At 38.1% G+C, this 60948-nt stretch overlaps 1 protein-coding gene and 1 pseudogene across 1 annotated transcript; one reads left to right on the top strand and one right to left on the bottom strand.

Annotated features, from left to right (window-relative positions):
* Positions 1–747: 747 nt before the first annotated feature.
* LOC139710523 (uncharacterized) lies at positions 748–42455 on the top strand (annotated as a pseudogene).
* Positions 42456–50678: 8223 nt separating this feature from the next.
* On the bottom strand, positions 50679–59522 carry LOC139710531 (15-hydroxyprostaglandin dehydrogenase [NAD(+)]-like). Its single transcript, XM_071622466.1, has 7 exons — positions 59205–59522; positions 58448–58574; positions 56866–56972; positions 55915–56011; positions 54741–54817; positions 52858–53009; positions 50679–51319 (listed from the first exon to the last, which is right to left on the bottom strand). Exons 1-7 carry the CDS (start codon positions 59295–59297, stop codon positions 51193–51195), a joined length of 780 nt encoding a protein of 259 aa, XP_071478567.1. The 5' UTR covers positions 59298–59522; the 3' UTR covers positions 50679–51192.
* Positions 59523–60948: the final 1426 nt, after the last annotated feature.

Here is a 60948-nt window from a genome sequence, read left to right as displayed (position 1 = left end):
TATAACGCGAAACATATAGTTTCGAAGCTGATGTATTTGTTGTCCGTTTGTTTTCTTTTTGTTGGTATTCATGCGTGTGTTTGTTTTGTGGTGAGTTTTGTGTTCTGTGTTTCACTTTTTTTTCCCTTTGGTTGTTTGTGTGTGTGTTGTTGTTTTTCGTTTTGTTTTGTTTTGCTGACCAAAAATAAAACCTTCAATGATTTTTTTTATTGTATAATAGTTGTTCTAAGTCCTCTTAACTCTTCCTGTATTACAGGCAACACAGCCAATGTCGGTAGGATTATCGTGATTATAGGATGATGATCCTGTTAACAGGACGGTTCATAAGCATAGAGTGGAACGCTAATCTTGATAAGTTATGCTGTGCATGGTGTACTGTCCTAGTCCTCAATATGGCGTTGTAATAGAAAGCACAATGATGCTTCAAGTCTCATTATTGTCTATCTCCTTGGATTACTGTCACTGACTGTGTCCCAGCATGGAGCACTGACAGCGGAGCAGACGAGCAGCGCGACGTCTCGCGCGAGAAGAGAGCGGCCGAAGAAATACATTATGATAATGAGTGAGGTTACCAAGACGGTAGCGAGGGAACCGCGTATGACGTTGCTAACGAAATGACCGCATATTTTCATCTCGTTAATTTTACGGCGAGCTATAGCTGTACGCACTGGAGCACGCTCGCAGCAGGACACATTGGATAGTGGATGTTTACAAGAACGATTCCTCCTCCATATTGACGAACAACAGATTTTGTCGCGCAGATGATGAAGTGTCATGGCGACTTAGCTGATCTGCCTGTACAGGCTCCTGCTTGGGCACGTCCTATTTGTCTCTCGACTAGCCACCTCAAGCTGGACTCTTATTTTGGAATCGTGGAACACTTGGATAATGATTGAAGAATCAGATCGTCCAATGCGACGAATGTCTCGCCATATTTTGAACGATGAAAGGAGCGGAATGAAATCAAGGTACGCAGTGCAAGTGCAGTGTGACTTCTTCATCTGCAAAACTCCTCTCCCTACTGTCTGAGTTACTTTTAACGTCTATCATGTTTATCTTTTTTATATGGAGCACAATTGCGATGGTATGAGATGTCCTTTGTATACAATCATGTACTAGTATGTCTTAAATGTTGTACATGTACATCACTCGCATATATTTAGTGTTTGCATGTGATACAATTTTTATCGAAATAGAATATTTTGATCACGTATAAGTGTTTAGAAATTCCCTATGATTTCAAACAGAATCAAGAGTATAGCCTTCCGTTGCCGTGATGGGATATGCAGGAATGAATGTAGGGCTGCTTGAAAAGCGCGTCGGTAGTATGAGATACAATTTGCCCTTGTTATTTCCTGTACGTGTGTGGGTGTACATGGGTCCTGAATTGTTGTCCAAATTCTTTATAACAAAGAGATCGTTTGTAGTTTGCTGTATGCTGTCAAAGTGCAGCAGTTCATTCTGTGTGACTAACAAAACATTCCTGTATGTTTAATATTTTGCAAAAATGGTTTCTATACACCCTCGTTCCCTCTTCTCTTTCTCTCTCTCTCTCCTCTGTAGACGACCTTTCTGTCTATCCATCTATTCATTTATCGATGTTCATCTATATGTATATTTATGTCATTGTGTGTCTCTATATATATCTGCATAACCATCTAACTACAGATTCTATGCCTACTACCGTAGGCCCTACATATTTGTATACCTACCTATTTCTGTTTACATGTATTATATCTATCACTATCTATCCTTTGAAATCAATTTGTCTATCTATCTATATATCCGGATCTGAGTATCTATTTATATGTTCATCTGAAGTAACTTTACTCTATGCATCTTTTAAACATTCAGGTATTTTCCATCTAATGTGCTTGTGATACTTGATAGTACTTGTGAAATAGCATTTTGCCCGTGACTTGCACCATCTTTTTTAAAATCAGAGGTATAGTGCAGTGCCATGCATACACACAATTTGCGTAAGTTTCCCCATTTCTGAATAAATAAAAAGAATTTTACCAAATATATGGAATTTTAGTGAATGCAGAAATATCAATAAAATGTGTATACTGCGAAGTTGGAGGAAATCTGATGATCCGTTCAAAAGTTATGAAATATAGTTTCACTTAGAGCCATATACCATCATTGCTGGATAAGCAATCCACAACAATTTGTGATTGTATATAAAGTGGAGCAGTATAAAGAAAAATATTTAGAAGATTCCACAAAATATCTTCTTTAAAAAAAATACAAGGTACACACTGCCTGGGCTTGTTACCAAAGTAAAGGGAAATTGTGTTCCTCTTGCTTCCTGCAAGGAGGTGAAGCATATTGAGGCAAGTGTTTTATGATAATGATAAAGATATATATATGAAAATGTAAGAATTCTCCCTACATTTTCTTTTATATCGTTCCACTAGTGTTGTAGCCCTCTAATCCAGTGATGCATTGAATTAGATCAAACTTCATACTAAATGAATGGGTTTATCTGATTTTCTTTTAACTTCAGTGAAGTGTTCTTCTAATATTTTTGCATTCAGGGAAGAAGAAAATATTAGTATTATTAATATTAAAGGGTAATTTGTGGATTTTAACATTCTATATAGATACACAGGAAAGTAAAGGCATTTGCTAAGGGTCATTGTGAAGCTAGTGCCATATTTTGTCTCTACTGCATTATTTTATTTTCAGATCAGTTCAGTTCAGTTTTATCATTTCTTTTCACAGCTGAAGATGCATTTCATGCTAATTTATGATAAAGAGCACAGCTTACAATAAGAAAGTACCTGATACATAAAAGGTATCTATAGGGGCAGCACATAGGAAGAGTAATATAAAACGGAGATAACGGTATGTCCACACAACATCAAAGTGAATTGCACAGTTGAGATGTGCAACAGACCATCACTTATTTTTGGATGTATGGTATTTAGATTTGTCATTCAATTTGTTGTTTCATATAACATTTAAAGTACAATTTCTCACCCTGTTTTCATCAACCTATATGAGCAGTGTGAAATCAGATGAGTAGAAATGTAGAAACTTGGGTAAATAGGATTAATGCATTTAAATAGAATTCATAAGAAATTCATGGAATTGTAAAGTTTCATATGTTGTCACCCAGTAATGATATTGGTCACAACCACAAGTATGTGTATTAAATCAGCACCACCCTCCCTCAGGTTTGTACACAAATGTATCTTACCAGTCATGTTTTGTTTGTTTGTTTGTTTGTTTTTTTTATTTTATAGAATTATAGTGATCGCAAACCCTTCATCCCTGCGCGTCAGCATCGTTAGGAATAGATGATCACAAAAGGGGCAAAAATTTGATGAGAAGAATTTTGTGTCCTTTTAAATTTCATTTCTAAAAGGAAATTAAGAGCTGTGTGTTGGTCAGTAGGAGACCTGTGAGGCCAGGATATCATCACCTTGTCTAAGTTGCAAAGGGCCTGCTATGTGTTTGCTACTAGTTAACCCTTTCCATGCCAGGGACTTTGGACAGTGTGTACAATGCTATGTGCCCATCATGCACTTAAGGCACACAGAGGATTAATAGCACTGTTATGTGAAATCATGTAAAACTTGATACTTCCATAATATTCATCTCTATTTTTCTTTTCTAAACTTGATTGTTAACACCTCTATCATTATTCTGTCTGTTTGATTGAATAAGTCCCTCTGAAAATTTATGGGAGCCTGCATGAGCATGGTGTGGAACTGTACTGTAAGTGTAACTCACTTTAATAGGACTAGAAAAGGACATTAATACGACTTGAACTTGAGTAGGGTTGGACTCACTTGAAAATTTGTGTGGATATTGTGAGATGTGATCCTAAATATTTGCAACTACACTGTACTCAACATCAGGCATCACTAAGTAGCTGAAAAAAAGAAGAAGAGCCCAACGCACAGGAAGTAGCCTTACACTACTAAAGTCACTTGAATTCTTTCTTCCTGTTTTTGCATTGCCTTTTTGACAAAATATTGAAAATGATAGTTTATTCCTCAGATTGTATTGTTGGGTTTGAAGGAGTCAGTAAAGGATAAAACCCCACAAGCCTGTAAAAAGGACTTCATAGGTGTTATTGCTGTGAGTCCATGCACAGGTTGCAATGCATGATTTCTTTCTGGCAAACAGATTTTGAATTCATATTCATTCAGCCACTGCATCTGTGTTGTAAGAGAATTTATTGAGTGAATTGCTTGACTAACTCGTATGCAGTGAAGAACACACTTCCAACATGGAGATCACTTCACAATATACACATACTTATGTACATAGTTTTTGCTTTTCTTTCTTTGTTTGGCCCTGCCTAGCAGCAAATCACTTACCTGTGAAATACATTTCCGCTCACCAAAGTGAATGCACATGGATGGTTTGTGTTAATGAGTTATCAGTTGAGAGCATAGTTTTTTATCATTTATTATCCATGTTCACTGTGCATATCAGGACAATCTGAATTTACTCTGTGACCTGTGCATAAAATCTTTAAAAAAGGAGTAATTCTTGAATGCAAACAGTACTAATATATATGTAGTTTCTATACTTATATCGACAGCTTTGATATTTGTCTTTAAGTGTATCATTAACAGAACCAGTCAGACAGCTTGCTCATAGAATTGGGAAGACAAACACGAAACGAATTAACAAAACCACTTTGCACACTTGGCCTCTTGATGCGTTGCTTCTGTTGTTTTTTCCTTCCCCACTCACTTCCATTTCAATGGAAAATTGCCCATTTCTTTGTGTGCTTCTTTTTGCAATCTTTTTTCCTGAGGCTGCCATCACTATCCAGTTAAAACTCCATGGGCAGTATTCAGGAGGACCCCAACAAGTACCAAGTATTATCAAACACCTGCTTAAGATGGCAGACTCTTGCACTTTTCTTTTTTCTTTCAAACTGGAAATAAGTAATTGTATGTCTTCTGCGCCAAATACTACTACTACTACTACTACTACTACTACTACTACTGCTGCTACTATTACTACTACTACTACTACTACTACTACTACTACTACTAGTAGTACTACTACTACTACTACTACTACTACTACTACTACTACTACTACTATGACTACTACTACTACTACTACTACTACTACTACTACTAATAATAATAATAATAATAATAATAATAACAGTGTATCATTGACATCTTTGGTTTCATTGTATTTGTCCAAATGTTTTTAAAGATTATCATGGTTATTACAATGTGAATTTATTTTGTGAATTTTTTCACAAAAAAATGAACTATCAATTCATGTGTGTAATTTTTATGGGAAAATGCAGAAATAAAATCAAAGTGAAACTGAAAAGAGAATAAATTATTTGTCTTGAGATCAATAATGGGGAGTTAAGGTCCTTACTATAGTCATACATATGTCAGTGCTCACAGTCCAACATTATTTGTTTTTCTTTTGTTTGTTCTAACAGTCTTTCAAGTTCTGAGATATACCAAGAATAAGCTACAAGGTGTGTTGCTGAGGGATTATAGACGGCAGGCTCAAACTTTGGTAACAGGTTGAGAGGTGAAACACAGAAAGGATGCCGCGATCAAACAAACCCGATGGCCTGGAGATGAACAATCTCCAGCCGAAGCCGAGGGGCAACATGAGTCCCCGCTCACCCCTCACGCCCACCATCAAGCTCTCGAGGCCCCCCAGTAGCCTGGAGCGACACTCCGCCCTCTCCTTTACCCTCGTCAATGCCACAGAGGAGGTGGACCTGGTCAATGGGGGATTCATCAGTAACGACAAGCACAGCCACCCCCTACATCCCAACGGAAATGGAGGTATGGCTGCATCATTTCATTGTCTTGGGGCTTTTTGCGAGCTTTCGTACTAACCCATCTGTCGTAAACTTTTTATGAATACCTTGGGACGTTACACTAGATGTAGATCTTGAGTTGCATTCAGATGTGATGCAGTGCTAACTATTTGATCGGAAGTATTTCATACAAGGTGTATTCAATTTACTGCTGAAGATCTCACCTCACTCACGAGAGCCGACAGGAACATGGAGGGAAATTTCCCATTAACCCCCTCGAGACCATCAGCCTAAGAATCCAACTGACTTTATTTGTAGAACATACCGATGGAAAGGGAAGTGTTAATGTTGTCCAAATGTCTGGAAATGTGCCAGAGGGGATTGAACTTTATTCACATTGCCAGGTCTATATTCAGAATGTGTTTTGCTGTTTACTTGGGAACAGAGTTAAGGGATGACTGCACAATGAGCACATTTGGCATAGGAAAGACATATTATGGGTAAAACAGTGGTCGGTCTCATGTAAACCTGATGATACTAATGACAACTCTTGTCTCAAGGTTATTTCAAAGTAGTATTTAATATGGGGGAAAAAAAAAACCTGGTGGAGTAAACTCCTACCTACAATCTATGAAATCAAAGGGAATGATCAGCATAAGTAGGGGGCAGAATAGGATGAGTAAAGAGCTCTGACTTGATGTCACAATTAGGCATTATACTGTGGTTACCATAGGAACCAAAAGTCTTCATGCTGTCTGTCTCTACTAGAAGTTCTTGGGTGTGTGTGTGTGTGTGTGTGTGTGTGTGTGTGTGTGTGTGTTTAGGTGGAATTTGAATTGAAAAATGCGTCTTTGTGCATGAGAATAGTGGTTTCTCTTCAACACAAGATTCAGATAGCTATATCTAGGCATGTGACCATATTGGTATGAAAGGCTTTTACCAGTTTATGATGTTTATGCTCTGTTGAAGTTATATAGGACCCTGAGAGTATGATCCCGAGGTTGATAGTCTGATAGAAGTTGAATGGTGGACAAGGCATCTATGTTGTACAATCTATATGTTGTGTATATATACATGAATCAGGAAGTGATTAACAAATAATATTCACAAAAGCATGACAGATGCAATCTTACAATTTACACCATAGACAAGTAGTACAGTTACAGGCCTAAAGATTGTTCCTCTGAAAAACAGAACACAATGCTCCCATCCTCTCCCACCCCACCAGTTTTGTAGCCCCAGTAATCATGAATATTGTTTTCACAATATAAGTCCTACCATAGTTTTCTTGTCTTTCTCCCAGGCAAACAGCATCTTGTCACTTAACACTCTGCATACATTACATTAAATCAAAATAAATGTGGAGACTATAGTGTCATCATTTCTTCCAGTCCACAAACCTTTCATGAAGTTTCTAAACCAACCTCCGTTGACTTGCAGTGGCTAAAACTGACAGTGAGCCAGCAAACAAGAGAAGCAGCAGCAGTATCGCCTCCCCACACTTCCCGTCCCCCGTGGAGTCTTGGACCAGCTCTGGGGGGTCTGTGACGGTGAACCACACCAACGGAGATGTTGCAGGTCACCAGAACAGGTGCATGACCTTTGCTGCTAGCACACCATTGTATGATCTTAAGACAGATAGCGGTGAAAGACAGGCAACATTTTGCAACAGTTTTCTTTATGTTTTCTCAAATTTCTTCTCGGGATTTAGAGCTTTATTTTGTACCTGTAGGCCTACTTTATTTATAGATTGCAAGACAAGTGGACAAATGGTTTACAAATATACAGTAGTCTGCTTTTGTCTCTTATATATCTTCTGATTTTGCGAATTTGAGATCTACCATGGAATAGATGTTCATGAAAACAGAGAGATAGAAAATTAGTTGAATGAACAGACAGACGGACAAACAGGTTGATACATATAGATTCAGTAGATATAGAAATATATTGATAGCAAAATGAGAGAAGACAGGCAGATGTTGACAGATGAAGAGATAGTATTATAGATATAATATGAATAGAGGACTGAAAAGAGGTAGGTCTACATAATTGTATTCACATCCTTGGAATTATCACTGCGAAGTAAATAGACTGTGTGATATTTCCAAAGAAATGCTGTTATGATAATTATTCAGTATAATATTATAGAGCAACAAGCCATCAATGTTATCATATTCCTCATTGTTTTCTTTGAGCACTCACAAGTTTTCCATTCTCTTCAGATAAATATGTTTTTACAGGATGGTTTATATATTTTTATCCTACAGGATGACTAAAACTAACAGATTAGGCATGGCTCGACACTAACTTTTTTGTTTGGTGGCCCGATGGGGCCACCAAAATCTTAAATTTCAAATATTTGGTGGCCCGAGAGAAAAAATTGTTGTCCCGAAAAAAAACCCAATAAAAAAATATTAAAAGTCCTTTTTTTTAATGAGTCAAATATTTAAGTTTTATGATAGTAAGAATTAGAAGTTGGACATATCTACTCATAAATAAACTTCAACAAACTTGCAACACTCACTCTCAGGCACTCATTCAGTCCTTTTCATCCATCCTTTAAACAAATTTAACTGCTAATTTCCGGTGCAAAAAGTTACGAATTTATTGACATACTTTTCAAAAAATGTTGGTGGCCCAAGGCGGGCCACCAAATTTGCCCTTTTTTGAAATTTGGTGGCCTGACTTTCATTTTTGGTGGCCCCGGGCCACCGGGCCACCATTAGTGTCGAGCCCTGGATTAGGATACCACTCGTTTTATCATGAAAAGCTGCATCAAGTGTATTCTTGAACACCACCAACAAGTTTCCCTCGAGTGATGATTGCATACTCTGGTTTCTAAATTCTCATTTCATTTCATTTTATTGTCCCCGCCGAACGAGTTCGAGCAGGGGACTATGAAACGGGCTCCGTACGTGTGTGTGTCCGTGTGTCCGTCCGTCCGTCTGTCCGTCCGTCCGTCCGTGTGTCCGTGTGTCCGTGTGTCCGTGTGTGCGTCCGTGTGTGATCAAAATCTTCAATTTGCTACTTCTCTGTCATTTATGAGCCAATTTTGATTCTGTTTGCTTTATATGATAGCACTACATGGGAGCTTTGAAACTTCTACACAGAATTTCAGTCGTGACCTTTGACCTTGACCTTTGACCTATATTGTACATTTTGCTACAAAATGCTACTCCTTCGCCATTTCTAACCCGATTTCGATTCCGTTTGCTTTATGTGATGGCACTAGGTGAGGGCTTCAAAACTTCTACACAGAATTTTGACCTTTGACTTCTTTGACCTTTGACCTTGATTTTTTGACCTATATTGTACATTTTGCTACAAAATGCTACTCCTTCGCCATTTCTAACCCGATTTCGATTCCGTTTGCTTTATGTGATGGCACTAGGTGAGGGCTTCAAAACTTCTACACAGAAATTTGACCTTTGACTTCTTTGACCTTTGACCTTGATTTTTTACCTATATTGTACATTTTGCTACGAAATGCTACTCCTTCGCCATTTTTAACCCGATTTCGATTCCATTTGCTTTATATGATGGCACTAGTTGAGGGCTTCAAAACTTCTACACAGAATTTTGACCTTTGACTTCTTTGACCTTTGACCTTGATTTTTGACCTATATTGTGCATTTTGCTACAGAATGCTACTCCTGCGCCATTTCTAACCCGATTTCGATTCCGTTTGCTTTATGTGATAGCACTAGGTGAGGGCTTCAAAACTTCTACACAGAATTTTGACCTTTGTCTTCTTTGACCTTTGACCTTGATTTTTGACCTATATTGTACATTGGCTACAAAATGCTACTCCTTCGCCATTTCTAACCCAATTTCGATTCCATTTGCTTTATGTGATGGCACTAGGTGAGGGCTTCAAAACTTCTACACAGAATTTTGACCTTTGACTTCTTTGACCTTTGACCTTGATTTTTTACCTATATTGCACATTTTGTTACAAAATGCTACTTCCGGCGGGGACATATGTTACGCACCGCGTAATTTCTACTTTTCCTTGTTTCATATCATTTCATTTTGTTTCATTAATTTCATTTTATTTTTGTAATTGACACCACTATTTTCACGGATGCCGTAACCTCTCCTGTCCTGAAAGAGAATGAAGATGAGTGAGCAAGACATGATATGGAAATCGCTGTTGGCTCCATTCTCACTTTTCGGTCACAGGAATGGGGCATTTACGGTGTCCCAGAGACTCCAGCCGCCAAACAACACGGGGAAGTCGAAACGCCACAGTCTGCCTCTCCCTGGCTGCGTGGACTCCACCAGTCTGTACAGCAAGTCATCCGGCAGCTCCCTGTCACTCAAGGTGAGGGCATCCCTGATGATGGAGATAGATGATAGTGGTAGTCGGGGGGCCCCGCCCAGCTAGCCTTGCTGTCAGAGTGTGTAGACATATCATCAGACTGGTGTGTTTTCTCCTGTGACATCACATTCTGACACAATAGGCTGTGTAATGATGCAATTGTAAACTGCAGTAACCTGAAATATTGTACTGTATGGTTTGACAGCGTGTGTAATCAAAATAGAATGTGGTTAAGCTTTTGCTAATTGCATGTTGTAACAGAGCGATTTTGGCACAGGTAAAAAAACCTGGAAGTGGCATCAGAAAATCAGGAAGTTGTGATAAAGACCTTGTTTTGTTTTGTTTTGTTTTTTTGGCTTGTTTGCTGATGAAACCTGGAAGGGGCACCAGAAATATAAACTGGGCCCCCCCCCCCTCCCACTTTTAAATCCGTGGCGCTGGCCATGTTATCAGTTGGCAGTATCTAACCACACGCCAACTGTAGGCCTATATGACCACATGATTTTCAGGAGGACATAAAAAACAAGTAATCTTTTTTTTTTTTGGTAATATTGGCTATCAAGCAAAATATTGAGATGCTTTGGTGAGAAGCACAATCATGTAGAAGTACTTTGTGATATTATTGCCATTATCCTAGATTGTGGAGAATATTGTCATCATCAGAATGATTTTCTTAATTCTTTGCGTGGTAGGATGTGGCTGATGTGTCCAATGGTGGCCCCCACACCAATGGTGACAGCTCTCACAGTGTCAACCTGCTCCCACACAGCTACCCATCACCCAGCAAGAGCAGTGTGTCACCATGGAAACGCCTCTTCAAGAGGAAAACCTCCGTTGGTAGTGAGCCGAGCAGTTTCAGCGATGCCAGCTGGATGAGCGGGTGTGAAATTGTTTCTCTCTGCTGACATTTCGTGTGTTATGTTTGCCTGTATGGAAAATGCTGATCCCTTGGCTATCAAACCTCTGTAATTTTGAGTAAGGTCTCATTGATGGATACCATTTTAAGATCAAATTAAGATAATTCATTTTCCAATTTTGTATCAACTTTGGCTCTCTTTTAATAGTAATCTGTTACATCATGAAGCCTTATACTATGTTGATTTTAAGTAAAATCTTGAATTTTTAAATTCATATCAAGAAGGGAAATTCAGTGAGATTTCTGTTTAAACTAAGGGCAGACTATTGAGGTAATGACAAATATTTCATCTCATCTAATTTGCATAATTGTGACTGATATCACTGTCTTTTTAGGTATACCAACTTCAACCATTTCATACATATCAATGTATTCCATTATTTCATTGAAATATCACTGTTTGGGGGATGAGATTTGAATTTGTATCAAGTCAACATGTAAGCACACTGGATTTTGTTCTCAAATTGCTTAAGTTTCAAAATCTTAGCCAATGTTATGATGTTTCATCTTCAAATGCAATGAGGACATCAAAGTTTATGAATTAAAGTTTTCAATTTTTCCAGAGCTGAACTTGATGATGCTAGTGACAAGAAACCCAGGCTTCAGACCCTGGTTCGGTCCATCACGCGACGGGTCGGCAAACTGAGGAACAATGAGGTGGCACCCTTGTCCTCACAAAACTCCAGTCTGGCCCCACCCCAGGCTGCACCTGAGGCAAACAATAGTGAGTTGGGATGTGTGCTGTTACTCCCCTCCCCACCCCCACCCTATTTTTCTCTCTATTTTTTTTCTTATTCTTTCTGTCTATCTTTAGAACTTTTTTTTCTCATTCTTTCCGCCTTTCTTTTTATTTTGTCAGAGTATCTATCATTATTTGTACTTCTACACCCCTTCCTCTTACTTTCGCTTTTTGTTGTATCATTATATCTCTCTATATTTAGATTATATACATATATGTAGGCATTATTTTTTCTTCCTCTATCTATTTCTCTTTTCTGATTTTCTCTTTTACTTGATCTTCTATTGGCTGATGTCATAAAGGAAATGTTATTTCATAGAAGTAACATGTAAGAAAGGTCATATATATAATTGATATCTTTGTTTCATTCAATGTGCTCATGGCCATATAGTTGTCAGATATTTGATTCAAGAGATAGATATCACCCTGTATAAAGCTTTGCTGCTTTTTTTGCTCTAATAAGAAAATAAATTGCCTTCTGATTCCAGTTTAATAAGACGTTTCTTCAGCAGAGCGTGTTATACATTGCACTCTTTCCAGTTGTTATTATAAGTGTATGGTCACAAATAGGCTCCTTCTCTGTGAGATAAAGCATGTTGATGCATTTATGCCATTCATATTCTTGTGTTTGCCCATCTACCTTTATGTAGCTCTCAAACCAACCAGTGTGCGCAAGCGGTTGGACTCCTTCGCTCCGAGCAGCATCGGGGATGTGGCGGACGAGATTCACTTCAAGAACTTGAAGATCGGCCATTTCTCTGGTCTCCTGGATCGCATCAAGTCCATCCGATTTCCAGAGTACTTTGACCCCCTAGGTAAATCACATCTCAAGTCTTTGCTGTTGGGGCGACAAAACCTGGTGTCTCAAAAAATGTCAGATGTTCAGGAGAGAAAAAAAAAACATGGCAACCAAAGTAATGTAACAAATGGTATCACCTTTCCTTGGACATGCTGTGGTGGCTTCATTTTTGGGATAAGACAGCTAGGAATTGTACAGGACATCACAGATTATCTAAAAATTAATCCAGAAAAGTGATTTTCACTACTTTCAAAGTTGTCACCAAAATTTGAGATACAAAGTCATGTCAGCCCAGCGACAAGTCACACAGGCATGTACTTGATGGTCTTTACATTTAGACAGCATTGTTTGTCATAGTGCACAAGTTTGCTCTGTGATTAGATTAAAGTTTTCTTTTCTTTTTTTCTGCAAAGATGTCCTATGCAGTTTTCAGCTGCACCTCTTGGTGGGCCCCTCAGTATGTTTTGTTTTCTCTTACATTTTTTGTATCAGTCTTTTTTCCTCTTACAATGCTGTGTTTGATAGATACCCTTGCAATCCTTTAAAAAAAAACTTTATGTTCTTGTACTAAACAAGTTTACCAGTATTTCTCTACACTCATCATTCAAATGACATTCAACATAGTGTGCTTATTTTCTTTGTGAATAAAAACCCTCAAATATCTAATACAAAATATCACATTATTCTAATACTGTTATCTAAAATGTCAAATCAATCAGCGTTTCCTGCTCAGTTTCCTGCTCGAATTCATTTATTTGTGTACAAAATCACATAATTGATATAGCAATGACCTTATGAAGTTGTACAAAATCACATGATTAATATAGCAATATTCTTATGAAGTTGTTTTCACTATTGGCTTATAATGGAGAAAGAGAGAGAGAGAGAGAGAGTTACAAACTTGTCATTATTCATAAAAGTGTCACGGCTAACAGGAACTATTTATTCAAGGTCAAACAGTTATTGGCAGCAACACAATACACAATGACGACTCTCAGGTTTGATTGACAGCGGCCTTCTGTCATCCTGACAGTGTCATTGCGATGTTATTGGGATGAGTAAGCCCAGAAAATCCTAGTTACCCATCTCAGATGAGTATGGCATTATAATGCATGACTGCAAATGCTCAAGGATTGTCAAGAAGTGTCAATCAACTCTTAACAAGTTACATTCATTCCTCCTTTGGCCAAAATGTACTTTGCTTCGCTAGAGTTATATCATTCTGAAGGGAAAAATAAAATCAAAGTTCAAGAAAATAGATATCAGTTTTTGTGCAGTATTCATGGAATAAAGAATCCTATTTTTTATATTGTGCACCTGCAATGAAAAAGAAAAAAAAATAATGGGTAATGTTGAAACTAAGGTGTAAATATGAATATCACTATGATAGTTTGTGTGATCCAAAAAGGTATAAATTCAGTTGGTCCAACTGCATGTTGTCTGAGTGGAATTATGGGGTCATAGAAACGAAGCGTGTACCGAAGTAATATTGCTCAGTGCAGAGTTAGTATAGTAGGTATCCCCTGTCAAAGCAATTGGTAAAAGGAAGTTACAAACAATGGACATAATTTATGCAGGAATTTGCAGCTGGATTGGGATATGTACCCACCCCACCCCCCCCCCCCCACACACACACACACAAACACACATACATACAACCATGCCAGTATTGTCATCTGTGTAGCAGGATGGGTCAAGGGCAGAGTGTATTGTTTTCTTTGCACTGGTCAAGAATGAAAGCTTTACAAAGCAGAACAAAAATAGTAGGGCCATTGAACCAAACCAATGTTTGTTTACCACTGAATACTGATATGCCTGTTTTTCAATTCTGGATGAGAAAAAAGGAAGATAATGAAAAAGAGCTGGATAGATAGAGTGGGGGAGAAAGGTGAGAGATAAAGAGTGAAAGAGAGAGAGAGAGAGAGAGTGTGTGTGTGTGTGTGTGTGTGTGTGTGTGTGTCCCTGTTTCCTAGAGGTAGTGTACCAGCACTTGTAAGCACGTACACACTGTTTGTCGAGTCGGGCATTAATGAGTGTCATTGATACACAGGTTTACAGGGTAATTGATCATTACCTCCATCACATACCCTTGAAGCAAGTTTAATCTCATGCACGGAGGTGAAGTCTCACTTCCCTTAGGTTATACTGCACCCAATATTTGTACTGCAGTAGTTTGTAACAGATGTGTTTAACGCATCCTTAATAAGGAACTAAGTGCATGTCGATTTGTGTTGATTCATGATACGCTCAATATCACTTATGTGACAAAATGCATGTCTAAATACATTCCATAATTATATTTGACAATTTTTGACCATTTTTCTTCGGATTACTTGGCACCCCCCCCCCCCCCCCCCCAAAAAAAAAAAAAAGAATCCAAAGCAAGATTCTCCTCATCTGGCAATCATTGCTAAAGTACAAACATGTTTAACAAAAGTCATTGCAGAGAACACGCATGCACACACATCCCCTATAAACAAGTTTATATTCATATGTTCATATATTGATGCATCTATATTTATGTATTTATTTTTCATGTATTATATATTCATATGTTCATGTGTATGTTTCTATTTCTATATATTTCTATATCTATATATTTATATTATATTTACATATTTATATGTCTGTATATGAGTGCATGTGTGGGCATGTAATTAAATATTTCAGCATGTATTGTAGGTTTGGCATGCTCCCATGGGATAGAAGTTATTGCTTGGAAAAGCGCCCAAATTTTGTATTGTTGCACCAAAAGCCTACTTTGTGTTCTCATATGGTGGTCATACAGCTGCGTACATGCTGCATTCAATGGGGATGAACTTGAAGAATGTGATATCTTGTGGTTTTCAGCGTGCTGGCTGTTTGCCCTGTCAGCATAAATATTGCTTGCACTGGGAGTGAAGTCCTGCTAAAGAGCTGTAAATAAAGAATGCCTCTACAGCTAGAAAGCAATTATAATTAGTTGTTTAGCATGTGACCTCCAAGGTCAGCCCTGTATGTACTTCCTACGCTTGCTGGGAGGGATCATTACAAATACAAAAGGTTGCGTGTACTTCCCGTGAAAAAAACAACAATAACAAAAACAACAACAACAACAAAAGAACCCAAAAGCTACTAATTGGTATGAAAATCAGAATGCTTGCATTTTGCCGATGCTTGCGATTTGGATATCACTTTCAAAAAGGAAATATAGTTTGGTTCAGAAGGCCAGTTGATGATGAGCTTTGATTTTCATATTCATATATCTATTTATTGTTATTCTTAGTGGATAGCATTGTGATATTGCAGGTGATCAACAAATTTCCCTACATCAACATAAATAAGCACCGACCATGTCAGTGTTTTAGTAGTAGCCATGATGAAAAATCATACGCATACATACTCAGACTGGATTCGAACCAGCAACCTCTTGATGTAACCAGACAGGTGTCAATTATCCACTAAACCATAGAGCTTGTGTCTCACAGCCAGTGCTAGTTCTAATACCTTTAAGAACTTGATGCAAGAATGTCATTTATTTGAATAAATACACAGCATCTGCTACAAGCCTCTCCATGAATTTAAGTGTGGTATATGTCTTCATACTGGTTTCCCAAAATTGTGCAGGAGGCGTTTGGATTGCTTGGCTCTGTGTTGTAACACTGGCATTTCTCTACAACGCCATCGTCATCTTCTTGCGCGGCTCGTTCGTTAACGCGTACCAGCACCCGGATAATCTGGCCTGGTGGCTGGTCTTTGACTACCTGTGTGATTTCATCTACCTGATGGACATGATGCTCTTCAGGGCTCGCCTCATGTTCTTTCAGTCCGGCCAAGGCATTGTGAGTTTCTGAAAAGACAGTAGTGGTCACAATGTGAGGCAAAGGATTTAAAGGGATGGTATTTAGTATTGGTGGGAATGAGGATTTGAGCCTTTTACTTTTTGCAAGATGCTAAGAAACCACTTATAAGATAACAATACAAAGCCTACCATTCTAAGAGCAATTCAAAATTTATAAAATGGAAATCGGTTTTGAAATGGCTTAGACATTCTAAAACAAAGTAAAACAAAGGGATCCTAATAAAAGATGGGTCCCACCTATTATTAGGATCCCTTTGTTTTGGATATCTCAGCCATTTCAAAACCAATTTTCATCAAATAAACGTGGAATTTGTCTGGGAATTAAAAAAATTTATATTTCATATTTCGTAAGAGGTTTCTAACTATCTCACCAAGATACATATATTGTTAGGTTAGGTCTCAACTAGAATTATCAATTGCTCTATGTTGAAGTTGAGATCAACAGAGGTAAATTATCACACATAATGTATAAGCAGAGCAGTGAGAGTTTCATTACAATGGGACTGAAAAAAAGAAACTTCACAAAATGTTCAGTTTTTGCATGTTATGCAATATCATAAAGACAGTAATATCAGAGATTAAACTTTGTTTGAGTCTTCAAAGGCCCTCCTGCTGGGACTTCTCTTGCAATTACTACAGCAAGTGCCCTTGTCAGAGCCGAGGGTGCTTCCCCCCCCCCCCCAGCTTTTTTGCACAATACATAGGAATTTTTTATTTGTTTTGCTTGTTAACTGATGAAACTAGGAAGTGGCAGCAGAAGTTGCACTGAAGGCCTTTTTTTTGGCTTGCTTGTTAGCTGATGAAATCCGGTAGTGGCACCAGATATATAAACTGCCCCCCCCCCCCCACTTTTGATATCGTGGTGCCTGCCGTGTTTGTCAGTAGCCTGGCTCACCCCCAGTCTTCGGCTGCTGTACGCAGTGAAATATTGCCAGTTGGAGACAAATTTGATTGGCTGCTAGTTTCATCAAAATAAGTGACTGTAATACAGGTCTTCAATTTTTGTAATTTGTCATCTCCGGAGGAATACATACTGGCTAACTGAAGCAGCTAGTTTGCAGCTATAGACCTTTGATTTAATAGTCCACTTTGATAGATTTGTTTGTAATTATTAAGAAGACAAATCAGGATCCTGATTTAAGCAGGTATTTTGGCATTGACATTGTTCCTATACCCTGGGCTCAGCACTAGATTTTTTTTTTCTCTGGTGGCTCATTTGGTCCACAAAAATCATTGAATTAATTGAAATGTTGGTGGCCAGAAAAAAAGAAATATAGTGGCATCAAATGAAAGGAAACTTAGCAATCTACTTTGAATCTTAGTTTCCTGATCGAGTCGCAAAAAGATTATACTTTTTGAAAGTTTGGTGACCTGAGGTAAATTCTTGATGGCCCTGTGCAACCAGGACACCACAAATTTTGAGCCCTGCTGTATGCCTCTTTTAAAATTAATGACGGCATGGTTTTACAGTTAGTGTCACCGTTAAGGCATTTGCTTGGTTTGTTAATTGTACTGAGTATTTTTTAAAACTATATTATAAATTATAATCAATTTCTTGTAGCATTGACATTCATACAGACATGTTGTAAATATTATTGTGAGTTTGTAATGACAGCTGACACCTCAGCAACAACTGGAATACTCACAGGAATACTCGCAGCTGATTGATGGTTTTTTGATTGCTGCCATATGGCAACTGAAATATGAGATTTTCAAATCACGATGTTGAAAAGCCTTTTGCAATAGAAGAAGCGGCAATTGGAAAAATTGTGATTTTGTCATCACTTTTGCTCTTCCCACAGACTGACAAAAGATGCATGCTGACCCACTACACTTCATCTCAACTTTTCAAGGTGAGCAGTTATTTGTACAGCACCCCCTCAGTGAATTCATAGGAACTGTGCTTTCCCCTTTTTTTTCTGTTCTCTTACTATTTTTGTTTTGATATACCGTAGTATTTAGGTCCTATGTATGTTTCATGTTGCTATGGTCATTGCCATTGTGATTTGATCTGTCTGGACTGCAACACATGGCAGTGCTGACGAATATGTTTTTTTATAACAAAATCATCATTACCATGGTGATGATGATATCATGATGATGATTATCATTATCATTATCATCATTACAATCATCTTTATCATTACTGAGTATGTTAGTAATACTACTACATCTATAGTGCTATTTCCTTCAATCTTGGCAACATTGATTCCTATCTTAATCATTCAAATTATTAATCAACTAATCAGTCAGTCATAGTTGATCAGTAAATCAATTGATCAATCTATGAGTCATGTAATCAAATCCATCATTAGATAAATCAATCAACAATTAATCAGTTGCTTAAGTGATCAATCAATTAATTCATTAATCAATCAACCAACCCATCAAATCAATGAATCAATCAACTAAGTAATCATGTAGATGATCATTTTGATCAATAAAACAAATCCAATCAATCAGTCAATCATTAAATAAATTTATTGCTTAATCAAATCTATCCAGAGATCAATCACTCAGGCAGTCATTCAGTCCATTATTTCATCAATCAATCAATCAATCAATCAATCAATCAATCAATCAATCAATCAATCTATGAATCAATCAATCAATCAAGCAATCAATCAATCAATCAATCAATCAATCAATCAATCAATCAATCAATCAATCAATCAATCAATCAATCAATCAATCAATCAATCTCCACATTCTTGTCACACCTGCAGCTTGATGTCTTGTCCCTGCTGCCGCTTGATTTCTTCTACCTGCTGATGAGAGACGTCCAGCCCCTCTTACGTCTGCCCCGTCTCCTCAAGTTCAACTCCTACCTGGAGTTCTCCCAGAAGTTTGAGAACAAGTCAAAGTCAGCTCATGGAATCAGGTCAGTTACCGTCACACCTTGATGGACATTAAAGGGATAGTATAGTTTTGGTTGAAATAGGGATTCAGTTTGATAATGAGAAACCACTTATGAAATATGAAAGAGCATATAATTCTAAGAGAAATTCAGAGATTATTTGATGAAAATTGGTTTTGAAATGGCTGAGATATCTCAAACAAAGCGATCCTAATAAAAGGTGGGACCCGCCTTTTGCGAGGATTGCTTTGTTTTACTTTGTTTTTTTATATCTCAGCCATTTCGAAACAGATTTTCATCATGAAAAACCTTGAATTCCTCTTAGAGTTGTGTGCTCTGTAATCACAGAGTGAATTCTAAATATTTCAATAAAAATTTAAAAGCTGAATCCTCACCACAACCAATACTATACCATCCCTTTAACTTATACTCATTCTACCAAAGTTCAAGCTTCATGCTACAGTATCCCACAATCAGATAGTGTCTGTGAACATATAGCTACAGTCTTGATCAAGGCCTATGGTTATACCTCTCTTTTTTGCTATTTCTGTTTGTCAAATTTTGCACTAAATCTCGCAATCATGCAAATAGCTCCCCAGTTGCTTCTTGGCATTGTGATGTGATGCTACACAGCTTGATACAATGCAGAGACTCCAACCCCAAGCACCTTCTGATCTGGAGATTCTCCCGCCCGAAACCCCTAGCAAACGGGAGACTCCAAGTTGATGTGTGCGAAGCGCGAAGTTCCTAGGATTCTAGATGTTCTCTGGTGCTATCTAAGGCTTATTTCTTCAACATACGATAGAAATAAGTAAGAAATCCTCTCCACGGGGAGACACAGAACCAGGGCGGGAGAAATCAAATCTCAAACGGGAGAACGGGAGATTGTGCAAAAATGGGTTTTCGGCGGGAGATCTCCCGTCGAAAACGGGAGAGTTGGAGTCTCTGACAATGTGCTGCAATACAACATAACACAATACAAATGATAATATCCTGCAAAATGATTGCCACCAAAATGCCATCATACAGTACTGAGTTTGCTGCTGTTGTCATGTTAACTTGGTGTTATTTTTTTATATACTTAAGCTGCTATTCCATTGGCATTATATCTTTGCTATGCAATGATATGTTTACCATATGTTTGAAATCTATAATTTCTGTGCAAATGTGTGGTGAATAATATGTGGTTCAACCCTAAACCTTAAACAGCCAAACTGCAAGACAGATAACATATGACATTGTTTTGACATCATGATGGCTCAATAACTTAATAAAAAATATCAATCTCTGCTGATTGATATGCATAAGACATTCCAATGCATGAAAGCACACTACACCATATGAAAGCTTTGATTACCTTTATCATGTTTTTCCTGCCAGAAATATATGAGAATATATCTCCTTACTAATAACTGTTTACTGCACTTTTCTTATTCAACTGTCCATGTGGAATATGAACACTGTACTATAAATCTGGTCCCAAAGCATGTGCAGCATTTATTTTCAACCCTTGTATATCAAAGTTTCACATTGGCATGATATCTACCACAGCATGCAGGGTCATGTAGAGCATATTTATATTATATGTTGAGCATATACAATTGTATTATGTTGAGCATATATTATGTGGAGCATATATAGCATATATTGTGTTGAGCATATTTTGCGTATCATGTTATGTTGCATGATATTTCAGGTGGCATAGTAACATATATTATATGTTCCATGTATATATGTATATATTTCAAATGACAGTATTGTTGTACAATGGCTTTCATTGTCTGGCTGAGTGTATTTCTAAACCTCATTTTCTCTTCAAGGGTGTTTCGTATGGTCTGTTATCTGCTGTACATGATACACCTCAACACCTGCCTGTACTACTCCATGCTGGTATGGGAGGGTATCACATATGATGAGGAGCGCAATGAGGACTGGACCTACCTTCCTGCGGATGGTGATCCGTAAGTCACCTTATATTGCTAGTATTTATTTGCTTGCAGACCTCTGCTACAATCAGCCACTCACATGTGAACTTTGCCTCATACAGAGCTGCCACCATGTTTTTGCAATGTATAACATATTATGCATATATATTTTTTCATTAACATGAAGTAAGAAATTGTGTTTTTTTTTCTTCAACTTTATTTGGCACATTTAGCATGTTGACTCTCCAAACTGCGATTACAAGATTCCCCCCCCCCCCCCCTTTTTTTTTGGGGGGGGGGGGGGAGGGGGAGGGAGCGGTAGCCCTTAGTATATTATCACCTTGTGATTATCTGTGCTTTTCAATCTGCATAGATAAGCAGCCCTGCTGATATATAAAATAATTGTGTTGTAAACAGCCTGATCTCAATTGTAAAGAGTGCATTTGCATTTGGGGAGAACCAAATTTAGAAACAGAAGAGTGTTTGCATGAGAAGAGTGTTTTGCCCATTGGATGCTCTTTGCCTATTAGCTTGCTATAAACCCACTTTCAGAAAACAGGAAGGACAAGTAGGTCAGCTAGCTAGCTGCACCCGTTTGGGAGTGTTGGTTTGATTGTGTGACCCTTGTCTGGTATCAAACTGTTTTGCAATAATTCAAGCAGCTGATGTTCTGATCTATAGGCACAAGTTTAAGAACTAATGAGGCATGTTCTGTCCTTGTATTCTTGTGTTGTTGTTGTTGGTGGTGGTGGTGATGGTAATGTTGTCATTATTTGTTGTTGTTGTTGTTGTTGTTGTTGTCATGTTTATTGGGGACTGGTAAATCAATCATCCATGGATAATTGGTATTTACCTGCTGCCTCAAATGAGTTGTTAAATTTTGAATGAAATAGTGTTTCAATGAGGTGATTACCAGCATTTTGTCCAAGGTGCATGATGTTCTTGCTTGAAGTGATAGGAAGAAACAGTAAACATAAATGAAAGAAATCGGAATACCACCCAACCCTTAGACCCTAACCATAATCAGGCCGGAGGTGGGGAAACTGCCCCCCTCCCCTCGACATTTCGTGCAATAATTCTGCACCGCGAGAAGACCTCAACGCGAGGCTTCTTGACTTTTTTTCTTTGAAGTCTAGCACAACTTTTGAGACCAAATTTGCAACATACCATTATGAAGCCACGGCCATTTTTATAATTGTATGTCAGCCCAAAATGGGCATAATTTTGGGATTTTGTGTACATTTCCTTTGGAAAACAATGCTCTGTCATGAAACTCATAAAAACTTGAGTATTTGTACTATTTATCTATTTGATTGATTTATGGTAGAAAAGTGGTCAATGACAATTGCCATTTAAAAGAAAAAAGAAAAAAAAGAGTTTAAAAAACAAAGAAATACATAAGAAATTCCAAAAACAATAAAATACATAAGAATTTAAATAACTTTTGGAATTTTTCATGATGTACAATTGTTGAGGGCGGAATCAGCCCCCCCCCCCCCCCATAAAGACATTGAAATTATAAATTTCTGATGTCATGTATTCCTATATAAGTGCTCGCATAATACATGGATGATTGTCATTTGATCTATTTTGTGTTATGTTCTCCAAAGCTACATCCGATGCCTCTTCCGATCTGCCAAGACTCTGATTGTCATTGGAAATCTGCCAGCTCCACAGACCAATGCTCAGATCATCTTCATGAACATAGATTTCATGGCTGGGGTCTTTGTCTTTGCATCCATGATTGGACAGGTGAGACTGCTTCAATAAGTTCTTAGGGTGCATTCGAGCGCTCTGAAGTGAACTATTAAAAGCGAACTTAACTAAAGTGTACCTTACTGAACTGTGCCAGATTTGGAGTGTTTGAGTGCTCTGTTGAAAAAGCATACCTCATGAACTAAAGTGTACTGTACTGAACTGTGCCAGATGTGGAGCGTTCGAGTGCTCTGTTGTAAAAAAGCGTACCTCATGAGCTATTTTTAGAGGGAGCCAGGCATTTTGTAGCAAAGAGAATGAACTTTTTGTATTATGATGTATGTGCATGTTCCGTGCATTCTTCACATGGGAACTTTTGGTTCGCTTTTGGAACCCTTTTGGAGCACATCAGGAAGTGGTTCACTTAATTGGCTCGGTTCAGTATGGTATGGTACACTTTAGGAGCGTTCGAGTGCTCCTCTGGCATGAGTATGGTATGGTACGGTTTGCTTTAAGAGAGCACTCGAACGCACCCTTAGATAAGGAAGAGTGAAGGTCAAGCCTCCAAAAAGTCGTGTCAGTACTGGTATACAACCATGAGATTTGGAAGAATTTGGACATCCTGGTAGCCTTTTTAGCTTTCGTAATGTGAGCTTTTCAGTGGTAAATAACTCATGTAGTCTAAAGCTTACTAATATAAAGAAATATTGAATGGAAATTGATAGATAGTTCAGACTACTGTGGTCTAAGTCATAAACCTATGAATGGGACTACAGTAAAGTATGTACGACTATGGCATTGTTCGATCTCACATAGATGTAGACTTATTAGCTGTTACCTTATGGCACAATCCATTAAGTAGTGACAGGAAGTGAGGCAGGGGACTGTGGGATGTTGGGTCAGGGTTCACTGGCTGTAAAAAGCTCTGTACATGATGCCATCATCCAAGTTATATTTGCTACAGATTATCCCATAGATCAGTAATTGTAGCGTTTGTGCGAACCACAGAATATCCTGTAGGTCAGCAAATGTGGGTTAAACCCGTTGAGGACGAGGCCTGAGTTTACTTGGGCAGGGGTCTATGGGAAATGTGTGGAATTGTAGCAAAATCTGCCTGTCCTCAATGGGTTATGGTGACATTCTTTTGCTGATGTGCTAGCTGGTGTTATGATTCTAACAATATGGCTTGTTAGATCTATTAGTGAAAAGGTATTGCAAAAAAGACTCCACACTCAACCTGAAATGTATTGTAGAGATATGCAGTACATTGTTGTTTATGTTGTCGACATGTCAATCTACAGAATTAGTGTAGAATTTCTGTGGAGAACGCATTTGCATTGTTTTAGAGTTGAGTTTGGTCTTGAATGCAGCCTCAAGGAACTATAAGCAACTCTGTATGTCATAATCTTGCAATTTGCATTGTTTTAGAGTTGAGTTAGGTCTTGGACATGCCTGAAGCAACTATAAGCAACTCTTTACGTTACAATCTTGACAAAAAAAGAATCCAGCACTGTGTGTTCAAATAGTATGCATGAAGTATGGATATTTGCACATACATGTTCATCATGCATGTATATGAATAGTTTTTTATATAATGTATGTTTGAACATGCAATATGTATGAATGTGTGTATACAAATGTATGTATTTATTAGTGTTTGTATACAGGGTGTATATAGTGTATTTATGTTTTAGATGTGTATCAAATTAGGTTGTAAGTATTAAAGGCACATGGTCCCGGTGGTTTAGTCAAATGCATACGCGGGCGCACGGCGCAAGTTTCCTATAGAGACCTGCGCTATCGACTCCTCTTTAGCGCTTACGCTGTGACCCACTTCCCCCGAGTCCGAAGAAGTCCGATCCACTGTAGTCAGTGGTCCGATCACAGTTCGGCGCATGATTCGGCTGAGTGGGGATGACAGCTTTAGCAAACTTCTTTTGTGATGTCATAATAAGAAGCACATATGCAAGCACCCTGGCATTACGGCAGACTGCGTGATGTGCAGAGAAGACAATGAAGGCAACGTTACTTAGCAAAACCTACGCGCTTTGCTCTTGATGACAGCTCAACTTCGGCAATCTTCGTATCAGTGCTAACGGTGATCGGCAGTATCATCAACAGCGCCCTCTACGCTACTGGGACTATGCGCCTTTAAGTGTAATGAGTGTGAATGTGTACATTTGTAAACTGTGGTCTGTATGTGTGCATTCTATAGTGATGAACACATGTTGTTTCCATGGAGGTATTGCCAAGCCTATTTCTCCTAGACTTTCATAGAGAATTAATGGCATGTATACAGTCACTTCATTGCACTATTATGTCTGTTGCATTTCTTTTACAAGATGCGAGACATCTCGGCAAAGTCTGGGGCCACAAAGGATGCGTTCCGACGCAGGATGGATGACACCATGACACTCCTGAAGGTGTGGAACATTCCGGAGTCTGTTCAGAAGAGAGTTCGCATGTACTACATCTACTCATGGGACAACGGAGCCGTGTTAGGTGAGAACATGCTTTTATCATTACAGTTAATATGCCTTTATCAGTTAATATGCTTTTATTATAGCAGTTAACAAATATTTTTATTTAGCATACATATATTTTGGATAGATAAGTTATATGCATATTGTTTACAAAAAGATCCACTTCTACAAGCTGTGCTTTTTAGTGGATTGCTCTTTCGCATCACTGAATTTACTTCTTAATACATTTTTGCAAGGTATGCATTGTCTGTTTTAGACTATTATACATTCATTCGCATTCACAGTTATTACCATTCTTTATGGTGTGTTAACTGGCCTTAAATTTCATCAAATTTGGGTCAAGGCCACTTTTTAGAGTGGGCACAAGTGAATAATGAAATGCTGTGGCCATCAATGGTCTGATTTTGAAAGGGGCATCCCAGCCAGTGGGAGGGGCATAGCAGCAGATTGCTGATTGCCAGTGGGTATTTCGATTTCGAGCGCTGTGTGTATACTTCTTTACTTTTTGCTTGTATACCTTTTACCACGTATTGCCTTTTGTTCAGTGGAAAGAAAAAAAAATTAAATTGAGTTGATTGAATTGAAATTGAATTGAATGAAATAATTTCATGCCATGAGTCCTAGAAGCTACATTTTAGGGGTTTGGTGCTATATTTTTTCATATTGATATCTATTATGCATTGCTAGTGTTTCATACAATAGAGTGAAAGCATTGGGTGTGAAAGGTTTCATTCCTGTGCATTGGAAAGAGGAGAAAACAGGAAGGGAATGTGCAGAGCTAATAAATCATCCCTGAAAAAACCCCAAAGGGACAAAAACTAATCACTAGAACAACATTTGCATGTTGTACATCTGTGTGCTAAAAGTTTTGTTCCAAATGCTGCTGAATGCACACACACACACACACACAAATTCTTTTAAAATCAGTAGGGTGTAGACTCATACATTTTTCCCATTCACGGTTTCTTTATCTTGTAATCCTGTATCCTGTGATCAATTAGGAGCATGTGAAAGAAAATCCTGGTTTTGATCTTCTTACTATCAAAAGTGGAATTAGAACCTTTTGGAAAGGAATCCTTCATAAGTAAATAGATAGATAAATAGATAGAAAAATAGAAAGGTAGATAGATATTTAAATACCTAGCTAGATAGATAGATAGAAAGATAGATAGAAAGATAGATAAGTAGGTAGATAGATAGATAGATAAATGGATAGATAGGTAGATAGATAGATAGATAGATAAATAGATAGGTAGAGGGACAGTTGAAGTAAATAGATATAAATGTAGATATTGTTTTTCTCTCCCTGTGCGACACAGATGAGCGAGATTTGCTACAGGGCGTACCAATCAGAATGCAGACAGACATTGCCATCAACGTACACATGGACACACTCAGCAGGGTGTCTCTCTTCCAAGTGAGTGTCAGCATGCTTTCTCATTTCTCTTCATCCAGAAAAAAAAAATGTATTGAGGCATTTCCTTGGAATTGCTAGGCAGTTGGAGTCTGACAAGATTGATTTAAATATGTGGGTGGGATAGCACGGTTGTAGAAGGTATCATCTCGAATAATGTGTGATAGCATCTCAGTAAATTTGTCAAACAAAAGAGATGATGAGATGTGAATAGCACTGAGAAATTCTTGTAAGTCTTTGCTTATTTCCGAGACAAAGAAAAAAAATGCTGATTTTCAGGGATGACTGCCCCTTCTTGATGTTCGTGATTTGTTTTTGTTTAATAAGATATTTAAACTTTTATCACTTCTCTTTTTTGCAGGATTGTGACAAGATGCTCTTGCGCGATCTTGTTCTCAAACTGCGGCCGGGTGGTGTACCTCCCGGGCGAATATATTTGTCGCAAGGTGGGTAGATAGATGCACGTTCATGGCTTTACGTTTTCAAACTCTCTAGTGAATACTTACAGTTAATCCATCCAGTCTTGGAGTAATTATACTGCAAAGTTATTAGTATATCATCATTTATTGGCAACTCTGAATTGTATAGGTACCTTTAATTGGGAAAGATTAGATGGAACAGGGTAAATTCATTAAATCTGCACAAAATGTGAAAGAAAATAAGAAACAATTTGAGTGTAGGAAAGAAGCTGTCAATCTACTATGCTAAAATTTGTTGCCAATTTTAGAATAGATTCATAGATTGAGCTGTTAAGAGTCTTCCGAAAACTGTGAAACTGAAACAAAAGATCTCAACTGAAAGAGAATTGTTTACACTACCTTATTAGTTGTGTACAATAAATGATAAACAAATGTAATAAAATGATACGCTTACGCTCTTGAAATTTTATTACCTTATGCGTTTCAAGTAGAGGGATAACTGTACTTTCCTTTATGCCCGAAAACTGTGTGATGTGATACCTGAAAGCCATGAGTAGAAGGTGAAACCATGCCTGGGATATGTTCTTGACGTAATGGTTGGTAGAGCCTCACTTACCCTTTGCTTGCTTTGCTTGCAAAATCTATTCAACTGCTTCAATTTTTATTTTGTCTAGTGACGATGAACTGATCCAAAGCCTCCTATCATGAAAGAAAAATGAACATCTTCCAGTGTGCCTATTGTTTGGTGAGCAGTCAACCTGTGGAATTAGACTTCGTGCATTCAAAGATGGCGAGAGTTTGTGAAGAATATGGCATAATGTTCCCACCACTCACAAATACCATTGATCCCTCTTCCCTCCTCCTCCTCCTCTCTTCCTCCACCTTTTCCTCCTCCTCCACCCCCTCCTCCTCCCCTCCTCTTCTTCCTCTCCTCCACTTCCGCCTCCTTTTCCTCCTCCTCCTCCTCTTTTTCCTTCTCCTCCTCCTCTTCCTCCTCCTTCTCCTCCTCTCTCTCCTCCTCCTTTTCCTTCTCCACTCCTCTCATCCTTCTCCTCCCCTCCTCTTCCTCCTCCTTCTTTTCCTCATCTTCCTCCTCCCCCTCTTCCTTCCCCACCCTCCTCATCATCCTCTCCTCCCCTTCTTTCTTCTTTTCCTTTTCATCTCCCTCCTCCTCCCCATCCTCCTCCTCCTCCTCCTCCTCCCTCCTCTCTCCTCCTCCTCTTCCTCCTCCTCCTCCTCCTCCTCTTCCTCCTCTTCATTATCATCATTATCATCATCCTCCCTCCTCTTCTCTTCCTGTCCTCTTGTTCCAGGGAGCCGTTGGGAAAGAGATGTACATCGTGAAGGATGGGAGTGTGCAGGTCCTGGGGGAGAGAAGAACAGCAAGGTCTTGGCAACCTGCATCCCGGCAGTGTGTTTGGCGAGATCAGGTGGGGAAAGGTTATCAACAGCCAAAAACCTACTACTCCAAACCTAACTGTATGAAAGACTTGATTTACTATATTACTTGTGAATTAACTGTTACAACAGTACCACCGACAATTGTAAGATAATGTTAATGATCACGGCAATCCTCAAAATTCAATTATAGTGAATTATAATAAATCCTGATGGTGGTGGTGATAGTGATAACAATTATGGTGATAGTGATGATGATGATTATGATGATGATGATAATGGAAGCTAGTCACCCATGGCTAGTGTGGTTGTTGTCATTTTGAGGTAGATATATGGTGCCCTGAACTCACTATGTGATTACAGGATAATGCTTCCTGATACCCCATGGTCCTGTTTTTGTGTTTTTTTTATCTGCATGTTGGGTATCTGTGTGTGTGTGTGTGTGTGTGTGTGTGTGTGTGTCTTGTTGTGTGTGGTGTTCCAATCTATTTTTTTTTTATTTGCCACTTTTGTGCATTTATACAATGAATGCATTGTGTTAATGCTTCAGCAAGGCCAAGAAATTCATATAGTAGTAATGGAATGCATGTAAATGAAAATATGCAAGAATGAATGAAATTGTAGATCTGGGAAAGAATCCTTCGATTCTATACTATTGAAAAAAAAATTGATGGAAAATCATGATTAAGTGTACAGGTATAATACTTTGTGTGCTGAACTGGAATATAATGGGGAGGTATGTCATCCAAATAATAAAAATGAGTTGACAATCTGCAAAGTCATCTGAATTTTATGCTTATGATCTTTTTGCCTTTGACCACCTTCTGGCCTTGCCTTTAATTTCTGGTTTGAAAGTCCATGGTTGCAATGATTACCACTTGAGAATGGGACAGTTCAGGTTTCTGTCCTTTGATCAACCCACAGCTTACTCAGCGTTGGCGCTGGCAACCGGAGGACCGCTGACGTTGCTTCACCTGGATATGCTAACCTCTTTGTACTGGACAAGAAGGACTTGCAGGAAGTGGTGGTCAACTACCCTGATGCCCAGGAAAAGCCTAAAGAAGAAGGCTAGGTATGATGATGATTTGGAGAAGGTTTCACGCCTCGGATCCCTGTCCCTCGGATAGGACATAAAAAAGGAGGTCCCTTGTGTGAGAGAGTCACAACTTATGCACGTAAAAGATCCCACTTCATTCATTCATCACAAAGAGTAGGGTATTTAACCCTGTGAAGTAATCCTGCCTCACATCCACTGGACCCCATGGAAGACCAGCTTTATAGTGTAGCTGAATATGGGCTATAAAGCTGTCTTCTCAGATGGGAAATGAACAAACAAACAAACAAACACCTACAAGAGAACTCGTGTGGAAACATGTTATTTTTTCCAAGTTGAAAAAGCAGACTTGAATCACAGTACTCTGTAAACACAATTCACAAATCATGCTAGACTGGTAATTCCCTTTAATAGGTGTTTTTCTCTGTTTCAACAGAACTTTGCTTTTTGTCTTTTCATGCCGTTCAAGTTGTTTTTGTCAGTCTAAGAGCAAACATCAATCACAATTATCCCAAACTCATTTCTTACATTACAATATTGGGCCATTGATGGTTGGAGGTGTTTGTACAATTAAGTTTTATGTGCAGTTTGAATGTTTTGACCTTTGCAAAAGTATTTAAGAAGTGAAGCTTTAGCTGTACCATATTTTTTAATTCTGCCGTGGTGTATTTATAAGAATGACATTTTCGTTTTTCACACAAAATTATTTTTATTTGAGCATGGTTCAAAGTATTCACTTGTAATCATAATGACCAGTAAGAAAACACCCAATCTATTTGTCTACAAATACCTTTCATGAACTCTCCATGAATAACTGTAAAAGCTATTATTTTTGCATTTTTTTGGCCAATATTATGAGGAGGACACATACATTTGCGCGAGATATTGTTTTTTCTTATTTGACACCAAGGCTATCATAAGTGCACTAATGCCTTTCCTTTCACAAATTTTCATGTGCTGTTGAATTCGCGGCCAAACAGCGATAAGCAAAATTTGCGAAAATTGAACTGTTGTGAAAATAACAGATTGTACAGTTAAACAGGATGTCCTGTATTCTTATAGATTGCAACAGAATAACACATCTGAAGTTTGTGATAATGTGTTGCCAACAGACTCATGTCCTGCCAACTCTCATGGCGACAGTCGGTCTAAGGTGGTTTTGCAGAAACAGATGCATTTCCTTCCTTGCAAAATGATTCTGATTTTAAAGGAAAATAACATGAATTGAATCAGAAACATTGTTTTTTGCCTTTTTGTCTAGAAAGTAGTGTAGTGTGTCACAATGTGCATATGATAATGATATTGAGGCTGTCAGGCCACAAATAAAGTCATAGCTTGAAGTTTTGAGGCAAGCACATGTAAATTACCAACTTTGATACTTGCATTTTACATGAAAAAAAAAAAAAACAAAGCAAAACAAAAAACAACAAAATATTAAAAAAAAAAACCAGACCAGTATGGATTTTTCCGTATCATCAGGAGCTCCCACTCTATAAGAATTACCAGCACTTCTAGCACACTGTGCACAGTCAGCTGTCATTACCAACAGATTGTTATGAAGTGCTGTATATCACACCCATGAACACCTTGAACCCTTGAACATGACAGTTGTCATGGTAACGACAAGAATCCAGCTTCCTGATTGGCTGTTGCTATGGGGAAGTTGCCATTTCAGCAGGAGTTGTTATCATATCAACTTTTATGAAATGGGACCCCGGAACTAGTAAAGTTGTGTACAAGTGTACGAGCTGAGAGCATACCTAGTGTGATTGTAGACAATAGATTTCCTAATCAGTTCGACCTCAATTATCCGGCCTCCTTTTATCCAGAAATCTGTATTATCCGACGCATTCACGCAGTGAAGGACTTTTTTTTTTTCATCTAAAAAATTGAGAAAAAACAGTGGCTTTAAACTCAATTAAAATTTCTACAAAACTCACAGATTTACCTACAAGATATACTTTATTTTTGTGAAGAAGGGACTACAATTTTGCGCAGGCTAGCATCTAGATTATACCGTCGTTGCGGGTACGCTACCTGCCTAGCTGCCAGTGCACTGGGACGGCAACTTGGACGACAGCTGTATACATTAACATTGTGTCTCCCATATCCGGATGAGCGCCGGTCCCGACATGGCCAGATAATCGAGGTTGAACTGTATATCATAATGACGTAAACCTGTTATGATAATTAGCTAGCGAGCTCACTTCTGACCTCTCACTTTCTACAGGGAGATTCTGAAACAGAACCAGGCTCTGAATCGCAAGATGAAGAAGAGACGTGGAAAGTCCCTCATTGCAGAATCCATTCTGACAAAAGTATGCCATATGCCTAGTGTGCTATTTTCCTTTTCGTTTCATCGATTCTGCATAATAATACCCATCAGTGAGGGCATAAGCATCAATTACCCACACAAGGTAATCTTTAGAATGGTCCTTACATGCCCAAGGTGATAGCCATGGGCATTTCGGACTGTTTGAAAGATACTTAGTATGGGTAATTATACTTATGCCCAAGTGAAATGATGTGTATTATTTGCTTTTTATGATGAGAGCAGATCCTTGTCGTTTGATAAATCATCCACTTTGTGAGTGAATAAAAAGATGAAATCTTGTCCATTAACCATAATGATATAAAAATGCCATTGAGTGGTCATTGAATACTAATGACTGGTCATGAGCAAAATTAATCAATCATATGATTAGGATCTGCTCCATCATTTTAAAACAAGTATATATCTATTCATTTACATATCTGTATATCTATTTTGCTTATATTTAACTTATTTTTATATATTCATTTATGTATAGATATATATATATTTATATACCGGTACATTTTAATATCTCTACTTAACATGATTCATTTTTATATCTTATCTTTGTGATTATTTTTACATCTTTATCTATGTGTGTGCAAGAATTGTAATTGAGATTCAGATAACAGTAAATTATAATGTGTTATCAATGTAGATATTTGATCCTTATCACCGTGAGAGACTTGATAAGATCTATGAATTTCTTATATCACTTTTGTTACTCTCTCCAGAGTTTAAGCTTTCCAGTGATACATATTATTCATGGTATCCCACATTGTTTGTTTGTTTACTTTGATCATTTCCACATTTTTTTCCTAAAAAAACAAAAACAAACCATCAGCACAAATACAGCAAATTGTCAAACACTCATCAATAACTTTTTTCTGTGTCGTAGCAGGATCCAAACTCCACGCCGACGTTCTTTAACGCCGTGCTGCAGATTGCCAGGACGCAGCGCATCACGGCAACCATCCTCAAGGGCTCCTTCAGCATCAGCAAGGATGAAGACGACACCAAGTTTGTCTACTTCTCCTCCAGTGACATCTCCACGGATGAGGAGAGTGAGGTCCCAATCAAGAAACGAAAGCGGCCACGGTTCATCAAGAAGAGGGGCATGCTTAAAGGTCAGGCTTGATGCGAGGCTTACACCAGGTTTTTTTTTACTACATGTAACACATTTCATGACTTTCAAAGTACCAAGGTAACTATTATATAGAAAAGCTATGAGATTTGTGTGGCCATGAGACATTATGAAAAAGCTTTATCTCTGCAACAAATACTTCAGAAATAATATAAACTCCATTCTGCTCTCAGTTGTGGTTTTGAAGATCCAAGAAAACAAGTTAATTTGACCCCCCCCCCCCAAATACCTGCCAAGTTCACATTTGGAATTACCCCATCATGCCACTTTCATTGCAGTAAGAAGTGGAAGCTTAGTTGGATGTGAATTTGTTTTAGATTATTTGAAACAGCCACTATTAATATGATTACTTAACTACTTTCATATTGTCTATTTTTGGTATTTGTGTTTTAAGTCATTGAGTGCCTTGCAACTTTGGGATGTTTGTCATCTCTGTGCATTTCGCTCTGCTGCGTAACTATTGCACTATGTAGCATGGAAAAGAAAAGGAGTGAATACATTGGAGAAAGCTCAATGAAGGAATGAATTTAAATGGAAATGTAGGAATGAATGAATGGATGACTGAAAAATGGACCAGCCAATCAGAAATTCATAGAAATATATCAAAAATTTTCACCAATACAATAATAGTGTTAGACCAACATGAACTTTGCTTTTGTATTTTACCATGAAAAATAAAGGTCATCATAAATTCTGTTTATTTTTCTGAGAATCGTTGGATACATGTGGTATTTTCCAGTAGTATTAAAATTGAGTTTGAATTATTTATTTTGACGCACCTGTCCACTTCAGCCAGGAAATATTTGTGAAAATAAAACCTGAGAAATTAAAGGGCACACTAACAAAGTAAAACATTTTACATTGTGTGTTACAGTAAAACAATGAAAGGAATATGTAGGCCTATATGAAAACAACATAAAACACTTTGTCTAGTTGCATTTCATACGTAAAACGATTTAGTACAAGAACATGAAAAGTGTACATACAAATGAAAGTTGAATACATACACATACCGTAACAGGCATGCACACAAAGGCAAGAGCACTGTAAAACGAGGAATGTTCGCGTGCATTTTAGTTTCCCGAATTTTGCGAGCGCCAGCATTCGCGATATTAAAATGCATGCGAGTTCTTACCTATACTCAATATGCATTGGATGCCAGTGGCAATTCGCAAACATTTCATGCTGCGAGAAAGGCCGTCGGCTCCAATTCGCAAAATTTTCATGCTGCGAATATATCGTGCTTTACAGTAGATTTGACAGAAAGAAAAGCTGACCAAAAAAAATTACAGTTCAACAAATAAAGTCACTGTGATTGGATCAACCCATAAATAGCCATGACAGAAAGCTTGATGAGTTCTAGTGTTCATATTACTCTTACATTGTGATTTCCTATGACTGAAGAGATGTGACATTATTACACCAGCACTAATATCTAGCTTCAGATAAATAACAGAAAATGTTACCATCATTTTCAAAGAAATCTCTTGTATACCTCGCGGGTTTGAATGTGATTTGTGTTTGAGTCAACCAGTCTGTGTATGTATCAAGACATGCAGTACAAATCATGAAGTGCTTTGTTTCCTCTGTAACGACCAGATGCCCTCAAAATCAGTCGCAGCCAGGGAGGCAGTTCATCGATGGAGGGCCGTTCCGACAGTGACTGCCCAGAGTCCATGTCAGTTGAAGTGCACCCACGCCCGGAAAATCAGCCCTCCTCACCATCTCCGGGAGTTACCCCAAACATTCCCCGAGAGGGCGGGGATACGGGCCTACCCCTCGCCCTCCCTATCTTGGACCAGGCCCTGCCCTCACCAGGCCTCTCCTCTGCCAACGAGCCGGATGAGGACCAGGAGGCCCGGGACAGCGGGGTGGACGTCCCACTGGACGGCAGTGCAGGCGCCCTCAACGAGGAGGCCAACGAAGCAGGGGGAATGTCGGTGGCCCCAGAAAATATGGAGACTGCCTGGACAAAGGCTACAGAAGAGGTGAGTGTGACAAAATGTGGAGGCAGAAAATATGGGTACAACGTCCTCCTCAGTTTTGCCTGGCAAGTATCACAACACTTGTGTGGATGGCTGGTAGGTATGTTGAAAGTCTTATGACTGGAGTTTTCACAGTGGGGAAATTTCAACATAAGACTTGGTTGATGATATGTATGTATGTATGTCTCCTGTTTACAGGTGTGCAGAAATGTGCAAGAATATGAAGGGAAATGAATAAGATTGAACCGACTAAAAAAAGAAAGTTGAAAGTGGTATAGGTATAGTGGTTTGGCCAGTAGAGATCACTGATATAAAGTGGCAATCTGGCAACAAGGGTATGACCACTAGCTCTCTTGATATGCTTTTGTTGACCATATGCAGGAAACATGTGCCCATATGTGTTAATGTACATGTACTCATTTAGGACAGATAAAAAGATATTCAAAAAAATGTTCAAAAATATGACCAATTTGCTCTGACATAAACAGGCAATCCTATAATGTCTCTGACCACGCAGATTGTGCCAGTGAGGAGCGAACCGCAGATCGAAATCATTGCACCACAGACGCCAGACACCCAGGAGGGCAAGGAAGAATCGGAGGAAAGAGGGGAAGCTGGCACCACGCCCGATCAGCATCACCCAGACCAACCATCGTTGCCGGGGAAGGGGGACGTCTGGACGACGCCCAGGCCCAAGCCTCAGGAGGCGAGATGGGAACTCCAGAGCGACGTGTGCCGGGTGAAGATCGAGCATTCCAGCGACGAGCGCGAAGGTGCCTCATCAGCCTCAGCAAGGACCAAGAAGGAGGAGGAAGAGGAAGAGAAGAAGATGGAGAAGGAGGAGGGGGATGTGAAGGCAGGGACTAAAGATGAGATCATCGACATGGATGTGGAAGACTGTGAGGATGAAGACAAACTGGAGAAAGGTATGACAGACTGTGTTGCATTCTATCAGTCAATCAAACTCTGCAATATAATTTCACTCATGGAGTGTGTTTTATACCTGTGAGATATCCAGACCATGGAGCTACTAAATAATATTCATACTAGCCCCATGCCCAGACTTATATGTACACCATTTCCAAATTTCTTGTTCACAACTTCTTTAACTGACTTATAAATCACAGTAGGATGTCTAGTCAATTAAGGACAAGATGATTGCTTCCCAACTGACAACACCACTACACACTGTTTTTTTATTCAGTTCCCCATCAAGAAGAAAACACATTTTCTTTTCAAGTATATGGCAATTAACTCTTTATGTGCCATGGTGAAAACCCCCTGTGTGCCACGTTATTCTGAGACACGAAGGTAGTCATGCTTTGAGAAAGAATTCTGTTTTTCCAATTTGTATATCTTCTACAAATTTCTGTTAAGCTGGACATTATATTGAGCAAAGTTAAAGAGGAATGCCAAACTTTGTTTCCATTTACAATGTATCACAATTCTATTTTGAATTTTTCTTTTGAAGTACCAATTGCTACATTACTGTAAAGGCATGACTTTTGCACATAAAATAGTGACAGAAACTTAGAATGTACACACAAATCTAGTTGGGAACTCCGATTGATAGTCAATCACCACATAGAATGCAAGCCGTATGTGAGAGGAACAAAAGCACGAGAAACGCTTTGATTGTACCGCGGGATTAGCGATTTATCGATCGGTTTTGGCGGCTTTGTTTGTTGAGCAGAATATGCGAAGTTGGCACGCCGTCGACTGAGCCGGACGTGCGAACGTGGCACATAAAGAGTTAAAACTACCTTAAGACTACCAACCTCATCTCAAAATATTCTTAATGGTTGAGGATATATACAGCTTTCCATTAAGTTGGACAGAATAGTAAGTTACTGTTTTGGTGCAAAGTACATTATCTACATCATAATTACATCCAGAGAACCCAAGACACTTGATATTCCGACTTGTGGAACCTTAATGCTTCAAAGTACAGGAAGTGTCAGCTTTCTTTTCAGTTGTGGTTCTTTGTTGTTTCCTGTTTGCTAAGTGTGTTAAGAGTGCTCTTAAAATCTGACACCAACACAAAAGGAGGAAATATGTCATTGTAGAAACATTATTTGCTGGTTGTATGTTCCACAGACATAGTTTCAAGTTGAAAGGCAGCAACCATAGTGTTCATCTCGACATCTCAGATGTTTATGGAAAAAGATATCTAGCAAGTCACTCTGAAGACCAAATTCGTCACAGCTATAGATAGAACAGAAGAAAAGGAACCCATTTTGGCACTGTTATATTCATTTCCCCAGTTACAGGATATACAGTAGACTCTTGATAAAGCAAACTGTGGTATTGAAATGTAGTACATATTGACATTTTATTGTATCAGGATTGCGAGAGCATTAGAATACACAGAAATTGTGATTTTTTTGACCAGTAATTAGTGTTATGATGAGATGCTCCCTTATCACTCTGCTTTTACCGAGAATCTATATGTGTCTCATCACTGCAGATTTAAGAGTTTCTATTATTGTGATATCTCATTTGATTGGAAGGGTCTGTATCAATATATAGCCATTATTTCCATTGTCAATGTCAAAATTATCATCGGTCTTGTCTTTTTTCTTTGCTTGGGCAAAAATGCTTATGTACCATTTACTCAACTCATGTTCAATCCCTCATTGTGTGGACTTTATTCATGATACCACTTCATCATAGGGTCTGTTTGCTTTTATTTTCCCAAACATGAAGTTGAGGCAGGGGAGTCAGCCGCTGACCCCCAGCCTGAAGAGAGAACGTCCAGTGCAGCGTCCAAGCGGACGGCTAAGCGGTCATCGAGCCAGAGCAGCCAGCACAAGGCCGTGAAGCCGAAGGAGAAATATGACCCGAGGACCGTATATGCCCAAACTGCCCCAAAAGAAAGGTACTTTTCCTCATTAGAAGTGTTAAGTTGTTTTATATCTGCACATAGCCTACTTCCATTGCGTTAATACTAGGCTCATGCATATACAGACCGAAAAAGCATAAGAAAACTAGAAATGTCGCTACGGCGACTGATGCCTCCGCCATAATGCATGATTCTCCCCTAGGTGTATAGTACAATGTCTTCAAAATGTGTGATGACACTTTCACATAACTGGCAAAATATCGAAATAACAGGTTTGTCAGAAATATCTTGAATGTTCACTTTCCACGAACTGGGTTTGCTATAGTCGTCTATTAAAGAGTGCAGGTTACACATATTTGGGGAATTGAAAATTTTTACTCGACTTCTGACCGACCTTATTATAAGTTTATGCATTGAGTATAATTTTCAAGGTATGAAGAAAGAGTTTAATTACAGTACAAAATATATATATTTTTTCATTTAAACCTGACCTTTGACCCTTAACCTTTGACCTTTGACCTTCTGGCTGGAAATTTTCAAGAGAATCTCCATTAAGTAATACATGTGCATACATCTAAATTTTAAAACTAATAATGCAATCATTGCATATACTAGTATATGAGGGAAATAGTAACATTTTGAGGAGTTGACCTTGACCTTTGACCTCCTGACTATTGACCTATGACCCCTAAATTCCCTAGATAATCCCTGCCAGTCAGTACATGCATATGTACCAAGTTCCATGAAGATACATTGAACCATTTGCGAGAAAAGTGATATTGCAACATTTTCACCTAACCTTTGACCTTTTGACCTTTGACCTTATGACATGAAACTCTCTGGAGAATCTTTACGCAGTAGTACATGTCTACACTAAGTTTCACGAAAATAACTGCGGGCATTGCATAGATATGGGAGAAATAGCAACATTTTTAGCATTTGACCTTGACCTTTTGACCTTTGACCTCTTGTCAATGTCACTAGAATCTACTCAACTAATTGTTCCATCATACATCATCCTTGGACCAAGTTTGGTGAAAGCTGCTTCATCCAGTTTTGAGTTATCACGTAAACAGATAAATTTCAGGATTTGACCATGATCTTTGACCTTTGACCTCTGTCCGATTTCACTGAAAAACTAATTAAGTAATTGTCCCATCATACATCATCCTCCAACAAAGTTTGGTGAAATTTGCTCCATACAGTCTTGAGTTATCGCGTAAACGGATATAATTTCATGATTTGACCTTGACCTTTGACCTTTAGCCGATTTCACCCAAAATCTAATCAAATCATTGCCCCATCATACTTCATACTTGGACCGAGTCTGGCAAAATTCCAGTAAATATTACTCAAGTTATCGCGTAAACGAAAGCGGACGGACGTACGTACGGACGTACGGACGGACGGACAACCCGAAAACATAATGCCTCCGGCACCACTTCGTGGCGGAGGCATAAAAAATTGTGATCTAAGTTGTGCACTAGTTCATGAAGTAAAATTGTGACAGGCACTGGTTTATATTGAAAGCCAAACTGTGTATGAGTCAATCTTGTGATGTTAATTATGGGTTGTAAAAAATATATATGATCTGGCACATCATTCATGCACACTTCACACTGTAAATAATTGTGACTTTTCAGAAAGAAAAGCGCAACTCTTTCAGAAACTAAAATAAAACTATTTAGAAACATTGCACTTGTAGTTACGCATGGATGCCAATTTGAATCTCACTGATAGTTTTTAGCGTCGCAATCCAAATCGCCACCCAAATAATTGGGACTATTAAAATTGTTGACTGTGTGAAAGGGCTTTATGCAGACCTCCCAACCATACTGAATTTGGAGGAAAGAATCTGATTTTTGACCATTCTCATCAGACAAATCATTACTCTACTACACCTACTTTGCCCTAATTCTAACTTTCCTGGGATGATGTTCCAGCTTTACTGTCACCTATTGCCACTCACATGGCAAATCCATTCAGCTCTTCCAGTCAGACATGAATTTGTACACTTGTCTGAGGATGGTAGTAGGGAGGGCACTGGTGTCACAGGCAGCTAAAGCTTGAACCCTGGATCCGCCCACTTGACCGAAGCGCACTGCGCCTCAACACTGTCACCCATGTACATTGGTTTTTGTTGTTGTTATTTTTGCTGTTTTAATGTTTCTCTCTTGTCAAGAAATTGAAATTTTGTTGCTTTATCTTCTCTTAGCCCTGCTGTACTCAAATCAGAGTATCGTTCATAATGCTTTAATAGCTAGGCATGGTGCGTGAAAGACATAATATGTGCATGAATGGCCTCATATCCTCCTTGCAAACAGCTTGCCAGACATTTTATGTCGATCACTACTGTCATTTAATACAAGTAGTTGTCTTGAGTCACAGCTAGACTAAACCATAAGCCTGACCTACACACCCCTTCTCTCAATCTTTCTGTCTTTCTTTCCTTCTCTTGCTCTCTCTCTCCTCCTCCCCCTCTCTAACTATCTTTCACACCACTTTCCAATCCTGCCTTTGAGATGGGGGGAAGGGGGGGGGGGGCATTCACCCCTTTACCCAGCTTTATTCAATGATTGGCAGCATGCTGGGATGCTTTGTATACCTATTGGCACAGGTGTCTGTACCCTAATTGTCAATGAATAGAGATTGCCTAATCCCCCTAATCCCCCTAATCCCTATTGTGTGACCCCCAGCCTTCCTGTTGGACTTGGAAACCTGGCTACATGGAAAAGGCTTTCTACTAGACTCACTTCTAAGAGCTAAAAAAATACAAACAAAAACAAAACAGCAGGGGCTGATCCAGGAATTCAGTAAAGGGGAGGCGCCTTTACAAAATTAAGGGGGGGGGGGACCGCACTTGCCCCCCCCCCCCCCATTTTTTCTTTTAATTTCTTAGGTTTTAACAAAAAATAAAGAAGGGGTGCGCACCCGGTACACCCCTCTCTGGATCCACCACTGAAACAGTATGTAAAAAAAAGGTTTTGATATATGTAATGCACATGGAATTATCGCTCAATTGATGTTAATTGATCTGCATCTTAATTCTTCCTCTGATAATCCTGTATAAACTGTGACTTTGACCTGTTATCAAAGAATCTTTGCATCCATGTCTTATCTAAAAAAATTAAGATTCATGCAACTGACTGACAAATTGCCCTACATTGACGTAAATAAACACTGAATTGATACGAGTACGTACACCCATGATTTTTTTTATCATGGCTACTACTAAAATATTGATCAATTCAGTGCTTTTTTACGTCGATGAAGGGCAATTTGTCACTCAGTTGCATAAAAAAACCTCTCGACGGAAGAATTTCATGAATTTGAATAATCTAAGATTCCATGGAATCAGATGCCATCTTCACCAAAAGTTGTCATATAGGCTTCCAGGTCCGAGTAGCAAATATGCCACTAACCCCCTAATCAAACATATGAAATAGTACCATTAAGTCATGAGTTGTGACTCGCATTCTTCACTGTTTACAGTAAAGTTGTGAGAAGATACCAAGCGTTGTACTGATACACTAAATATGAAAAAGGAAGAAATAGATTCACAGATAACAAGAGGAAAAGGCTAGAGATCAAGGACCATGAAGATGGTCAATGAAGATAAAGGGAAGTTTGATATCTAATCACTCCCTGATGGATATGACGTCTGTGCCTTAAAGTGTATGTGGTAAAGTTTTGGTTGAGATGGGGCATTCAGATTTTAACTTTTTGTATGATATTTAGAAACAACTCACAAAATATTTAAGAGCATACAATTAAGAGGTATTCAAAGTGTATTTGATGAAAATTGTTTTTGAAATAGCTGAGATATCCCCAAACAAAGTAAGACAAAGTGGTCCTTTAAATAGCTAATACAAGGTGGGTCCCACCTGCTATTAGGACTTCTTTCTTTCTGGATATCTCAGTCATTTCAAAACCTATTTTCATCTAGTAAACATTGATTTCCTCTTAGAATTGTATGCTCTTATATATTTCCTGAGAGGTTTCTCATTATCTCAAAAAAAGGTTGGAAACCTGAAGCCCCATCTCAACAAAACCTATACCATCCCTTCAAAGAAAAATAAAATTTAAATCAAGTCATAGTACTATTCAGACAAAGTACTTCTATTGGAGAGATTTTCCTCTTAATTGCTTTGATGTTATTTATGTTCTCTAAATGCTTGTTTCCCTTGTCAAAGGCACTCCAAGAGTAAATCGGCTGGAAAGGGTGGGCGGACGAAGAAGAACAGTCACGGAGAAAAACAGAAGAAGGAATGACAGTACAACAACAAGGCAAATTGATTTTGTGTGTGTAGGATCTTTATAAAGTGTTTTAATGGTCCAACTCATTGAGTTTTGCAAGTTTGAGACATAGAGATATGCAAGAAAATCATGTATTCAATTCTGGCAGGTGTATTCTCATTCTGATTGAACTTTTAATAGGCAAAGGGCAAAAAGTCTGGAATTCATGAGTAGTTGAATTTTTCTCACAGTTTGTGCACTTTTCTTGATTAGAACTCTGTGATAAAATACATGCTTGATGTAAATGAGGCAGACATTTCCAGTAGCACTTGTGATGGTTTTGCATTTAACCAGTATGAGCTGACCCTTTAAATCCTCACTGTAGGCAATTTCATGATATTGGGGGGGGGGGGGGGGGTCAATTTCTTTCTGGTCTTGAGCAGCTTTAATAAATGCAGCCACTCCCATTAAATCTCTCTCAAGTGGAAGATGTGGAATGAAATTCAGTGTTGCCAATTTGATGATTAATTAGATGCTGAGTTTTATAGCAAAATTCCCCATGGACTTCACAAGTTGAGTGCCATTTGCAGACTGAGTATTATAAGAATTGCACCAAGACTGCAAAGAGGTGTGCTAATATTATATTGATTATGTAAAAGACACAAATGAAAGAAAACAAGCATTGAAACAAAAATGAAAAAAAAGTCTAGAAAGACAGACACATCTGTTTTTGTTTTTGTTTTGTTTTGTTTTGTTTTGTTTTGTTTTGTTTTTTTTTTTTGGGGGGGGGGGTCAAAGCTACTTGCTGCATGAAAGACACTGTTGTAGAATTATGACTCAATAGTTGCAGGTTAAACTTGTGAGTAGGTAAAGAAAATTTACTACCTTGTAGAGCTTGTATATTAATATTATTACTGTAAAGGAACTTCTACCTTGAAAAGCTTGTGTATTTCATGTTTTGTGTGAATGATGTTGGATGTGCAATATTGAAAGTGCTTTATCATGTACACAGTTTGTTCATTTGTAACCACTGGATTTGAAACCACATTTATGTACATTATCAGGTATTTTCTTGTCATTGTAAGGGACAATTTCTTGAGTGGTCATTTAATAGGCCTATGTGATTCACTTTGAATGTTTCAACTGCCTGTTTCAGTTTTGGTACCAAATTAGCATACTTCTAGAGATAACTTGATCTAGTGGATAAATGTTAAACACCCTTGTGTTATTAAGTGATTTGCCATAATGAAACATAAACACATGGCTTAATTCCCTGAGACAGCATTTACTCTTAAAACATCTACTACGACAAATAATTTTATGGGACTGTGTAGCATTAGATTATTTTTGATGAACCAAATGTGACATTTTAGTAATTCAATATTTTGTTTGTGAACATTTCGATTTAGAAGCAGTTTTAGTTAAAAACATGTTCCTTCATATCTCTGCAGTTCAGTCTCTCTGAGACCACTTGTGATACACCAGTAACAAATATGTTTCTGGATGTATTTTCTGAGGACTGTGCATACATGTGGGTTCACACTTGGGCATCAGATATCACGCAACCTTGCATTAATGTGTGACTTTGCATTCACTACCAAAGCAATTAGATGTCATCGAAAGAGATTATTATTTTTTCTTTTTTGTTTAGGCCAGAATTTTAAAGCTGTGATTCTAAGCTTAAAACTGAAGTGGGCCCCTGCAATTTAGCACAATGGCACACTCCTAACTAACTGAAATGACTGATAGAAAACTCAAACTCCTGGAATTTTGCATCATTTTTTTTCTTTCTTTTTTTTTTTTTTTTTTTTTTTGAGGGGGGGGGCAATTTTGAAAAGGGATCAGTCCATGAAGTGCAATGACCCAGGGATCTATAATTCCATGGCAACCACAATATAGGAAGTACAGTGTATTTGATTATCTTGAAACTCGCCATACTCACGTACTACATTCTATTCATATTAGTTTCAAAGTAGAGCCTAAGTGCTATTACTGAAGGTTTTGAAAGTTCTATAGGGTTTATATGGGTTTACGTATAGGGTTTTTATGTTCCCAGTACCTCAAGAATGGACAATGGAGAAAAACAATGTCAGAAAGAAGGCATTCTCCAGCAAATATCAACGTTGTTGGCCAAAAATCAGAGGGAGACATGTGTTTTGAGGCTTTCTTGGAAAATCAACCATTCAAACTCATCATGGTTGATATGATGCCAGGTCTCATATGGTCTTTAAACTAGATTTGGATGAATACCAACATGGCCTAATCCTGATGTCACTCTTTCTCCCTGATATTTCATCCCATTAAGTAAATTCGTTAGAAGGCAAGTATGAATTTGTTTACTGAAAAGATATATATCCATGATATGGTATGTTTCACAAACATTTCCTTGGAGGACAAAGACAGGTAGACCCACAAAACATCTACTCTGTGTCACACATGCACACCCGAGTCTGAAAATGAGGCCTGTAAAATTTGATGATGTGTGACATGCTCTCGGAACCTAACCTATTGCCTCTAGTGTACAGCAACAGAGATGATACAAGGCATGGTTGTATGGTTCCACGAACCCAAGGGGTAATGCAGCTATATGCAGCTGAGAATAGTTAGGTGGATCCTCTTTTCATATGTCAATATTGAATCTCCATGCAAACACTTGGCACAATATCTCCCCATTTGTTGACATGGAGGTCTCTTTCTTATACATCTAGTGTTAATTTCCATGTGGCTCCGATACAAAAGCTATGAGCCACACAACACATCAGTATTTCACAGAGAAAACCCACAATGATTTTATCCTACAACATAAGATGGATGTCAAAGAACAACACATAATATGGATGGCTGTACTATGTCATGAATAATATATCCTATATTGAGGCAAACTCAGATTTAAATGCATTTGGAGGAAGAGATATCTAGCCACATACTTTAGAGGGAAGGTATTGTTTTGAAGAATCCAGGCAATTATAGAATCATAAATGGCAAAGTGTGAAACTTATGTGATTGGGGGATTGTCATTGTTGGAACCTGTGTTGAGGGTATCAAAGTTTACTGTACAGAGAGAACTCCTCAGATAGTTTGGCACTAGGCTTGCTGTGTGTCAGTCTTTTGTTATAATTGACAATGAAAGAGACCTCAACGTGCTGTTACCATGGCTACCAAGGTCAGGTGGAGCAAAGTTTGCCCAGTCATTGTGTGTGATTGTGTGTGATGGTATATGTCTAGGTGTGTGTGCTTGTATGTGTTTGTGTGTGTGCTTTTGTGGGTGTGTTTCCCACATTTTTCCATGTGAAGAAGTTGTAGCTTGCACTGATATTAGTGATTCCCCTCACTCAGTGACTATCTCTTAAATCAGTTAATACAGCAATTTTGTTATGCTTGTGTGTGTGTGTGTGTTTGTGTGTGCCTTGTTTCAATGCTATTACTTGAGAGTACAGTGTACGAACAGTACTGGATACTGGGAGATGGTTGATCACCTCGTGAAGACTAAAACCACCATCCCACCCTCATGGTCTGGACAGCAGCTAGAGTGGAATGGAGGGCTATCAAGACTTCTCCTTACCCAGGAAGTACCGTGGCTCAAGAACTTTCACTTTCAATGTCAGTATGTCACATCTCAATTTTACAGACCAGACCACAACAGAAAAAAAAAAGAAAAAAAAAAAAGGAAAGGATGGGTGTGTGTACACAATGATAGCAGAAATGCAATGTTCCTGTTTACAGTTTAAGAAGAGCAAGCAACCAGTAAACTTGCATGATGATTGCATGATGGGTGTCGGCCTGTGTTTACTGTATGTGCAGAGCTGGGTATCGGTATGGATGTTGGGGATCTGAAACCCACTGTGTTTTACGAAATCTTGTGCTATAATTATACTGTCAGTGTGTGAAGAAAGGGGTTGATATTGGATGCCAAAGTGAACGAGTGGAATCAGTTCCATAGTGGAATTAACCCGTTCCATACTGAATACCAGATTTCCCATAGACTTAATACACAGGCCACCAGGTTCCCGTATGGAAGAGGTTAATGGAAGAATGCACACAAATGAACAAAGGTCACGTGCTGGCAAGAGTAATCTCATGGTAACAATTATTGATGTGACGTTACAAAGGTTTATTTATGTGTTTTCTGTAGTGCAATCTTAAGACATTTTCTAATGGTGCAACTTAAAGAAAAGTTATACTGAATCAAAAATTTCATGATCTGTACAAGCTATATATTTATTCTTGATAGTGCAATAAATGCTATAGCTGGCTATTAGTTTAAAAAAAAGTGACTGATATCCGAGTTGTTAATGTACATGTATATTTGGTATGTCATTACATATTTGTGTGTACCTACATACAAATGTATGTGTGTGTGTGTCTGTGTCTGTGTGTATTTTTGTTTTAAATCACATCTTCTTGTCTAATATTCTAGACATGAATATAACCCTAGGTTGTTCCAAAGGGTCCACAAGGATTGCAAACAGCTTCACTAATTTGTCAATCTACCAGTAATTTTCTGTGGATTCAAATAATTGTGCATGTTTTAAACAACCTCCATTTCCAAAGAACCCTTTCTCATCAACTGCTGTCTAAACCTGGATGTATTAGGCAGGGTCCTGCCATGGTGGTGACATAGTCTTCACTTAACCCGTTGTAGACAAGTCCCGAGAATCGCGGGCAAGTGTCTATGGGAAATGCATGTTATAGCAAAATGAGTCCGTCCTCAACAGGTTAAAATGACTAACACCTCAACAGGTGGCAGCAGGAAGGGAATTTTCAAAATGTGGAGGTGGAACATACAATACAGCAGTGCTGAATTATTATCATGCATCCACTGAATGAGCGATAAAGGGTGAAATCACAGGAAATGATGACTCTTGTGTTGTCTGGGATGTTTTGTAGTCGCCTCTCATTCCCTGAAACAGATTCTAAAATCTCTATGTATGGTACATCAAGCGGGGCCCAATTCCAGTCCCCCCTCCCCTCCACCCCCGCCCCGAGTCAAGAAGTTAGATCTAGGCACATGAAATTTTTGAATAAAGTTTCACAAAGATTTTGTTGTACAGAAACAAACATCCAACTTTACAAGCACATAAAGTGTTCTAGTCACAAATCATTTATTCTGAAAGGTATTTATGATGCATGGTGCCAAATACACAGTGTTAATATCAATGTGATAATAATATGTGAATGTATTATTTGCAATATGAGCATACGGTGCTTTTGGGAGTAACTGCTATTGCATATAGTATATGAATCACATTGTGAAAGAAACAATCTTTCTTATCACAATCACATGTGTATTACACTTAAACATTTACGAAATTGTACAATCCTTACTCAAGCCTTATTGAAATTGAAATCAAGGCCAGACAAAATTACTGTTTTCATGTCTATCAAGATGAGACTCGCTTGTAAAAAATAAATATAAAAAATAAATTAATCAATAAATTAATTAATAAATTAGACTGATAATAATGATTATTAAAAAAAAAAAAACTTTACTATTTATCACCCTGTAACAAATCATGAAATACTATGTTCTTGAACATGCAACACTGGAATGTAGACAGGGGGTTTATTTCATTACTTTTGATAGCAATATAAAATCCATTATCATATACATATGAATTAAGTTTGTACTTCGAAGTAGAACCTTCAAGCTGAGGTACATTCTTGACAAAGGGCCCCAAATAATTGTGCTTCTCATATCATGGTTTCATTAAATTTGGTCCAAAGGATGCCTCCTATGATGCAAATGCTACAACCAAGTTTCTGATAAAACTGCTTCTCACCAGCATTTGCTGACCAAATTACATGTACTATTCATTATTATTATCATTATTTAATTTACATGTATTTATCTATTTATTCATTTATTTATACATGTATTGCATTTAAGTCGGCTTTCAGATGATCAAATTGTTAGGACATGCAAGTTTTGCTGCATCTGTTCAGTTTATAAACCTTTTAAGCTTGTACTTAGACTTTGGCAAGACACCAGTGGATCATAAATAGATGTAAGATGTATAGCTTTGTAATCCTGTGTGGCTAATACCGTAAATTACTTCCCATAGTAAAGCATTCACAATCCATTATATTAAGAGTGTAGGTTCTCAGACATAGGCCCTGATTTGGGAATTCCTGGATATTCTTCTTCATCAGTGTTCTGTGGTTAAAATCTCAGACATGATTAAAAGAAAAAAAAATGGTCTCAAATGCACAGTACTGCAAGATCATGGCTTCAAACTGGCAACTTCAAAATCATGGCAACCAACTGTTACTAATTAGTGCATCAAAAACCCCTAAGTTTTCAGGACAAATCTCTGGGAGTTTCAAGTAGGCTCTCGACTTGTACTGCTTGTAATACAAGCTCCAAGAAACTGTCGCAAGCACCACCATACATGCTGAGTTCCTGGTAAAAATATCTAGAGCTAAAAATTCTTTGAAGAATTGAGCATTTAATATTGGTCTGTCTCCGATTGTATACATGTATACATCCCTCACATTTTAACCTGTGGCACAAAAAACAATGGATCTCCAACAATGATCGCAGTACCATAAGTACTTTTTTTTTTTCGTCATCAATATTTAGCATGAAACTAAAAGAATTACTTCCATTTGTCTGAAACCACAATAAAACACATCAACAAATTACAGCATGACATATTGGTACTTTCACTTTCCTGGCGTAATGAAAGAGCACTTGACTTGCCTCCTTCAGAAGGCATGGAGAATACCACAGTAATCACCCATAAAATTATGTCAGTAGCAAATCGAGTTAGTGTGTACTTTTCATATACAATGAAATTTCATGGAAATCTTTATATTCTCTATTTATTTTCTCTTTACATCATTTGATTGCCTTTGACATCACATATTGTTGTAGCCTTCATAGCCAGCAATGGCAACATTGACTGAACCAAAGTTGCAAAAAAAGAAAAAAAAAAAAACACACAAAAAACCCACATAAAAACACAAAACACACCCAAACCATAACATTTGAACAAATGGTATCGTTTTCCTCTAACTTCATTAGTTACTGTTTTTTCTAATGACAATTGTTCTCACATTTACTGAATCCATATATTCATTTGGATTGTTTCCCCCTTTTAAAAAATGTTTAGAAAATGAAATTTTATTCTGTGATTCAGGTATAGAAAAATCAAAGAAGAGCAACAAAAAAATTTATCTATCCTTTGGATTTCACCTTAACTAATGATTCTACATGTTACTAAAGGAAGCCCAATATAAACTAAGAATATTGCAAAGCCAATATTAGCTTGGGCAACCACGGCTAGTGAAACATACTGTTTGGCCAGTTTAAATATGAATGGGCAATTGCCCAAGGGTTCATGTTGGGCAAGTGGGAGAAATGTCTGAAGTCTCTATTCTCCCTCAGAAAGGCAACATTTCAATTGTGATATTTTATCATCTAAAGCTCAATTTCTGCCACATTTCATAATTACAGAGTGAGCCTGAATATGGCTGGAATCCACAGAAAATTCTGCATACTGTATACACCATATACAGTATTTAGCGAGTCTAAAGTTTTGGAAAGCTGGGCTTCCTGATAATTCCTTGAGTGGTTAAATTCGCAGTCATGCAGTACAGTAAACAAATGGAGAAATGTTCGCGTGTATTTCACCATCATGTCGAGATTAATATAGTTAATATCTTCGTGGGTGGTACATTCCCAAATACATGTAGCACCAACTCGAATCATTAGAGAAAGTGAAAATCCCAAGAAATATAATGTCGTATACAGTATACAGATAGCAAACAAGAACCTTCTCTTTCTGGTATTAAATCTTTGTCATTTGAAAAATATATCTCACAAGATAAGGCATTTGTTACATTTGCACTTCAGTGAGGCACCATAGCCAAATCAAATTTTTTATGACAAAATGGCAATCATTAAATCACTCCTAACACACATACTGCATTCTCCTGCATATACCATCATCATACCCGACAAAAAATGAGCTGCATCAAATATATCACTATGCATTTACATAATTCAGTATATTTCAGTCAGAGAGCATTAAAAAAATAAGCAAAATACAAATCAAACTAATATTTTGTGAATACAGAGTACACCACCTTACACCCATGATATAAAATTATTGCAAATACCAATATTGCAAACAACATGATGCAAATTGAAAGGGGTTTAAATTTTATAAATTGACAAGTCCAAAATTTGTTAACATGATTCCATTGCCACATCAAATCTACAACGTTCGGTATAAACACTTTCATTATATAATCTACCCCTTGAAAAATAATATCGCAGTGGCGGATCCAGAGGGGGGCGCAACCGGCGCACGCCCCCCCCTTTATTTCTTGTCAAAAACAAAAGAAATAAAAAGAAAAAAAAATGAAATGAAACCCGGAAGTGCCACCAGAAATATTAGTCACGCCCCCCCCTTTACAGAATTCCTGGATCCGCCCCTGTATCGGTAATCATAATGTCACGATACTTCTCAAAATTGGCTGGAATTACTAAATCATTAGTATTACTAATCTCATTAGCCTCGGTCACCCTGGCAAAAGATCCAGATCTTAGGGATTGCTTTTGAGATCCATATCATATGAATCTCTGTGAGTAAAGAAACTAAGATCAAATGGTGATATTATGTAAGTAGGTAGGTAGATAAGAAAGAAAGATAGAGAGATAGGTAAACAGATGGATAGATAGATAGATAGAAAGATAGATAGATAGGTAGGTAAATAGATGATAGATAGATGAATAGATAGAAAGGTACATAAACAGATACAGATAGAGAACAGAGAGGGAAATAGAGATTAAGAGAGAGAGAGAGAGTGTGTGGCTACATCTGAAGTTTCGTCATAAAATGGCACATTGTGGCAAACAGCCTTTGGCTTGACTGGCAATGATCAACAGTGACATAATCAGACATATCTTGCACTGCATCATGCTGTGCATTCCATTTGACAAGAATTGGTTATAAAGAATTAATCTGGCAGAATTGCTGCCCGAGACTATAACTCAAAAAATCACTTAACTTCGAGAGCCACGGCAGGATACGGCTCAGAGCTTGGCTAAATCTCGGAAAACTTTGAAGTCAATGCCCTTCTGTGGTGTGATCCTCATTACCTCACCATGCTTGGAGTCATCCTCTACCAGTTGTGTAAAGCCTTCAGCAACCATGGATACTCTAAACAATAATAATAATAATAAGAAGAAGAATAATAACATCAATAACAATAATAATAATAATAATAATAATAATAATAATAATAATAATAATAATAATAATAATGATAATAATAATAACAATCATAATAATAATAATGATGATAATAATAATAACAATGACAATAATAATAACAATAATAACAACAACAACAATAGAATACTTGCAGGGTAATTACATAAGCAGTTACCAGAACCACTGCTTAGGCAGGTGGTGAGGTATTTTGTCTACGCATGAAAAGGCAAGCAAGACCGAAATTACGGGAATGCAGAAATATTTGCAGAATATATCAGCAAAGTTTGAAGAAAATCTGACAATATTCGTTCGAAAGTTATGAATTTCTTAAGTTTTGGTGCAGCCATTGCTTGATGAGAAGACGGCAACACTTTATGATGCAGCATGATATGGAAAATGGTATGCTAATGTTGCTGCACTCACTCAACCCACACTTAAATTTGGGTTTCATTCCCTTTACTGGTCGGATTCCCTTTTTCTTACAGTACATTTCTTATCCATGTCTTATCTTGTAAATGATGTGCCACACTGAGAGGGATACAGCTATATTACCCATATTTTGTCTATTAATCTGAAGGACATATGATTTTGTTTCTTTTTAGTAAATTGAAAATCATTTCATACCTGCAACTTTTGTTTCCTTTCATGATCAAGTCTGGTTGACTCAAAACTAGGATATGCATGCACACTCTGCATATGAATGTTGCATCTTGGCAAAATTATCAACCAAATGTATGATAAGATAATGTAAAAATATATTTGCAGTCGACTTTTTTTAAGGCATTTGCTCAAGATAATGAGTGAAGTGTCAGGAAAGCACATTGCTACTACTGTTATGGTTACATGTAAGTTTAATAGACAAAACTGTGCAAACATACAAGATTTGTATTTGTTTTTGTGTTGTTGTTTCTCCTTTTGCTTTGTGTTGTAAGTTTTCACTTTTCCATTTTTGTTTTGTTTTGTTTTTTTGACAGGGGCCTTTTGTTTGCCTTTAAATTCCTGTTAAAGGTATCAAAAGTAATTTCTAGCATACTACAGCACAATATGACACTTCTATATAATCTATTTTTGCAGGTAAAGATACTCTTTGGAATAGTTTCATCTCTTGACTCTTCCCCCCCCCAAAAAAAAAAACAAAAACAAAAACAAAAAATGAACAAACGAAACACCCACAAAAATTGAAAAAGTATATACTTCTGAAAAGGTAGTATTATATCCCCTTTTATGTAAATGCTTGTGAAAACAAATGTTACAAAGTCTTTGTGAGGTACAAGAGGTATGAATGATAGTCTTGATGGGCTAGTGACACAAAGGAGATTGACATTTTTTCTGTCACTGTCAATCTTTTAAGATGAGCTCCCGAGAAAGCAAGGACTGACTGGCAGCAAAGCACCCATATACAGAGTCTCTCGCATTTTCCCTCAGAATTAACAAGTTATCAAGGTGAAGATTGGTATCAATATGTTGTGTAAGTAAGTACTCACGGCACTGTTTGCAGCGTCTTTCCGTATATGGCTTCGGCAATAGGGTTGGCATCTACGAGGTCCCTCATACCCTGTAAAATGGCTGTCTCGCTGAAGCTTGGACACATGGCGTTCAGACGGACATTACCGTGGTTGAACACACTGTCGGCCATCTAAGTTGGGGGAAATGCCAACACTGAGATATTATGATCATCCTAATTCTCACCTTGGGCATCACTACAATCTTCATCCTTGCCATCACCATCACCATCACCATCACCATTACCATCATCACTATCACCTCCATCATTACGTCTATCATCACATCCATCATCATCATCATCATTACCATCCCCATCATCACCTTCACTAACACCTCCATCATTACAACCACCATCACCACCATTTTCATCATCATCACCACCATCACCATTATCATCATCATGATCATCACCACTATCACCATTATCATCATCATGATCATCACCACCATCACCATCATCACCATCAACATCAATGTATAATCATCACATACTTTATGTACTCTTGAAATCGATATCATTTCCTTGATATCGTTTGTCATCAAGGGCTTATTTAACTAAGGGATGTCAAATTGTACTTTACACAAATACTACCAGTTGAGATGACAATATGAAACTTACTCACAGCTGATCGGATGCTGATTATCCATTGGCATAATAGTGACAGTTACAGTACAAACTACTGTAAAAGTGGAAATTTTTGCGCATTTCGCGCAACCAGTAACTAGCACGAAAATACAAGCACGCGAATATTTTTGCATGCCACATATTCTAGCAGTTAATGTCCTGATTCCGCAGAATTAAAAACGTGCAAAATCCATCTTACCCGGCCGAGTGCGAAAAATTACTCGCGCAAAAATATCCACTTTTACAGTAAATGTTCTTCATTATGGAGTTCTTGATTCTGATCTGTGCTCTAAACTTCATGAACACATTTTGATTTGTTACTATTCAGCGTTGTCATAAAATATTAATCATGAAAAGTTTATTAAAGGAGACAAAACTAAACGTTTGCCACCAACTTTCAAGTCTAAATAAGCATAAGGAATGATTATCCACTTATTCAACTGCCTTAAGATGTTAGCAGAAATGGATGAGTAACATTCCATGAGATTTTAGTGTACCTATGCTCTAAACTAACCATTAAAGCCAAAACATTGTTTTTGTATGCCAGCAGAACTGTCGATGTATTGCTCTAAAACGTACACATAAGCATAAGAAATGTGTGAAATAATGTAATTACACAATTTCAGTTGGGAAACAATGAAAATGAAAAATATTAGCAAATAAGGATCGCCAGAAGTCCACAATCTCAGAGCTTACCCCATTGTGGTTGCTACATAATTTTTCATAATTAATTACCGGTAGCGGTAATAAACAAATCAAATCACAGCAATATCCATCGATCTTGCACGCTAGAGTGAGTCACATGCAGCCAGTTGGGAAATACGATTGCAAGGGCACAATTGATCAATGTGTGACATTCTACCTTCCCACAATGCTGAATGTGGGGTTAATGGTGAGGGCTTTTCTGCACTAAAAGTTGTGTATAATGATCAAAATTAATCCTCACTTTCTGATCTCAAAACACTCCAAAACAACTCATTAACCTGGCAAATCCGCATCCAACGGGTAAGCTTCCTAGTAGACCTTTTCAGTGTATTGGAAGCAAATGCCAAATGATGAAAGATGAATTTTTAGCCCCTCCAAGAATCATTTTTAGGCTTTAACAGTAAATAACTTGAATACCATAGAGTATCTGTCTCTTCAACCAAGGCCCTTAAAATTTTGCAGGTAGGAGCTAATAACTGAAACAAAATGGCTGCAGTATGGAACACTCAATAATAATTGATCTGTACTCACCGCAAAGCTCCTTGTAAACCCAAGAACGCCGTGCTTAGCAGCAGTATAAGCTGGAGCGAACGGCATTGCCAATAAACCTTGGGAGGTGACAATACAAACATCAAAATCTTCATTATTATTAAATTTGATCAAACTGTAGAATGTACTGGAAGTCAGCACTTGTTGCAACAAAGTTGACATTATTTATTACACTTATCTTCTTCACCATTCCTAAGAACTCTGGAGATTATTACTCATTTACTCATTATAGCAAATTTCCCACAAGAACAAAAAATGAAAAATAAATGAAAATATAAATTGATAATGTAACATATTATGTCACTACCAGGTACAATATTCTAAGAGTACAGGACCCTGTTTCATAAAGCTGTTCATAAAGTTACAAACAACTTAAGAACGACTGGTGATCAGTTCTGATGTCCTATACTTATCAGAATTTCCATAATTCAGCATAAGAACTGATCACCTGTTATTCTTAAGTTGTTCGTAAGTTTACGAACAGCTTTATGAAACACCCACAGGTACACATACACTGTAGAAGCTCTGAGCATAGAGATGAAAAATTATTCATCTACACATTATCAAGACAGTATGTGGATTGAGTGAATGGAATAATATCAGTAGAACACATCAGTGAAAGCTTGAGGAAAATTGGAAAATCCATTCAAAGTTACAAATGTTATTAATTTTTTTGTGCAGTCACAGCTGGATGAGGAGACTACTACAGTGTATGATGTCACATGAATAGAACAATTTCAGGAGAGGAAAATATAAAGAGAAATCCACAAATTTCATTTTTTGAAAAAAGTACACATTCCCCTGACTTGTTACTATTGAATGCTATGGGTAATATTATTCCCACTGCCTTCTAAAAGAGGCAAGTCAAGTGCTTTTTTTATTATGTGAAAAAAGTGAAAATATGGCGAACTGTCTTTTTAATTTCCATGTATCGTTCTACACCTGTGACATCATAAGCTGTGGTGGTCTTGTCATCCAGCAGTGGCAGCATTTAAACTTTAAAAATTCATAATTTCTGAATAGATAGTACAATTTTTCTCAAACTCTCACTGATGTGTTCTACTAATATTGCAGCATTCTCTCAATCCTTATGCATATTAAGGTGAACTTGTCCTTTAATGGCAAGTCTGAACTACCCAGTGAGAGGACAACTCACCAGCCATGGATGCAATGTTGATGACCACCCCTCCTCTGCCTCCATTCTCTTTGTCCATGTACTGACGAGCCAGATATGTCCCCCTCATCACTGCTACCTGCATGGGGTGGTGGCAGAACATTTTGAAATATAATAAGATATATTACAGGGCTCCACACTAACTTTTATTTTTGGTGGCCCAAAGGCAAACATCCAACCTTTTTTGGCGGCCCGATCAGGCTACCAACTTCTTCATTTGTGAAATTTTGGTGGCCCGACGTGCGGTTTTGGTGGCCCTGGGCCACCGGGCCATCGTTAGTGTCGAGTCCTGGTATATCATTATTGTACCTTATCACATTGATAATATGTTATCCAGCATCATAAAATCCACAAAGACTGTTGCACTGGTAAACATTCTAGTAGGCCTGATGATACATAATCTGGTTCAACTTGGTTACCTTGTTTTTGTTTTTGTTGATGTTAGTTTTTTTTTTTTTTGCGTGTGTGTGTCTTTTTTACACCTCTCAAAGAGGAATTAGACCCATATATAACAAAAAAAAATTGTGGACTGAGTGAATATGGAAATATCTGTGAAGTTTGAGGAAAATTGGACAATCTGTTCAAAAGTTATAAATTCTTAAAGTTTTGGTACTGCCATTGCCAGATAAGATACAATTCATGATGTCACAGTACAACAACAATATAAAAAAATTATGAAGAGAATTAAGATCAAAATCATTTTGTTTTGAAAATTACACATTCCTTCCAGTTGTTACTGACATATGTTAAGGGTAATGTTATTGCCCCTGCCTTTTGAACGATGTAAGTCAAGTGCTCTTTCAGCGAATTAGAAAAATGAAAGTATGTTGACTTTGGCATGACATAAATAGGACACAAATGGATGTTCTTAGTTTAACTTCTTTGACTTTTGACTTTGGACCGACATAATACTCAGGTACCACACACACTTACAAGATCAACCTCCACTGTTTTCTCCCAGTTGTCTTCATCTCCAATGCCAGCGTTATTGCAGACAATGTCAAGGCCTTTGTAGTGCTCCAGCGTCTTGGCAAAGGCATCTTCAAAATGAATAGTGGATCACAGCATGGATTAATGATCATCTTCTTACAGCTAGTAGATTGAAAGCAGCTGCACAGAGGTTGGTTTCACACCATACTGAGTAATCACTGATCTTTTAGTGGTAAAAGACAAATCTTTATTCTGCCGACCAAGCTTTATCTCATCTTGGATAGATTACACACAGGCAGTATCCATATATCCATATCTCATCCTGTTTTGGGTTGCATGAGTGCAGGCTATATGAAGTCATTGACTTACCAGTACTGGTACTCAACCTTTTGATTGTCCCAGCTTAACCGTGCCATTGCACCACAAGTTTGACAGAGTTGCATGTCAGATAACTCCCTGCAGAGCTTGAGCAATGCTATCATAGGAGCTCAGAACTATGTGTAGCGATGAACAAGGGTTGCATGAATAATTGGTGACAGTTCTGACAAAATTCTAAGGGTATCTTATTCACGATACTGATGAGTAATTATAATGATAACAGTATTGTCTGGATCCGACATGCCCTGCCCTCAGTGAGACCATTGTCTTTCACTCTTGTAATATAATCCAAGCTCAGGTAAATACATTAAGGCACCGCAGCCCCCCCCCCCCCCACACACACACACACACACGCACGCACAGGGTGCCAGCCAGCAAATATTATGTAAATGTGAGGCCAATCTTGAACACTATAGTTTTTGTTTTAATCAGTTTAGTTTGTAAGCTTGTCTTTGTTTTTGTTTATGCTTTTTGGCTGTTTTTTGTTTCGTTTGCTTTTTTTTCTGTATTTTTACAAAATCCTTGACACATTTAGTTTATTCATAAAAGCCCAGCTAGACTTTATGCCTTCCCATATGGTGAGCAAACAATTCATTTTGTTTTTACAAAGTGTATTAATGAAGTTCAGCCAAGGCATATCAGAAGAGGGAGGAAGATTTTACATGTGCACCTCCCAAGTGGAGAGCAAGCACAGACCTGGGTATATCATCCCGATCTCCCTGAAAAACGAAAAAGTCCACGATGTGATCTCTTGCTTAACCCCCAAATACTACACAATAAAGAAAACGATAACATACAAAACCAAATGCAGACTGAAAAATTCTACATAAAGTATCCTTTGACACTCATATGTAAACACAAAAAATGTGAGGGCAATATTCAATTAGCCCCGGAGGCTAGAACTTCTAACATAAGTGCTACACTCGAATATCTAATTTGGGTAATTCAAATGTCTACTACTGTAAAAGTGGATATTTTCGCGCTACTAATATTTCGCGCTCGGCCCGGTAAGAAGAGTTTCGCATGCTTTTAATTCCGCAGGATGAAGACAGTAAGAATAGGAACATATGGCATGCAAAAAATATTTGCCTGCTTTTATTTTCGCGCGAGTTTCTTGTTACGTGAAATGCGCGAAAATTTCAACACCGCGAAAATTTCCACTTTTACAGTATTACATCACAATGCTTCTAAGGCCATGTGTCTTTACTTTCTAGCTGTTCCTTGTTGGAGACATCGCAGTGTAGAAAGATGGCCTTGTCTCTTCCATATTTCTCATTCAGTTCATCCTGTGTGGCTTTGCCCAGGGCAACGTTGAAGTCAACAATGCTAACACCCTGGATAAAGTAAGAATGTGAATGAATATTCTGAAATACAAAATGGTACTTCACACTTGGCTTTGGTTGGGCAAGTTTAATAATTATGAAGGATAAGAAAGGGTAGTGTTTTTTCCCATGTTTTCTTTGTTATTAAGCTATAATTTTAACAAAAAGATCTTTCAACAAAAGATCTGCTCAAATCGATCAAATGTGACACACACAAAGGGAAAAAAACTGTTTTGTATGCACTTGGAAATGAATGCATTTCTGTTTGTTTGTTATCCTCTTCAATCAGACCATCTTGAAAGTGGAAGGGACCTGCACGGGATTATTATTTTCTTTAACATTTCCAGAATTACGGCGAGTTTTAAAATAATAAAAAAATAAATATAAAAAATAATCTCCCTACCGTGGGAGGATGATACCCCCACATCCCTTTACAGAATTCCTGGAGCTACCCCTGTTCAAGATGAGAAACATATCAAAAGTATGATGTTTGACAACCGAATTTTCAGTTTGTCAGCATAATAATCCACAAAATGTTCAAGATGTTTAACTATAAATTACAATGTTGTTGTCTTTTCTTGTTGTATTCTTTTTGCTTTATAACAAACAGGCATATCTACCACTTGAAGAAACTGCACTTACTCTTGCATTCCGCTTTAACAGCTCTTCCGAGAAAGCTCTCCCAAAGCCATGGGCGGCTCCAGTGATGAGTGCTATAGCACCCTGAATCTTCATCTTTCAGGGGAGTCAGAGAGTTGAACCTGTCAAGTTGATAAATGCCAAGACTGCTGAACTGACGAAATATAAGTACAGTGGGCAAATGGTGGAAACTCTACGCACAGAGATATGATGTACTGTAGAAGTACTGGTAGAATCTACCCGATGGTAACACAGGCAGCCATTCTTCCCAAGGACTGTGTGTACATAGAACTCTCTACTAGCAGATGTTAACAGATAAACAGTCTCCATTGGTAGGAACTTTTCATTGAATATTGACAAAATGCCGTGGATAAACCTAAACCTAGGCTAGGTAGAATCAGCCTGGCAGATTTTTATTTGCACCTTAGACCTGAATAAATAGGACAATCAGCATGCAGCATGCTTAGTACTTCATTTTTTTGTGACAGACACACACCCCCTTTCTGCAATAATCTTCAGGGGGTTCAGGAGTGAAGAAGGAGAAGAAGAAGAGATGATGGATATAAAATACATGATAGATAGCATTTATGAACAAACTCTTGGTCCCACTGGTACGCACTGGAATATGATTTCATAGTCTATCGTCTATCTGATGTTGCCCACATAACAATACCTGGTAACAAGCAACATGCATACACAGAGACAGATTTATTGGCCCATCTTGATTCCCTACGCTATGGCTACTATAACTGCGACAGCCGCCACTGCGTGTGGCGGCTGCGCCGTGCTCCCATTTCAGATCTTCATGTTGAACAAACGGGTGCCTTTGCGGCGCTATATTTCCTTAAATTTTCAACAGAAACTACTAGGAATACTTACATGGGTCGATGAAACCTAAATGACTATCATCGGCGACTGTTTGAGGCATTTCATTGCTTGTGATGCACAAAATGATGTCTTATAAGCAGCTCACCGATGTTCACAGAATTCACAATCACTCGCACAAGCACACAGAATAGGGGAGCTCTCACATTAGCGAAACTGGGGGGAAGCCGCCAGGACCGCGCCTGGCGGCGCGGTCTCCAGGGCTATGGCTACTATAACTGCGACAGCCGCCACACGCAGTGTGGCGGCTGCGCCGTGCTCCCATAAAAGATCTTCATGTTGAACAAACGGGTGCCTTTGCGGCGCTATATTTCCTTAATTTTTCAACAGAAACTACTATGAATACTTACATGGGTCGATGAAACCTAAATGACTATCATCGGCGACTGTTTGATGCATTTCATTGCTTGTGATGCACAAAATGATGTCTTATAAGCAGCTCACCGATGTTCACAGAATTCACAATCACTTGCACAAGCGCACAGAATACTTGGGAACTAACATAAGCGAAACTGCGGGGAAGCCGCCAGGACCGCGCCTGGCGGCGCGGTCTCCGGGGCTATGGCTACTATAACTGCGACAGCCGCCACACGCAGTGTGGCGGCTGCGCCGTGCTCCCATTTCAGATCTTCATGTTGAACAAACGGGTGCCTTTGCGGCGCTATATTTCCTTAAATTTTCAACAGAAACTACTAGGAATACTTACATGGGTCGATGAAACCTAAATGACTATCATCGGCGACTGTTTGAGGCATTTCATTGCTTGTGATGCACAAAATGATGTCTTATAAGCAGCTCACCGATGTTCACAGAATTCACAATCACTCGCACAAGCACACAGAATAGGGGAGCTCTCACATTA

The sequence above is a fragment of the Diadema antillarum genome, unplaced genomic scaffold, assembly GCF_040938485.1.
Source record: "Diadema antillarum isolate AM-2024a unplaced genomic scaffold, OU_Dant_1.0 seq00001539_RagTag, whole genome shotgun sequence".
Lineage (NCBI taxonomy): Eukaryota > Metazoa > Echinodermata > Echinoidea > Diadematoida > Diadematidae > Diadema > Diadema antillarum.
Note: the sequence above shows the minus strand (reverse complement) of the source record. Positions and strands in the feature narration are given on the sequence as shown.

Coding starts and splice junctions, on each gene's coding strand:
- LOC139710531 (XM_071622466.1), bottom strand. CDS start 59,297: ATGAAGATTCAGGGTGCTATAGCACTCATCACTGGAGCCGCCCATGGC. Junction 56,973..58,447: donor CAACAAGGAACAGCTAGAAA/GTAAAGACACAT, acceptor TTCATTTTGAAG/ATGCCTTTGCCAAGACGCTG. Junction 56,012..56,865: donor AAACAGTGGAGGTTGATCTT/GTAAGTGTGTGT, acceptor CACCCCATGCAG/GTAGCAGTGATGAGGGGGAC.